At 42.5% G+C, this 72089-nt stretch overlaps 1 protein-coding gene, 1 long non-coding RNA gene and 1 pseudogene across 2 annotated transcripts; 1 reads left to right on the forward strand and 2 right to left on the reverse strand.

Moving 5' to 3' along the window:
* The first annotated feature begins 3345 nt into the window (after positions 1-3345).
* Positions 3346-3557, forward strand: LOC118562807 (annotated as a pseudogene).
* Positions 3558-18434: 14877 nt separating this feature from the next.
* Positions 18435-42064, reverse strand: LOC105936367 (mothers against decapentaplegic homolog 6). The gene is made up of 4 exons (XM_012877160.3): positions 40618-42064; positions 38514-38567; positions 38013-38090; positions 18435-19463 (listed from the first exon to the last, which is right to left on the reverse strand). The coding sequence occupies exons 1-4, from the start codon at positions 41345-41347 to the stop codon at positions 18805-18807; spliced, it is 1521 nt and encodes a 506-aa protein (XP_012732614.2). The 5' UTR covers positions 41348-42064; the 3' UTR covers positions 18435-18804.
* A 6615-nt stretch (positions 42065-48679) lies between these two features.
* On the reverse strand, positions 48680-49517 carry LOC118562809. Its single transcript, XR_004930814.1, has 2 exons — positions 48837-49517; positions 48680-48766 (listed from the first exon to the last, which is right to left on the reverse strand). It is a non-coding gene; the product is annotated as an uncharacterized LOC118562809 (long non-coding RNA).
* Positions 49518-72089: the final 22572 nt, after the last annotated feature.

Consider the following 72089-nt stretch of genomic DNA (forward strand, 5'->3'; position numbering starts at 1 on the left):
CAAAACAGGAGGTTTGTGCTCATTCAGCCTCACGTCAAGCCTTTGTAGGACTTTACGGGCTAAAAACAAAACAATGCATATTTGTGACGTAAAAGGAAGTCATTCTTTCTGTTTTATTTCTAACAGATCTAGAAGATTTAGATCACCACACTACCAGCTTTTCACACCCCTTGTGTTTTCATGCTTTTTTTGTGTCTGGCTACATATCTTCAACTAGATGCAGGCCTGTACTTTGACTAGGCCATTCTAAGTCATGCATATATTCTCATTCTCCAGGAAGGTTAGAGAGTCTCCCACCTGAGCCGTGGATCTCCGCAGCTCATCCAGAGAAACCTCTTGACTGCCTACCCCTGACCTGTGAATTAATTTCATTCAAGTTTTTTGTTAAAGCTTTAACGTGACAAAATGTGGAAAAGTTAAAAGGGGATGAATTCTTTGCTTTGTCGACTTTTATTTTATATCTTAAAACTATGGAGTCTAGTTTACCCATTGTTCTGGCATAAAATCAGGACAGATCCAGAAGTTAAATAAAAGCTCATGGCTCACTTGTAATTTTGTTAAATATTTTTAAATCTGTGTAGCTACAGCTTTGCAGACCACTGAAATGTATACATCATATGGTGGTTAAATAGCGGTTCAGCAGTGGTCCGTGTAAATATCAAGCCTGGTTATGCTGGCGCAGCGCCCCACCACCCAGACAATAGCAGCAGCTCCTTTTCCAGAAACACGGAGCATGTTTGAGTTTTTCACAGAAATCTAAATGTCATTTATTTCACAAAGAGCAATTCTACTCTTCAGACCGCACAATCAAGGTTCAAACCAACAGCCCCTCCTGTTTTCAATCCGTTATTGTTCACAGATAAAAGACTTCCTTTTCTCAAACTCCGATTTACCCAGAAATACCACCCCGAGCAATCACAGCCTAACCAATGCATGACTTGACTTTTTTTTTTTTTCCTTCAAGAGGCTGAGATGTTTTCCATATTGTGGGACTCCAAATGGAGGCAGGAAATGCTATCACTCCGCTCTGCCCTCCAAACTTCCAGAATGAGGTTTTGGCTCTGGCGGGAGCCAGCGCAGACGATTCCAGCGCCGGTACAGGCCCAGCTCGGGTTTCCTCTTGCTGGGGGATAGTTCAGGAGTCTCTGCCCCTTCTTGAGTCCTCAGCCTGGGATGTACATTCACTCTGCGGTCTGGTCAGCGCATTTCGGGGTCTGGTGGGAATGTGACATGCGTTCAAGTGTTGTGTTTTTTTCCCCCGGGTGGCCGCTGCATGATCCTGTAAACACTGTTGTCAACGTTGCCTTCAAACCAACAGTTCCTGTTAGTGTCAGCGTCTGCTTAACAATAAGTGGCGAGTTGAGGTGCTGCAGCTGAAGCACAGAGCAGAACCCAAAATCTCTGAACAGAAAGGGAAAAAGCTGCGGCAAAACAATGTGTGTTGCAGATCATCTGATTATCAGAAAACGTAACCAGAGTGAGTACCATATGTAGTTCTCAAATTGTTACATTTACTGTATAAACTGAAAAAGCATACTTCTTGATCAGCACAGTTTTAATCTACCCGTATTTTCGGGGTTTTGAGCAGGAGAACGCTGTTCAGTTTTAATGCTGCAGCACCTCAATCAGACATCTGCCCAGATTTTTAACTAATCCCCTCCTGAACCTTTGTTTATCTATTCCTCTGGCCCATTGTGAGGAGGACTTGCTGGTGTGCTTTGCATAATTTCAGCGATCTTGAGCCTAATGTCCCAAACTGATTCACAAACCGTCTCCTTCGCGATCCTCTACTAGAAAAAATCTAATTTGATCGATTCGGTCAAAGCAGCATCAGACCACAGCACTACTGCCTCCGTGTTTCACTGCTGGATCGATGGTCTTTTTCTGAAACCCGCAGTGGTTTCTTTCACTGTCTTTCAGTCTCTTTCGCACTGTTGAAAACTAAAAGCTGACCTTGTTGAAGCCAGTAAAGCCAGCAGTGCCTTAGATCAGGGATTCCCAGATTGGGGTTAAGGACCCATGGAGGGTCACGAAATGATTGGACGCTGATGTGCTAATATTATTCAGCATTTCCTTGTTTGTGAGATCGATATCAAAGCCTAACTTTACAAGATGCTCCACATTCCTCCTTTTAATGCGGGGAGCAGCTGCACTTTTATTTTTGTAAGAATTCTTACAGAAATATGACTTTATTCTTGTAATTGTATGACTTTATTCCCATCATTAAAAAAAAAAAAGATATAAATAACAATCCCACTCACCAAAATGGGGTTGTCAGTCTCTTGCAATGTTATTTCGGGGGTCCTACACTGAAAAATCTGGGAATTCCTGCTTTAGATGTTATTCCAGGTAATTTTGTGACCTCCTGGGTTAGTTGTTGATGTCGTCTTGCTGTCATTTTGGCAGGTCAGTCGCTCTTAGGAAGGTTCTCCACTGTTCCATGGCTCTCCCTACACCTTAGAAATGACTTTGTCAACTCTTTTGCATGTATTGTTTTTTTTTTTTGTTTTTTTTTTGCTTTCTTTAGACCGGAGCATGTTGTGTTCCTCTGGAGATCTTTTATTCTACTTCATGCTGTCAGACCAGTTCTGTTGAATGAGAACTTGATTCTAAAGGTCTTCCAGTGATCAGGCCTGGTTGCAGCTATATCGAAATTGAAACAAATAAAATGAAGTGAATCACAATTAATTCATGGTTTAACAAAAGGGGGGTGGGGGGGTTATATTTCCACTCTAGGCCAGGCTGGTTTGTAAAACAATTTCTTCCTTAATGCATGTAACTATCATGTTGTATATACTCAGGTTATCTTTGTCTGAAATAAAAATTTGCTTGTTGATCTGAAACATTTCAGTGTGCAAAACAACAGAAGTTGTTGCTTTTTGCTTTTAGCACTGGGTTGATGTACAGCTTTAATTCGAATATGCTGCATTTTAAACTGACAGCAATCATCTTAAGGAATAAGCCGCTGGCTATGCACTAATAAACTCTATAACACTTTGACTTGGCAGGTTAATAAAAAAAAAGCATAATGTTAAAAAAAAAAAGCATCAAAGGCGTCTCCTCTCATCAAACGAGTGGGAAGAAAATGGCTTGAGAGGAGACACAAGTTTGCCGAACTTTCAACAAAATGGCATGCTTCGGTCAAATGATTAAAGATGCTTCTTCTAGACTAGAACCAGCGTGTTGGAATCTGTTGCTCAAAAGGCCATTAACAAAATCCAATAAGGGCAGACTGAGTGAATTTCACGATATCACGCAGACAAAAATACTCTATAAATCCTCATCCATCCTCTTTTTAAGCATAACTAACAAAATGTAATTTCTTCAGTTTGCTCACATGACCACATGCATCAAAAGACAGAAGAAATCAAAGATTTTCTGCTGAACGCCTTGGAGGAAGGATGCCAGGTCTGTAAAGATCAGGGAATAAAAAGAACGTCAAGTTCAAGGTGCGCTGTAGCTGATACCTGCACATGCTGGTCAACACAGACATGGAGAAGGCAGAGAAACTCAAATGGTTCCTGCCCCCAGGTGTGGCTGTTAAGGAGCTGAAGTAAATTCAACACATACAGGTTATTGTGATAAAAATTGTGAAAAAGCTTGAGAGAAAAGCCCCAATTATAGCGGTTTCCATTGTGTTGTGTAGCCTCTTTACCCTCAAAGTCACCTCTAGCAACCACTACTTGCTAAAAATGTGGAGTTCTGTATATCAAGCACGTTTGTCTTAGACAAGCAGGAAAGTTTATCATCTTTGATGGACATTAGTCCAACGCTGGCCCGCTGAGCTGTCCAGCATATGGGTAAAATGTATTCATCTTGCCTCTTTTCGTCTGCCAGTTAAAGTTTTACGTTTCTTGGGGGATGAAGTTCATTGCTTGTCAGACCGCGGTTGTCAAAACACACCACAGTCAGGAATGCTAAAGTGAAGCATCAGCCAGTTGTCGGGCACTACATTAGTCAAAATCACGTCCTAAATCCCCCTCATCCTCTCCCCGCCCCCCAGGGCAGTAAGCCTTGATCAAGTTTCACATCTCTGCCTATACGTTTCTTTTTTTTTTGTTGCTCTTTTTTTTACTCCTTTAGGTTTTCAGACACCATCATCAATTAAGTAAGAGATTTCATGAATTTTGGGAAGGAAGATCAACACAAACCTTTGCGTTTTAAGTTCCACTAGTTTGTATTGTTTTATGTGCAAAATATAGCAATTAACAATAACAAGAAGCAGGCTACATGTCATGAGAAAAAAAAACAAGACTTTTACCTTTGTTTGCACGCATCTGAGCTTATTGTGGTTAATGTATGGCTAACGTCTTGCTCATAGATCCACATGGAAGACAACCACTCTGCTGCTGAGCTACAGCCACAATAATGCATTTTCTCAAAAGCTAATTTATAAGAAATCTGAGCTTCATGCTGACGGGGACCCTAAAAGTTTAAAAGGATGAAAACATTATAAAGGCTAGTGCCAGAATAGGTCAAATCCATGTTTTGACATTTGGAAAGCATCATATGTATGAGTTTTGGAGGATGCAATACCTTGGAGGAGTGCTGCTATCTATTTAACTTGTGTATTTTCTCACATTAAAACCATAAAATTCAACATGTTTTATTAGAAATTGATGTGAGAATGGAAGAAGAATAATCCATTGTTTTTTGTTTTTGTTACTAATAAAAATCTAAAACACAGTGTGGCACACACTGTCTGTTCATCCACCCTGAGATCCTGAGATCCCCTAAAAAAAAATCATTCAAATAATTTGCCTTAAGAAGTCAATTAATTAGTAAATAGGCCCAAGCTGTATAAAAATGTATGTTCATAATCAGAGAAGCAGCCAAGAGGCTCGCTGTAACTTTGGAGAAGAAAGCAGCATGACCATGACCCAACACATGCTGCCTGATCATATCTTTGTGTTAGAATCATTTACTGAAAGCTGAAAAATTGAAAACACTGAAAGTCCTAAATCCAGTTGAAAACGTGTGTCTCTTCTTGTATCATTGTCCTTCCTCTTTACAAATACGTGCTGCTTTGCGTTGGTCTGTGACACAAAATCTCCCCAAAATACAATGAAAATGTCAAAAAGCTCAAGAGTTATGAATACTTTTGCCAGTCACTGTATTGTGAAGGTTTTTATCGAGTTGTTTTACACTTCAACACCCACACGTGTTTGCTCCAGATCTGCAAACTGCCTGGGCTCCTCTTTTTTATAGAGGAAGTCACACTTGTTGATGATGAATTAATCAAGTGCATTTGATTAGCAGCAGCTGCCTTTTACTTCCTTCAATACTATGGAAGCAGCAACGGCGTACTTTCATTACTACATGAATATTTGTAAGAGCACAACAAACCAAAAAGAACCAATCAGTCCAGATCTTTATAAAAAAAAAATCACGTTTTTGTCTTAAAAATTGGCATTTTTCATTGAAACGTGAGAAATGATTCACCATCAGTAAGTCAGTATCCTCAGCTTCAGTCGCAGTGCAGTTCACAGCTCTCCTCGTTCAAGGACAGAAACTTAGCAGCAACCGCTTGACGATCAGTAGATAGCATCTCTCATTTTTGTGGTTGGGCGTTCTTCCTAAACTGGCAGCGTAATGGAGCAGGACTGGACTAAGCCGCCTTAAGGCAGATCTGTATAATTGCAAGAAAGGTTTGCAAATGTTTCGTAAGTTATTAAATAGTTCAGTGACGGACAATTTAAGACGTGACAGGTAATTATGCAGCCGAGCTTCAGTAAACGGATGATTTCTTTCAAAAAATACTTTGAGAAATCCTACATTTGCTGCTTCTCGTGTTTGCCACTCGCAGTTCATTCCCTTCCTCTCAGTTCGGCTCAGTTTTTCGTGAGTAAAACTGCGAGGTGAATTAGAAGAAAAGAAAACTCTTTGGGTGATCTAAAGGCTTTAATGGGAGCTGAAGAGTCTCTTGGCTTCTTTCCAAAAGGCAAGCAGCTTCAGGCTGTTCTGGTTGTGGCTCACAACCCCCTCTGCCTCCCTCCCTCCCCTCCTGCGCCTCTGTCTCCATATAATTACACTACAGCTGACAGACATGGTGCTTAAAGTAACAAAACAAAGACAGGCTGGAAAATAAACAGCACCTCAGTCATTTGCTGAAAGGGCGAGCCTTGAGATGTGTACAATGCTGAGTTCCCTACTAACAGCTTAATGCAGACAGAGAATGGTCTCCAGTGAAACCCAAGCTGGCTCCTTGGAAGCCATAACGATGGTATTTTGTCATGATATTGCACGTGTGCATGAATTAATGAGGTCGCAAGAGGCGACAACCCTGCTGTAATCACCACTTATTTTCCTGAAGCATAAACAGGTCCCGTTTACGCGAGTTTGTAATTAGTTAACCCTAATGTCATGCATTCAATTTTAAGATATATCACAAACAAACCTTTTGAGTAAACAGTGTTATCTTAGAAACGATGACGTGTGTGTGTGTGTGTGTGTGTGTGTGTGTGTGTGTGTGTGTGTGTGTGTGTGTGTGTGTGTGAAACACAAACATCTCAATTTATCCTTCATCAGGTAAAATGACAAACTGTAGGATCCACTTAACTCCCTCACAATAGCAGGAATGCGCCTTATAAAAATGACGCTGGAGAACTGATCTGCAAAATCTATTTCAGACGGGAGTTTATGCAGAAAGATGCAGCCGCGGTCCTACCAGACTCTTTACCTCACGCAGAGGGGTTTCTGTATCTTTGTGTGCTGTTAACTAGTGACGGCAGGACGGCGCAGGAGAGGCGTAGATGGATTCAGGCCTTGTCAGCAGTAAAGTGGGATCTGCTCCGCGTCGGTCTTGGCAAAGAAACAGCCTGAAAGCAAAGCTCTCATTTTACCGGTCCTCCTATATTCCAACTGTCTCCTGTGGGATGGCTGGCATGAGGTTCCCATGGCATGAAAACCTAAAAAAAAAAAACATGGATTCAAGAGCTACAAGGAGACTAAAAACAAAAACATGTGGGCGCTGTAGTGACACAGGGGCAGGGTAGTGCGTGCAACCCATCGATGGAGACCTCAGTCTTCAAGGAGGTGGTCCAGGGTTTCGAGTGCCGGCCCTAGGACCATTGCTGCGTATCATCCCATTTCCTGTCAGCCTACTGCAAAATAAAAACCTTTAATGCCACAAAATAAAAATAAAAAAATGAAAGAAGAAACCTATGACAAGGTAAAATCAGTTTTATTTAAAACAGAACAAATGTATACAGATATAAAGTTGAATGTGTTGATAATGAAGCTATCTATAACATTAATTTACTATCTTGATTATTATGCACAGAGATAATAAGAACTTAGAGTAAATGTCAGCTTAATTTAGTCGTTTTCAAGCCCTTATTGCAGCGGAAATGGCATTTTTTCTCTCTACTGTTTGACAGAAGTATAAGCAGCTGGTATTAGCAGGTTAACCATTCAGACAGTATGCTGAGGTAGGTAGCCTGCATTTGGCTGCCATACAGAGACGGCGCTCATAACCTGACGACTGTAGTTCTAAAACAGGCTTACATTTATAAGAGTGATGGGTGGCACTCCTTTAGTTGCCACACCACAACTGTCTTTCTGCATTGTCCCCCTACTGAACTTATCGCCAAACATCAAAAAATGTTCTTTCTTTTTTATCTAAGCTAGTGAAAAATGTTGTTGCTTTTTGTCAGCTGCCCTACAGTGTGCAGAAATATGTGGGGGAGGGGTAGTGCTTTGTTACTTTACTCTGGGGGGGGGGGGGGAACTCAAGTCACTTCAATATTTTCTCTGGTGGCTCGTTAAAATACTTTCAAAATATAAGAAAATGTTAACATCTTGATACCGACAACCAGTCTGATGCCTAATCATAAGTCATAGGTCATGAACATAAGAACAACAGCAGAGGATTACCGCACATAATATTGGTGACGAAGATGGAGTTTTCCTTCTCACTTCTGCCTCCATTCCCCACTTTGCCCTGTGAGCCGCCAACTCCACTGTCACCCTGGAAAGAATCCTCCGAGACGTCCATAAAGCAACCGTGGCTCCAGAACCCTCCTGGCATCCACTTTCCAGGTGTCTCACAATGGCACCATTCTCCTCGGGTCTCACCCTTTCTGCGCCCTGGGCTTCTGCATAGCAGAAAGCACCATGGGCGCTATGATAGAGACTAGGACCACGCCCTGGCAACACCACTGACCATCACTGTTCACTAGGCTGGGCTGCCTCACTGCCGTCGACCACCGGCCACTCCTCAACCCAGCTGTGTCCCCTGTTATTCAGCCATTGCATCATCTGCCCCTTATGCCACGTGATGACATCATAGCCCGACTGCTGAACCTCCTGCATGCTGGCGCCATCAAGTGTATTGACGCCTCACCCTGGATCTCCAACCTGGTGGTTGCGAGGGAGAAGTCAGGTGGCCTGCACCCCTGTGTTGATTGCAGTGGTTCCAGAGAAAAACCTACTGCATGAGGGTCTCTCAGAAAAGTTGCATAGCCACCACCTCTGCCTGTGTCAAAGGTGGGGTTGTGCATCTGGATTACATAGTGGTGCATGGGGCAATGTCCACCCTGCACGATGTAGGACTTTTCACAACGCTTGACGGTCTGGCTTGCCACAACCTCACACTAGGGACAAAGTGCGTCTTTGCAACAGTTTGCGGGGTTCTGCATGTCCACCAACGGCCTGAGCCCACTCTGTTCAAATATGGATGCCATCCTGTGCCCATCTGAGCCCGTATGTCCAGACCAGCTGTTGTGATTCCTGGGAATGGCTGCTTTTTACCTCTGCTTTGTTCCCAACTGTTCTGAAGCCACTGCACCGCTGCATGGCCAACTTAAGCAGAACACTCCCTGGTCCCAGACGACCAGCAGTCCACAGGCTTGAATCGCAGCTTTACATCCCTACCTGTGCTTTCCCACGTTCCCATTCTGGGTCCCATATTGGTGACTCATGATGCATCCAACATTGCAGTCGGCACTGACCTGTCCCAGCTTCAGGGACAGAGCACCCAGTGGTGTTTCCTTTAAGGTTCCTCTCCTCTGCTGAGCAAAAGGACTCAGTGGAGGAGAGAGGGGGGCTCTAGCCTTTATCCGGGCGTGCGAACAATGGTACATGTATACTTGTATGGGCAGCACTTAACGCTGCAGATGGACCACCAGCCTTGCTGGTCACAACCAAATCAGGACATAAGCCGCTGTGTCTATGGTCAGAGAGGCTGCAGGCATGCAGCATCCTCACGCTGTTTGTGCCTGGCAAGGCGAACATTGGGGCATACTTGCCATCCAGAGCTACTCCAAGTAGTCCAAGACCCGTATGAGCCAGAACTGGTTCTCATCAATAAAACAATTTGAATCGTTTATTTCCGGCAAAAGTTTAAATATATAGAGAGCATGTGTTAGCTTGATCGACAGTTGATTATTTCCTGGTTTAAGGTCCGTGTGAAACTCGTCAGGACTTTGTCTGTCATGATTGCCTGGATGTGAGGATGACCATAATAAATGCTGACGTGAAATCAGCCACAGAACAGTGAGTAGATGTTTGAGCTGGCTGCGGTTTCACACACCAGAGAGCTCACTAACAGCCGAGGTATTGATCCCTGTCTGCTCCGAGAAGCAAAGTGACAAAACACTGTCAAGATGAGGAGGAGGAACAGGAAGAGGAAGAGTGTGGAGTGTTTAGTTTTTATATTTCTGACATTTACACAATCGGATATAAGTTCTGTCACATAATCAGGTGCTTATTCCCTTCAGTAGTTATTTACTGACAAGTTTTATTTAAGCAGACTTGTTTGTACAGCAGTTTGGGTTCTTAACACCTAGTTGATGCCCAGGGCAGCGCGGCATAGCGGGCACCACAAGGCGGGGCGGGGGTTGTAATAAAATATGTTAGCCTCAGTTACCAATTTTTGTGTTAAGATGTCTGGACTGGATTTCCCCATCTCTAATTCAAAATTTAGACTGGTCAGACCATAACTGGATTATTCTTTATTTAACTGAGAGTATTTAAAATCAGACTGGGATAAACTTTTAATCTAATTTTGAAAAAGAACATTTCTTACAAGTTCTTGCAAATACATCACTTCAGATTAATGAAAAATGTCATTCTGTCTAAATCAGTTGATATGAGATAATAAATATTTTAAATTGTTTATGTTTCTCCGCTTTGTTGAGGAACTGGGTGTGTTTGGATGCAGCAGAAGGAGGGTCACGCCCAGGGGTCCATTTATGCAAGAACTGCCGCAATTGCAGCAAAAAGAAAGCGCACACACCGTCTTTCAGTTCCCGTACTATCAAACAAAGATGAAACCAAAATGATTTTCATATTCACTTGAATGTTTCCTCATTCACCCAGCTTTTATTGTTGAACAGATGCATACTTGAAGTTTGGCATACAGAGGAGATAATAATTGACTTAATGACTCTAACCATCACAGACTCAAATCATAACCCTTCCACTACAGTACCTGAGAGTCACTGTGATGTGCTTGAGCTGAAATGCTATGTCCATTAACCACTGATTATGCGTATAACCAAATTTCTCTTTCCTATCTGTTCAAAGGACATTTGTCCAGCAGTCTTATGGTTCATTCAGATCAAACGTTGCAAATCTAAGTTGTGCCCCTTTTTTCCCCATCCTTGTCTAACCCTATTTTCATGAGTTTTTAATAATAACTAATGCTTGTAGAGACGGAAAAAGAGCTCTTAGAAATGGAAACGTAAAAACTTCCAAGCCGGTGTACAACAATCTAAAGCTATCTGTCAGCCTTTGCATATACACATTTATTGCAAAGTAAAACTTTCTCATTCAGGAGTTTCTTTTAAACCAGATCAACTGGTTGCAAAAACAAATAAACAAAAAAAAATGGTTTCTGTCCAATAATTGATAAGATTGTAAAGCAGAAAAAAGACAAAGTTGAAGCATTCAGCACCAAAGAAAGCAAACAAACATCCCGTTTTTATCCAACTGTGTTTTGATTTTTACTCATCTTACAAATTTCAACGACTTTAAGTTTCTATTTAAGAGACTGGATAAACTATGCATAATCTTTTCACTTCATGTCAAAGCTGTGATTTGAACTAGCAATGAACAAATCAAAAATAAATTCCAAAACCTTAAATAAAAAATAAATTCCGAGGATCGTCTTGAAAACACAGACGCAGCATGACAACATCAGTAGCTTTGCATTGGAAAAATTGTTTTTATACACTGACACAACAAAGAGAAAAAGCAGACTGATATACTGTACCTGATTTTGTCCAGTAGAAAGTTGTTCCCCTCTTCTCTGTATCTGCTTGAAATGTAAAAAATCTGCCACAGTGGTGTCATCAAAGAGCTTCGTGTTCTGTTTATTGATGCTCTTCAGCGTCACAGTCAGATATCATTTGGGGCTCTTCTCCTTTGGTAGCTTTCTTCAAAAGGACAAGGCAGCTTAACAAGGTCTTCATTGTCTTGGAGTGTTTCAGCTGTCCAATGTATCAATATTTCAGACATTTTGTCTTATATGTTGGCTGCTGGGAGCAGCTGTAATTGCAGCTCTTGGTAATCAATCAGCATATTCAGGATGCTGTTCAGTGGTGTGGAAATATCCATAATTAATGTGTGTAACTGTAATAGCAGCAGCTTCTGCTTGGACTTCAACATTTTGTGGAGGAATGGCTTGTCTCATTCGCCAGAGCACACGCACGCATGATCCATGTTACAAAGAGGCCAGCCTGGCTACGCAGATTATTCGTTGCATTCCCTGTAAAGGTTCTCAATGCATAAAAAGTAAAATAAAATAAACTTAAAATGCAGAGTTGGGATGGTGGGCTTTTTTCCCCCAAAGTGCTGAAAAGCCCCTTAAATCCCAGGTTAGCCTCAACAGAAAAGCACGGAAGAGTGTTAGGGCCACTGAAAAAAAGAAGTTTTAATTTCAAAATTCTGACTTAGTTTAGTTTGGTTTATTGGTTTATTCCAAACCAGTTTATATCTATAGCTTATATTATTACACCATAATGTTTCTGTGGTTAATCTATATTAATAGGTATTATTATATTACAACCTAAATGTATAATAGAACATAGTAAATTATCAAAACAATGTAAGTCTTAAATAAATAAAGCATTTAAATGTTCAATTGTGGTACATCAGTTGCGAGTTGTCTTCCCGTTTCGCCAAAGCCCGGATAAGAGGTAACATGAGAGGCAGGATATGACGCAACTTCTCTGCTTCTGTCTTCTGGCCGTTACCCACTGGACCGGAGTGGTGCTCCAATTCTTCCATCGCTACGGCCCATAAGTCATTGGGTTAATTTACATAAATGGCCCCTCGCTAATAGAAACAGGAGAACCCAAAAGCCCATGGCTTTTGTTTACTGGGGTAATACAAAGCCTGGGGCTGTAAATCCTGGGGCTTTCAATTGAAAAGGGGCTTATGTGAAATTGTATATAAGGAATTGTATGTGGATCTGTAGATTTTCTTTTATGTATATTGTTATTACTGTAAACTGAAAATTAGTTGCTAAGCTGCACATTGCAGCAACCATATCATTTATTATGGAATGGGAATTGGAGGTGGGAGTAAATATATTTGTCTTTATCTCACTCCTTTCCAAGTTTTTTCTCTTCTCTATTGTGTAGTACATTATATTTAGATAATATTATACATATTAAATATCTTTCACTAGAATACAGTGTGTTGGTATCATCCGCAAATAGGAATCATTTAATAACTTAGATAACAATAACTTTTTTGATAAAGCGCTTTCAGTCCAAGTGCTCAAGCAGGCACAGCAGACATTTTTAACGTCTTTTTAATGTTGCATACCAGAAAACTGAAATTTACTGGAATGTTGAATTTTCTCCAAACACAACATGCCAGTAAATTTCAAACCTAATAACACTTTCAGACTAGAACTGGTTCATCTCAAAGACAGGACAACCAAAGCACAGCTGAGCGGCGTTGTGTATGCGGTCCAATGCAGCGAGGACTGCTCAGACTCCTACATCAGAGAAACTAAACAACAGCTTCATAAACGCATGGCACGGCACAGGAGGGCCAGAAGCTCATGGTAAGTTTCAGCAGTCCACTTGGACCTGAAGAACAAAGGCACTCTTTTGACGACAATGATGTCCAGATTTTGGTCAGGGAGAACAGATGGTTTGAAAGAGAGGTGAAAGAAGCCATCTTGGTCAAAAGAGAAAGGCCATCACTGAACGGGGGCGGGGGGGATTGTGCTTCCACCTCCCCAGTGTTTACAGCTCGGTCCTCCAACACTTACCGAATAGATTACATCAGCAGTCTCATCATGAATCAGGTGATCAAGTACTCCACTCACACCAAGCAACAGCTTCTAACCACCCAGAACAGTGGCAGGTGGGTCATTGGTTTCTATCTGACTTAGAATGTGTCTAGGATGATGGACCTCCATGTGCCTAAAAACAGCAGAGCACCAGCTGCAGGTTTGTCAAATGCAAACCACCAGAATTGACAAAGACTACTGGATAGGTGTTGAAAAAGTTTTCGGAAAAACAAACCGAAAGTCCCCGATTTAACCTCATTAATTATATTGATTTAATCTCAGGAAAGTCAGAATTGAAAAAATAAATAAATAAATCAGAATCCTGAGATTGCAGTCAGAATTCTGACTTTTCTTATTGTGGCCCTAATACTCTTCTGCTGAAAAGGCTTCACCGTGCTGAATCAGATTTTTCATGGTGTTTGTCCTGCTGTTCATTTAATGCTGTTCATTTAATTATAGTGCGGTGGAGGCTCTGCAGGTGCCTTTTCCCAGTGCAGATTGTGCCCAGATGTACGCTGCGGTTCTCACAAACCTTGAACGTTATCAGTGACTCTTCTGCCATATATAGTTTCTACTTAATCTATTTGAAAGTAGCGGGGTTTCTTCAGAGCCAACTTCTCCAAGTGAAGTCACACTGATAGTAGCTACGTGTTTTTGCAACATTGTTTCAATACACAATGTATTTTACAGTGACACTGTAAGATCTAATCAGAACTGTCATAATCATCACAATTTTTACATATTGCCATGTATTATAATCAGTCAAGTTGTTCTGCATTGTGTCATCAAATCATATAGTTTGGTAATCCATCGTATTGTAAACTAGCATTTTACGTGACAAAATAATACCATTAATCCCTTCCTGGTTGAGATACAGTATAACCAGCAAATCAGCACATATGGGCTATTTCTGCTCATGTCAACATTTCTACATTAAAATCAATGTATTTATCTTGTGTTTTAGTCAAAAGCATCTGCAGGTCTCTTCCTTTCAAGATGTCTGTCTTGTGTGTCACTGTGATGACCCTGATGGACTCAGGACCTGTCAACGTCCTGTCCTTTTCCTTTTTATAGTAGGTACACCTAGTCTGTTAGCTGTGACATCATCCAGGGAAGACAGATCACCCACTATTACCATCTAATGTAGAACAGATTACTGGATCAATGTGTGCTTCTGTGCTTTTTGAGGGGAGTTTTCCTCTCCACTGTCGCTTCATGCATGCTCAGTATGAGGGATTGCTGCAAAGCCATCAACAAAGCAGACGACTCTCCCTATAGCTCCATGCTCTTTCAGAAGGAGTGAATGCTGCTTGTCAAGACTTGATGCAATCTGCTGGGAAACTTTTTGACTAATCTGCATAATGTGATTGAATTTGACTTTGGAAAGTGCCCTGAGATGACGCGTATCATGAGTTGGCGCTATATAAATAAAATAAAATTGAATTGAACTGAACAGCCTGGTTCATCCCAGGGCTGTTGACTCCACACTGTCTGTGTGCCTAAAAAAGCTGTAAACAGGATGGATGGATGATGTATAGGGATGTCAAACTGCAATGCAAGAAAAACAGGAACATTTAATAGGAAATAAGGAGTATTGCTTCATAGGTGACTTTTCCTCGAACGTTTGCATGAACAAAGTATAATTAAACGCTGAAGAGGGGAAAGCCCAGCATCACGCTCTCTTTAATTTGCCGAACCTTCGTGGCGGCCTCAGCCCCGCAAGATAGAAACAACTCCACATGAATGTGACAATTAGTCAAAAGAAAATACAAGCTAATCATTATTGATTAAAATGGTCCTTTAGAGTAATAATTCACCTTATTTGTAACAAAAACATGAACTGGTTTCCATTAATTAAAAAAAAAAGCCTCATATACTCATTAAGATAATTATAATGTCATAATCTGTACAAGGATAATTATACAGTGAAGGGTGGAGTTCAAGAGCCAGTGGCAGAACGAAGTTTTCCTTCAGGTCACAGTGAGGTCTGCAGCCACCGCAGCCCTGAGGACACGAGCCAGAAAGCCTCTTGCACCGCTCGGAGCCTGGGATCCATTTCATCGCCTCCATGACCGTAAATCCGAATAAAGCAAAACAATTAGGACAGGAAAATGGACCCAGGTATAAAAAAAAAAGAAGGGTGGCATGGAAACATAGGTTTTAGACACATTTTGCCAGCAGCAGCAGCTCTCCCTCCCCAGGCCCCCAACCTCCTCCCCCCATGAATCCTTTTGCTTTATCCAAACCACAAATCCCACACTTTTCCTGGAAAAGCATAGAGGGAGACTAGACTGAAAATACACACTGGAATTGTCTTCTGAAGTTGGCGTTTGGGAATGCCCAGAAACTGTAGCAAAGATTCTGCAAATAAGAGTTTGAATGTAAGTTAGCTCTGATCCAGTGCAGAAACCTCCCTGCTCCTCCATTTTAAGCTCCGGGTGTAAGTATACGGTAGCCCCCAGGAAAGATTTTCTGAACGCTGAAATGCTTAATTAGTTTCTCCTCGGGAGTGCTGCGACTTTGTAATCAAACTCTGGTAGCTTTTTAGGCTAAGGCTAATTACAGGTTCGAGCAGGGAGCCCGCAGGAGTTCAGGGTCAAAACAAAAATGTCTTGACTGCCAGAATGCAGGAAAGCCTATAGCTCCCTCTTCCCTCGGCAGTCTAACGTCTTGAGCTTTTTCTTTTAGCGCCTTCTCCTGCTTACGTTGCCCTTTTAGTCTCCCTCTCTTTGCTCAGATGCGAGTTTCCATAAATGATTGTGTTGTCAGGATGCCACCACGCTACGAGCAGAGAGTTTTCTCCCTCTGCAGCAGCTTTGTGCCTGAGCGCCATGCTGTGGTTTGTTGTGTAATCTCTCAGTTATGCACTTTATTTCCTTACCACTGGCACCGGGACGTCTTTCACTGTTTTCCATTGCCACTGGTGCTTTTGAAACCAAGATGATAGTTAAATCTTGATTATACCTTTTTGAAAATTTGAAATAGAACGCATTGTGAGGATAGAGGCCCCTTTTTCTGACAGAATAAAACGTGCAAACTGAAAACACTGTAATATAATTCAGATCAGCTCAAAGGTCTATGCTTTCTGACGTTTCAGAGAAAGATCCTGTCCTGAAGATCCTGTCTGCAACACATCATGGCCATGCCTGCAGATCCTCGCCAAAACAAAGGCCATCTTGGAATTTGCTAGCGGCCCCGCAAAGCTTTTCATGATGCGGCTCTGCTTCCGAATGCACGCATTAAATGAGTTTACATTCCTTCATTTGCTTTGCATGTGAGCGCAGTGAAAGTGGGCTGTGCAGTGGTTAAAACTGATTGCACCAGATAATCTATTTTTTTTCCCCGTGCATTAGAAAAAAGGAAGGAGTCTGGTCGTTTTTTTTAGGTTGGCACGTTGCTAACGGCAATAGAGGACGCGTTAAGGATGTTCGTAGGAAACGCTGGAAATGTTGACTGGAATCCACGTTGCACAAATTGCAAAGCAACTTTGAAGCCACTGTTTCTAGTGTGAAATCTCAGTTTTAAGCTTTTAGAAAAAGAAAGCAATTTCTTTACGCTTTGCTTCTGAGGAGCCAGACTTCCTGTTTTTTTTTTTTTCAAATCGGTTTTTGATCAATAAATCTCCTGGCTTTCTGAATGCCCTTGAGTCTTTGCTGTTTGTCTGCTTTCTACATTAGTAGAAATTGTGTAATGGGCTTAAAAAGGATGAGGAAAGTGTCCAAGTACAGGACAAATGCAGCGTCAGGTCTAAGAAATCATCTATACCAGATGAACAGCATATTAAAGTTAGGTCTGTAAGAAACCAGAAAGAAATCCAGCTGATGGCTCTACGACCATGCTAGAACCGTCCTAGAACCATCATTGCTGGTATTTAAAACCAGGTTTCTGTCTGTGAGTTCAAACAGGAGGAAATTGTGTCTTTGTCTCTGTTTTATTTGAAACCGGTTTCTGTCAGTTCAGAACGCTGGCTCGTCCCTTGATCTTTTCATACCTGACTTTATTGTTTGGTCAGAGCAAAGGTGGCGAGACAAAGAAAGACATTTTCCCAGGAAGGTGCTGGACCAAACTTTACATGACTTTTAGACCGTTAGGAGAAATATTCATAAAGAACACATTAAAGGATTACCACGTTCGTAATAAAAATCAAGTTGATCCTGTTCTCACCATGATTTGCAGAAAAGCGCAATTTTTCTTGAAAGTATTCAACAAAAAGGGTGTTTTGAATTTAACATTTTAATGTAACGGTCGGAGATGTTCTGTGACTTTAAAGTGACTTTTATTCTGAAATTATTTCCAGGCCAGAAATTCTGAGCAGCTTTCATCGTTTTCCAGCACAGAAAAAGATTTACTCCTCTCTAAATTAAGCATGTTTTGTAAGATGGGAATTAAGAAAAAGAAAACCCATCTAATAAATGTACGACCAGAAATTGTTAGGAAGATATAAAACTGGTTCTGTCACATGAACACTTAATTTGGAAGGTTGGTTAAAAATATACATGTGAACAACATATTCAAATAAATTGAGCTCCTGGCCTCTTCAGTAAAGGCAACAAATCTCTTAGTGAAACCTTCCTGGGATGACTGGGGCTCTCTCTCTCTCTCTCCTCCTTGATTGAACTGAATCAATAAAAAGTGCTTCTGAGTGTTTCACATCTAAACCAACAGGCGTTCAAATGATCGCATTTACAAAGCAGGAGGAAAATGTCAGGCTGATCTGTTGAAAACTTATGAAGATTTCATAATGTTACTGTGATTTAGACCAAAACTGTTTGGTTTTAGAGAAGAAAGTAACATCTAGTTCTTTAAGTCATTAAGTAGTGATATTGGATTTAGACACTCGATGGTAACCTTGAATTAGTTAATGAAAATAATAGAAATTAATGGGAAGACTTGAGCCACTTTTATTCCTTTATATTAACAACGTATCAGTTGTTTTGTTTAAGTCCCCTTTATAGAAATAACAAGGTTTCTCCTTGGTAGAAAATATTAAGAAATGATGATTGGCGCAAGATATTTGTAATATAATATAATATAATATAATATAATATAATATAATATAATATAATATAATATAATATAATATAATATAATATAATATAATATAATATAATATAATATAATATAATATAATATAATATAATATAATATGATACTTTAGCTCAGCACTTGAACCACCAAAGAAGCATTCATTTTAATACAAATACTTTATTGACAATGTTTGTGTCTGTGTGATGCAAATATGTTGATGGAATTGAAAAAATATTGAGAACATGAACCAAAGTCTGTTGCTTTTACAGTTTAGGTTTGCAAAAAGACACTGAAAAGCTGTAATGCATATATATATATATCGAATCAAAGTGCATATTCTTGTTCCTTTTTATGTTGACAATATACACATTACACTATACATAAATAATTGCATCGTAAAAATGACTCACGTATTTACATGTAAAATATATTTTATATAATATATAAATTTATATTAAATCTAGGTAGATTACAATTGGGATACTGAGTCCAGATGGTTCCTGTGAGTCTGGGGGGGTGTTGGTGTGCTATCTGTGGGTGTTGAGCAGCACCTCCAGCCAGCAGGGGCAGGAGGTGATGAACTGTCTGGAGTAACAGGGGCCCCATCCCTTAGCAAAGCTGATCCGGATGCTGTGGGGGTCCCAGGGCCCCTCTTGGGTCTCTGGCTTTATGCCGTGCTCCGTCATCCAGCTAGAACACTCGAAATCAAACACCTTGAGGGAGAAACCGGGCATCACCCTTTTCACGCTCAGCCCACGAGCGCTGGGCAGGTCCAGCGTGGGCGAGTGGACGAACACCGGATGCTGGCTGCGATTGTAGACCCACACGCCGTCCGGCTCGCGGCTCAGCACGATGCCGAAGCCGATCTTACTGCGAATCTGCTGTACGTTGCTGCTGCTACTGCTGCTGCTGCTGCTGCTGCCTCCTCCTCTGCCGTGGCCGTGCTGCCGATACGGATCCGGTGTGCCGTGGCTGCCCGGGTCCTCGCGGCGACTGTGGTAAGCGTTGGCGTGGAGCTGGCCGAGGCAGAGGCCCGTGCCCTGAGGTAGGTCATAGAAGATGCTGAGCGACGGCTCGAAGGCTGGATACAGGCGACCCACGCGGGTGCGCTGCTCCCAATAGGCGACGCTGCACCAGTGAGAGCGCTGTCCGCCGGAGGTGGAGGAGCCGATGGAGGTACCAGTGTCTGACGGGGAAACAGAGATGGCAGAAGTAATATTAGCATCAGTCAGCTTCTATTAGCTTCCTATTACTTTTTCAGTAAAAATGAAGTACCTGCATGAATACAACCTAACATTTCTACCCCACTTCTCTGCTTTGCACAGTGCAGCGAGGAACAGGTCGTCCTATTTGTTAATGGGAATGAAGGGTGCAGATCATCTAAACCAGTTGCCCCCAAATCTGGCCCACTGGGCCCAGTGTCAGGCAAGCTTTTAGATGTTTGATTGCTCCACCACAGCTGATCTAAATGGATTTTATCAGCTCCACAGCATGTCAAGTTCTGTATACGCCTGTTTATGATCCATTCCTTTAAAGATGTGCTGGAGCAGACACATCTCTAAAGGTTTGTAGTAGGGTGGGAGAAACTGCTGAGCTGGGCCTACAAATATGGGGGACTGAAGCTGAAAAGATGATCCTAAATGTTCAACTCAAAACGGTTAAATAATCAGAGCGTGCTTTTATCTTATCAGTTGTCTATTCAGCAGAACAAATTGACTTAGCATGTCCAAAAGAACATTAAGTTCCATGCAGCTTCTTCGCCTCAGAAAAAACAACTAACTTCTTTCCCTTAGAAAAGTTAAAAGATAAATAAAAATGTTGACGTATTGGCCATTTTAATGTGACTGAAGAAAGATGCACCAATGTCTTTCACTGGTTTCCAGTGAGGCTGGCCTGACGCCACACGACTGCAGGATAAAATATATGTGTTTAGTAGTTTTTTAGTCTACATATTACGCCATATAATAAGAGCACATACTGGAATTTTTTCTTAAATAGATTTAGTGTCATCAGTTGTTCTACACAATTTGTTTTTTTTAAAGCCTTTACTCTTTTCCTTTTTGTTCTCTAACTACGTTCTCAACGCATAAGCACAAAATCAAGTTGGGTTTTTTACCCTCTTCATACTATTTGTTCTTCAAATCATGACTTGCTGAGGTTCCCGTCAGCAATGTGGTAAAGGCCGTATTTGCTGTTTTTTTTGGTAACTTAGATAAGCCATGTTCAGTAATATAAAACAAACTTGTTATCCTAAACTAAACACAAAGTTGGCAAAAAAAAGAATTATCTCAGTTTGTAAGAGAAAGTCGTTTTCAATGTTTTGTTAAGTAGCAAAACCACACCCAGGTGTAAAAACACAGGCACGTCTTATGGCCCCGGATACAAGTTTTGGATTATTGAATTTGTGTGAATTTATTTCACACAAAATGAGATTAATTTATCGGAAACCAAAGGATGTTCCTTATAGATACATACATATATATATATATATATATGTATGTGTATTTTTTTTTTATATATATATATTTTTTTTAAACGCACATTATATTACAGAAATCCGGACACTTTTCTTTTACATTATGGAATACGGAATAAAACCTGTAAAAAAATATTTTTTGATAATAATCCTGACCTGGATAAAAGTGATCAAACCAAATTCCAGATATTTCAAGACTGTAACTGGATGCTGTGTAGTGAGATGATGGATCCAGCCACTTGATGTGAAAAGTAAGACCAGAATGAAAGGCCCTTAAACCTGCATTCTTTATCATGACCTGAAGGGGGAGACAAAACGGGTAGCAGAGAGATTCTATGATTGATTCATTTACTTGAAAGTTTTTTTTTTTTTTTGTTCAATCAGCAGTTTCCTTTACTTTTTACTGGAGCAGAGAAAATAGTGGACAATTATATACGTTAGAGAGTTGGATCTGTCTCTCTTGTGAAGACAAATGTGCTGTATGTGTGTGCAGTGAAGAAACATTAAGAAAGGAGAAACATTAAGAAAAACTTTGATTACTTGGAAAAGACATCAAAAACAAACTGATGACCATAATTAAGTCCATTTTAATCTTTCTCCTCTGAGGAGAACGGACCAGGAAACCAACATCTCCGTTTTAAGCCTGATGCTGATTTGCTCACAAAAGAATGTTCTGTCTTAAGTGAAGCCATTCATGGAGCCCCTTGTTGCATCGTCATGTTGCGCTCAGTAGAATGTTTCGCTTCAGTTTGTCACCTGTCCGTCTCGATTTGAAACAGGAGGCTAAAACACTGGTGCCCCCACCTCCCCCCTTGACATCCCTCACCATCACCCTCTGCGGACCTTCTTCAGGTCCAGAGGTAAATGGGAGATTTAGAGCGGCAGAGAGGAGAGTTGGGGGCCGAAAGCATTCAGCTCTCTGTCAACCTAGCGTAAGCCCATGAACCCCTGACCCCCCGGCCCTCATGCTATCAGCTCACATTAACTCCCACACAAAGTGATGCCATTATTTTGCTTCAGAGACTCCATTGACACAGAAGATTTAAAGACCCATGTGCCTGTGGCCCCATTCCTTTCACATAACAGTGAATGCCCCCTCTTCACCCCCAGATGATGATGGCCCGCTCGCTCTCATCGACACGCTGCTTTTTCGGCGAAGCCGCGACCGGGATAGGTCTGGATAAGTTTCACGAGTTTCTGAGCGTGCGTAAGGGGCTCGGGATCTTCAAGCCCGAGAAAGGACAGAGAGGCCGGGCTTTCACACAAGCTGAGCCTTTCCGACTGAAACAGCACAACGGCAAACACAGAAACACTCGCGCACAAAATTGCACTTCTCATCTGAGGCCCACGTGTGTCATTAGTGAATTCCAGGCTGGCAACTCCTGCAGTCTGGAGGTTTTACAGCTCTCCAATAAGAGAGCAGGCAGCTCAGCGAGCAGGATCTCTCTCTCTCTCTCTCTCTCACACACACACACACACACACACACACACACACACACACACACACACACACACACACACACACACACACACACACACACACACACACACACAATGACTCGCACACACTTTTACAAGCTGCCCTCTTCCCTGTAATAAGGCAACACAAACATGTCTGGGGAAACACAGGGAGACTTTATGAGCTCATGATCAAATTAATGCCCAAAGAAAATAAAGAACAAAAAGATTTGTTGTGTTTAAAAAAAAGGATGCATGTAGCAACAGAAGGTAAACAATATTATACTTACCTGTGAAACAATTCAAGAGTTTTACCTGGTTTTTTTGTTTTTTTCTCTTCAGTTTATAACTGGTTAGCAAGCTGAAGAGCTTGTTTAGAGCGCATTGAGCGCCTGGGCTCAAGCGCTTATTTGGGACTTCAAAGCTTTTGGCCAGGACTGGATTAAAGTCATGAACAAAAAAATTACAGTATAAAGCAAGAATTGCTCTGGATCAATAGTTCCTTGGATGCTTCATCATGTGTTGCTAGTGTCGTTTTCAGAGGAGTTTGTTTGTTTAAGGACAAAGACGCTTTTCACAGGTCCTATCAGATCTTTGCTGGATGTTTTTTTTTTTTTTTTTTTTTTTTTTGCTCTCCTTAAGGAGAAGACATTTTTCAAGCACTGACATTTCTCAGTTTTTTTTTAATCCACTTCACATTCTCTCATAGTTAAGTACAAGGACTTTAAAATGAGTGAAAAAAGCAATCCAAAGAAAACCCACCAGAGAGTCAGGCAAAATAGGTATAAAAAAAAAAAGCCTGCTTTTGGAAAAAGTCCTGCTCATTAAAGTAAGTATGAAGGATTTAGAAGGGGTGCGAAGCGCTATCACGGTGAGAAGTTCAAAACCCTAAATCACGATCTGCATCAGTGTTTGACAGCCCCAGAGGAACAGCAAGACATGTTTAATGTTGCTGGCACAGGCCTCAGTGTCATCACGCTCAGCCTGGCTATCCTCCAACAGAAGGTATGACAAGCTCGTGTGAGAATGGCGAGGGAGGGAGGAAAGGGGCGGAGGAGAAGGAGGGAGGGGTGACCAACTTCTTCAATGGAATTTTTAAAGAGGGGTTCAGACCCGAGGTTATCAGCGTATTTATGTCTGAGCGGAGGAAGTCGGGGGAAAGAAGAAAAAAAAAGAAAAGCCGTGGGTGCCTGTGATGTGAGCGTGCACGCCTGCATCTGTCTGAGAGGGCTGGCAGCAATTACAGCGTCCTGCAAGCATTTAGGCCGACCACCATTTAAGAGCTCTGTTTACCAATTAGATAAGTAGCCTTTGTTATTTCACTTCAAAATCACTGTCTCTTAGTGCCAATCTCGCCGAAGTGTCCACCAAACTTCGCAGCAGCTTTAAGACAACAAATAGGGTTAATTTAATTTATATAAAAAACATAATATAACGCAGAATAATATCCACTCGTGAAAGAATTGTGACCGTTTTAGGGGACAGAGATGTTTGCTTGCAGGCTCCCCGTAGACGGTTGAAATCTGGACTTCAAACATCACGAACACTCATCTTTCCCATTTCATTTCCTCTAAATTGATTCCACACAGGTCACAAATGAACAAGCAGAGTAAAAATAGATATTTTAGTACTGTTTTGTGGTGCCTTACGTGCATGCGAGGACAAGCATTTTTACTTCTTCGCCTTGTTTTGTTTAATTTGGGTTTAAATCAAAGTATACAGGGCACTTCTTCCAGTTTTATGTGGCTTTAACAGACCCAAGGCATTTTAAACAACATTTTAATGGAGTATAACGTAAAAGGCGCAGCGCTTTCAAGGTAACAAGAGGATGTTCTGTGCTCTGTGTACAAAGCTGCACTGCTATCTGCTACGATTACGAGTTTTGTCTTAATTTTGTCTTGGAGAGAAACGACAAGGGGACAGAAAACTGAGACGAGAAGCTATTATAGTCCAGAGAGCAGCGTGGGGCTTGAGACTGAGCTGTTTCCACATCCAAAGACCGCTTTCTGCTCAGTCAGAGCAGCTTGATCTAAAACGTCGGTCTACTGGCTGCTCAAAGGACAGCACACATCAGTCAAAGTTAAAGAAATGTCAGCTTAGACTGCTGCATGGTCCTCCACACCGAGTTGAGCGCTGTGCTCCACAAATGGAGTGCAGCTCAAAGCCATTGCTGCACCGCACATTAGATGCAGCCGTCAGGACGCTTTTAAATGTTTTAGGTTTAAACTATGATCCTCAAGTAGGTTTTTGTACTTGATTGTAACCAACTCTGTTAAATAATTCAACAAAATGTTTGAGTTCAGAGACATCCAACGTGCTTCATGTAACATTATAGTCTCCAAGGCAAGAATTTGAGGAAAATAACTTAATTTTATGAAATACATTTATATTTCCATTACAAAAAATAACTTTTTTTGACCTACATAATGTTGTTGCTTTGATTTAAAAACAGAGATACAATGACTATTAGGCTAACCCATTATGTTGTTTGTATGAAACCGTTGTATGTGGCACTACATACTACAAAGCAAAATACACGCAATTTATCCTTTTCATAAGAGAAAACCTTGTTCTTTGCTGATGAAGTAGCTATAAGATATAAAATGCACGATCATATGAATCATGTTTGCTTTTACACATGATCACTGTTTACATTACAAATATAGTAACCTCATAAACACAGTCTAATGGCTTTGTGAGTGAACATGGTATGGTTTGCAGTAGTCTGGTGAAAATAATACATCTTTATTTCAACAAATTCAAAAATGAACATGTTACAAAGCATGTGTCTAAAATATGGCTTGAAGACAGAAAAATCAGTAAGAGAGCTCAGCGTGTTGACAGTCCCTGTGTTGGAAACCAGACTTCACCATTTGATTTAGTTCTTGAACTGGTAATCTGTATCAGAGTTAAAACCTGATTTCAGCTGCAAATGTTGAGACATGATTTAAGGCTAAACACCAGAGGGCCAGTAGGGTGTTTCAAGAGAGCTTGATTTTTTCCAAACAGACATACACGACACTGGAAAACTTTACAAAAGTAAAGAAAAAACATTTGGTAGTTGTTCAAACATAACCAGGCAAATTTTTTTACCTTTTTTAGTTATCCTGCAGGAGGCTGTTTATTTCACCACTAGCTCAGTCATACTTTTTAATTAGAAATGATTTCGTCAGAAGGACCTTTTACTGCACGAATGTGTTAATCCTCATTTTAACGAGACATATGATACTTTTCAGTTGTTCTGTTTCACACTGAAATCACTCAGTTGTGGTGTACATTAAGTGGAACTACAATGCTTTGGTCTGAATGCCTTTCTTAATTTACCCCCCACGTTCCCCATTTTTATTTCTAGCTACGTTTGCATGGAATAAAGTAACCGGAATAAAGGGCCGATTGGAATAGAAAATGCGTCAAGTAAACAAGCCATCAGAATATGATCGGATTAAGCTCAATTGAAATGAAATTGTAAGCCGAATGAGAGAGGAGGTTTATGCTGATTGATAATCCGATCAACGTACATTTAAACGTTTGTACTCAGTAACGTTCAACCGTAATTAGAACATCGTGCAAGTCCAGCCTGGGCGCTCGAAAGACGAACAAACTTGTAAATTACTGCTTTGTTTACTATTTTTTGTTGTTTAGCAAAGAAGGAAGTGCTTCTTCTTCTATGTTTTTTAAGGGAATTTGATAACTGCGCATGTCAGTGTGGTTCTATTCTGAATCAAGCCAGATGCATATACACGCACATTATGATCGGATTAATTGATTGTGTGCCCATATAAACGGTAAAATCCAATTATTTAATCCGAATACATTTTAATCCAGTCGAGAAATTTTGCACTTGTAAACATAGCTTCTGTTCTGAGGTGTTTCTGAGAGCATCTCATCTTGGTGCTATCTCTTTAAATCTAAAAAAGGCACTTTATGTCATGCCCCCTCCAGGTCTTAGAGGGTTCCACTCCATCCCGTTCGGCCATTTTTGTAGTATGCTTGGGGATGGTCTAATGAAGAGCCGATTGCTTAACCACTTGTAGCTCAGGCATATTTTAGCGTGGACTAGAAAATCGCTCCGAGGAATAAAAATGGCTGGTTCAAGAAACTAGTGGGCCGGACATCAATGGCTTTATTTAGCAGTGCAGCAGACAATGCTGTGACGTAATTGTTCAAAATAGAAAACAGAAAAAAACTGAACAGAAAAATACAACCCAAAAAGAATATAAAGATATCTAAGCAGCTCCTGGACATAATACATTAAACTTTTCTGCAGTCTTAGAGACTCAAGGCAAAATGTATTTAAGGGGTAAAAAAATGACATTTTACATGATGTTTCCTCTTTAAGGAGGATTTTTTAAATTCCTTTTAACACTCACAGTGATATAACATCATCCAAATAAAGGTGATTGAATTATTACTGACAATTTGACAGGACCGCACATGAAAAAGTGAAAACTATTTCTACAAAACATGCTGATTACATTTGCTCCATGATTGTATTTGTTTATTTATTTATTTATTTGTTTGTTTGTAAAAAATGAACAAATACATGTTGAAGTTTCTCTCTAATTTTGAGCTGCAGTCTGAACGTCTTCATCACATCATTAACCTGAACAGGAATAAAGTCTGGGAGGAAAACCAGGGAAATAGAGGAGCAGAGGAAAAAAAAAAAAAAGAGGTGGACTGGGTGAAAGAGGGAGCACACAGAACGAGAGGGAGAGAGAACCTGCCAAGCATAACCAGCATCCACGGAAAAAATGAAGAGAGAAAAAGAGACTGTGAGAAAGAGTGGGAGGGAGGGAGACCCTCGTCTTTCATCCAGTGCCAAGGATTAGATTCCCCTCCAGTTATTAGACTCTTCCACTGTGCTGAAAGAAGTGGGAGGGTTGGGAGAGGGGGAGGGGGGGCGGGTGTGTGTGTGAGGAGGACAGGGGGGACAAGAGCGAAGTACAGGATTTAGCCGCCGACCATCGGCGGTATAGTTCCGATGTTTCGTTATAACCCTATATCATCATGTTTGCTGTGGAAAACTCAAAAGCTAGAAATGAAATCATTAAAAAAGGGAAAGAGAGAGAAAAACACCCCCTTTCTGAAGGGAAATGGTAGATTCTGGGCTGTTTGAGACAACTATCATTAGAGGGCAACATCAAACCAGCAAGCCACATTTAAGCTGGCGTCTCGACTATCTCTGCCATCAGCGAGCTGCCTTATCGCCAGACGAGGCCTTTACAGTCGAACACAACCCAGGCTCTCACACACATCAACACACATTCTTGCACGCTTGTTTTTTTTTTTTTTTGTTTTTTCCTCTTTTACTTTTCACTGCAAAGTGGGCCTAGTAATGGAGCAGAATGCAACTAATGACGTCTCTGCATTCACCAAAGCAAGAAATACACCGCCAGCCGGTCGCGTTCCTTGAACCTGGAGGGCGGCCTGGCCACAGGAAAGTTAAGTGTGCGAAAATTCCTGAGATCTTAGAACCAGAAAGCTCCCTCCAGAAGGAAGAGAGAGAAAGCAACCAGCTTCCTGCATTTCTACTGCGACTTCAAAGCGCTAAACAACTCACCTTGAGGAATGCCGCAGCTTGAGCATATGCATAACTGCATCCCTGACAACCCTGCTGTCATGTTTATTATCATCCATTAAACCAGAAGTCAGGGGGGTATTTTTGGAACTATTTCTGCCAGCTCTTGCGGTTTGTTCCTCTGTTGCATGAGCAAAAAAAAGGCTGAACAGGGGGTGCTTGTTCACATAATTTAAAGACATCAACAGCTCAGCACCAGTTCTATAAGTCTGCGTAGCTTCCACCGAAGCAGCGTTACGTGCACCATCGTATGTCTCCACGAATCACGGCCCTCCAACAGAGTTTTTTGCAATTTTAGCATCATAACACAAATGGTGAAATAAAATTTGAATTTGATATTTTGATTTTTACATCGGATGGTTTAAGGAGACACTAATCCAGACTGAGACTAGGAGAGAGAGAGAGCTAGTTGACAAGTCTTTCCCTCCCAACACATTCCTGGACAGGCCCTTTTCCTCAACACTTCCTCCCCCCCGCTCAGAGAGTCACAAGGGTCAAGTTGACAAGTCTCTCATTGAGCCTCATGTGGTCCCGCTATATGGCCTTCACTCCTCACAACATAATTACACTCATTTATTTGTGGAATAGATCCATTTGTTCCGCTATGAATAACGAATTATGAAATTCCTTCTCAAACATCGTTTGGATAAATGACCCTGCGCTGCAGACATACAAGTGTCGACTGAAAATGCGACGCACAACCCTGACATATGAGGCACAGAGTCAGGAGATGCCGATAGAAATGCATTTTTAAAAATATTTTTGTACAACCACCCCCAAAAGCAAACATATGATCTTCTAACTAGATCCTTTCGGAGGACTAAAAACAGATAAATGCGCTTTTTAGTTCTGAAAAGGCGCTAAAAAGATTATTAACCTTTTATTTAAATTCCTCATACCTCCTTTGCGACATTGTGTATGTGTGTGTGTGTGTGTGTGTGTGTGTGTGGGGGGGGGGGGGGGGGGGGTAAAGTCAGAGTCCGACATCTGCAAAGAATCTTTAGGTTCTGCAGCATGGCAGGCTTCCATTAAAAGCCAAATTGCGAGTTGGCAAAAACTCTGAGGGAAAGCCACAGCCAGTCCTGTAATTTAAACCTTATTTTAAATGGTGATTGCCTGACAACATGGACCCAAGGAGAGGGAGGAGAAATGCGACTCGCAGAGCCCTAAAGAGGGAGGACAAGCGAAGCAGAGTAAGCAAAGGAGAGTGGGCAGCTGACAACAGCAATAAATATTCTGTGCTTTATATGGTGAATGTGCTGATCAGAGAAAATAAAATGAAAACAGGTCAAACTAACAGAGAAGCGGGCCTAAATAAGAGCGCACGGCAACAAATAGGTCAGCGAGAGACAAATACGTAAACTGTGTTGAATGTTTTATTTCCTTTTTGGAATTAATTAAAAAAAAGCCTGCTTTTCTTTTTTTTTATGTCGGGCTGCTGTCACAGCGTTTCCTATCGTACCATGCAGGCTGGCATATTGAAAATGAAGGGGATTGGGTAAAACAACAAGTGTTGTCCTATCTTTGAAGCATGCATGTCAGTTTTAATGCGCTCTAACTTTGATTAGTGCATTTGTGTTAAAGGTGTGCAATTAGCAGCTTTTTTCTGCATTATAACAATAGTTTTGCTGTAACATCATTATTAAACTGTACCTCTTCTTTCATACTAAAGGATCATCTGACCATTTAGGAATGAAAATTTAAACACACCATATGAGCTGCACATGGTCTGATAGTTAGTAGACCAATTGATTCAAAGTGGTGCCATCTTATGAGTTTCACTGTTGGTTTTAAGCATCCTGCATGTCGAGGTGAGTTAAGCATCGAGATAGCATGGAGTCATAATAAGCTGCAGCAATAAAATTGGCCTGTCCAAAACATTCAAACTGTCTAAAATGAATGTTAAATGAATAAGTTGATGTTGTGACCATTATTTCCTCGGCCGTCGTGTCTTCCTAGACCTTTGAACTGAAAGGCTGAAACACAATAGTATGAAGAGAGTATTAGGCTGAAATACTGCCCAACTAAATATGTTTTACTCAATAGGGGAAAAATGCTTAAAAAATGTGTTACAACTTTAAATAGTCTGATTTATTCACATTTTACATAAATAGGCAATGTCAAGTGGAATCAAATAGCCCTTAAAGCAAAAGTGCCAAATTTCTCTTTCTCTGACTTCCTTTTAACTGATGTAAAGGAATCTGACAGAGCAGGCGTCTCGTCTGAGTGGGCAGCATTATCACTGCTTTCTGTGGAAGTCCTGATTGCAATCTCCCCATGTTTACCAAAATAAAAATGTTTGTGCCTGGCCTTAATTTGCCATATTTTCTGGTTCCAGAAGAACCACAGACAGCAGAAAAAAAATCTATATGTTTTTAGTTTTTATCAGTTTACCTTCCTACTTCTGACAGCACCTGGGTTAGAGGAGAAAAGAACATTGACTGTTTTTCCATCATCATCAATGATGGCACTGTAACCTCTCCTCTGGTCTCTGACTAGACAGCAGAGGCTGGAGAGAGCTGTATGTTTGTCCTTGTTATAAATCACTATACTCAACACTGTGACTGCAATAAAACATTTGCAAGTAAGAACCTGATAATACTCCTTTATCACATTACCGGCTCATCTTGTTCAAACTTGTGGAACAGTGACTTTGAGCTAGCCCTAGGTGCTTTAAGTGATACTCAATTTACCATCCAGCATGAAATATCATCTACATTGTTTTATAATATGGTCACTGCCAGAGGTATGAGAAAGAGGTTTGAGAGATATCCGTGTAAAGGTCCCCCATATCTGAATGACTTACCTGACACAATTAAGATAATAATGAAGCCAACCTAATTAGCAGACTGGCTAAAGTGGCCTAACAGAGACCCAGTAACAGAGTTAGCTGCAGATGTGAAATGGATTTTAGACAGTCTGTGTGATCCCTAGTGGCTCTCATTTTTATTCTTGCAAATTTACTTTGTCAGCAGTTAATGACCTCATAAACTTGGTTCGTTGGGACAAGTCGTCTTTTACCTTGTCCTGCCAACAAACTCTGTGCCCTCTGTTTAAGAGAAAAGCCCCTCCCACTCTAACTCATCATCAGTTCTTAGCATGGCTTCCCTAGGCTGGCAACAACAGAGGCATCTATTGGTCAATTCACCCCTTCGCTATTTTCTACCCCACTTCTTACTCATGCATTACCATTTCGTCCCAACCTTGTATTTTAATACCTTTGAAAAAATCTATTTCATATTCAGTACTTAACTATTGTGTTTATTTTCTCCGTTAAAGCAGCACCGTGCAACTTTTAGCCACTAGGGGCACTAGACTTGTAGATCTAGCCCTTCTGCAGGCCACTAGAGAAACTGCCCTGTTGCAAAATTAAAATGTTTGCCTCTGTGTTTTGGAATCTGATAGCAGACCAATTTGGACAAGCAAACTGAGAAGTCATGGAGTTACTTTGAAGACAAGATCACATTCAGCGCTCTAGATTATCCTCAGAGCTGAGCACACAGAAACTGGGAGTGCCAAGGCGACAGTGCACATGAGACGAGACGAGACGTTCTGGCAGTGAGTGGATGACTGAGGCGGGTATAAGTAGGCGTGTGAACAGGTGAGCAGAGTGGACTCTAATTAGTGCAGCAGGTGGATCTGATTAAGAGCAGATGGAAACTGAGCTGATTGGATAGTGGCTGGTGGCTGAGAGGTGGCATGCTGAAACTAGAAGGAGTTCAAAACAAACAAACAAAACCCTAAATCATGACACGCTAATGATCCTCACATGGTACTAAGATGCTAAAGAAAAGCATATGCCAAGGAAATACGGCCCAGACCGTTACACTAGCGCCACCAGCCTGAACCACTGACATAAGGTAGGATGGCTCCATGCGTTCATGCTGCTTATGCCCAGTTCTGACTTCACTGTGTGAAAATCACAGCAGAAATCAAGATTCACCAAACTTAGCAAAATTTTCCAGCCTGTTATTGACCAATATTTAAACTGTAGCCTTGGCCTGCTGTTCTTTACTCGCAGAAGTGGCACCTGGTGTGGTCTTCTGCTGCTGCAGTAGCCCATCTGCCTCAAGGTTAGTGTTGTATGGTATTCCACATACCTTGGCTGTCGCCTTTCAACCTCAAACGAGTCTGCGCCTTCTCCTCTGACCTCTGACACTAACAGGAGATTTTCATCCACACAACTGCAGTTCAATGGACACGTTCTCTGTTTGGGAACACTTTCTGTTAACCCAAGATGGTGGTGAGTGAGAATTGCAGTGGATCAGTAGTTTCTAAAATACTCAGACCAGACCATTAGGCACCGACAGCCATGCCATGTTAACACACATTGCAGATTTTAGAGTAAACTAAAAAAAAGCTGCGTCTTCGGCTTTGTTTACCCTTCCTTCAGAGAAAAAGGATGGCGATGGAAAATATTTGAGGAAATGGCAAATGGTTAATAGGCCAGCGCTTGTTGTTAAATTCCATAGCCTAAAGTGTCTAAGTCAGCCATAAGACTAAAGTGTTGCACGCATGCCAGAAAACAGTTTCTAGATCCGTCGACAAACAGATTCTCCCTGGAAATGCTGAAACGCTCAAGATCCTGGATTACTCTTTAATCTGATTTCTATAAATGTGTCTTAAAGTTCTTTCAGGCATTTTTTTTAAAATCACCAATCTCAGTAGATAATTTACAAAACCTTGTTTAACTACGTTCCCCTTCACTGACCCGCAGAGCTTCACACGTAGTGAACCAAATTGTCTAGTGCGGCTCAGCTTCAGCCGAACTCCTAAAGCGGCCCCCGTCCAGCCATGTCAGGGCAGTTTAGTGTTGTTTCCTGAGAGTTAATGCAGTATGTTCATACATATATCTGATGTCACTCTCTAGACTTAGACCCCCAAGCCCCCCCCCCCTGCACTTCTTTCACTTCAAGGCCCCACCTTTCTTCATTTCCCAACATTCCTGGGCTGTGCCACATCAGTCAAAGGCCCAATTCATGGGGTTAATGCCGCAGTGAGTGCAGACAAGGCTTCAAGACAGGATGTTTGGCTGATACCTCGCTTTGCTAAAGCAAACATGCCCCCAAAATATGATTACCAAGGGCAGACTGGGAGCAGTGCTCCTAGCCTCACTTCAGTTCATCCAGGTCACACTAATGTCCTCTAAGTATCGCAGCTTTACGTGTTACCACATGTTGAACAACCCAAACCTGATGGCAACAAGGTGGACCAGTTTGAAAGTTAGAAGAACGGGGACTAGGTGACAGAGATATCACATATTCTGATATGCAATGCAACACCCCAAAATAAAAGAAAATGACGTTTCAATCCTGGGTCACTGCCAAAGCTGATAGAGCAAAATATAAAAATATCCCTGCTAATATTAACTTGAGAAAATCTCTAATTGGATCCTTTAAGTCGGCTCATGTCATGCTACAAATAAATTACTTAACAACGCTAAGCTGCTTAAAAATAAAGGAAATTGAGTAGGGTATTTGTTTTATGTCGGAACAAAACATTTCTGAGGAACTCCAAACAGAAACCTGTGGTTTCTTTTTCTGTGTATGCATGCAAGCGCAGCGCATTTTGTGGATTGCCTCCAACACACTGAAAAAACTAACAGAAGAATTTAAAACTACCACCTTGTCATTGCTACACTGCTAAATGTAATAGAACAAAAAACACTTTAATCTGGTACAAAATATTTCAAAAACACAAGACAAAACTTTACATATATATCGAAAATGGAATTAATAGCAAAAAGCATGCTTACAATCAAAGCTAAACCTTAAGTTCCACTTGCTCCAGGTTAATAACAATGATCATTTTTATTTGCCTTTGCAACTTTGCACATTTAACAAAATGTGTTGTCTGCATTAACCCGTCTCTTAGGGAGCAGGGGGCTGCCACGGTAGGACGCCCAGGGGGCATTCTAGGTCTAAGGGTCTTGCTCAGGGACCCAGAGTGCCAGTCTGTGGGATTTGAACCTGTGAACTTGAAGGTTGCCCTGGACGCAAACGCTCTAACTACTAGTCCACCACTCCCCACTTACAAGCTAACATTAGCACTGCAGCACAGCTAGCTGCTGCAGGAAGTCGCAACTAATTAGGCCATTAATATAGCATGCTCTTTCATTTCGAAAAAATTACTTCACTTATTTTTCCTACTTTCCAGACAATGATATAATCAATCAGTTGTTTCAGGTGTCTGTAAGCGTGCAAAGCAGTACAAGAGATCATTCACTGGCATATATAGCATGAAGTTGCAAAACTATTTGATCTTCTTACTTAGAAGTAAATAAGGTGTGCTGTGACTCTATTTCTCTGCCATTTACTTAACAATGTGCCATGAACTATATAAACAGTACCTCACAATTTAATTTAATGATCTCATTAATTATTAATGAAATAATTAAATACTTATAAATACCCAATCTTGATAAGTAAACCTGTTGCTGCTGTGTTTAAATGCCTAATAGTCAGAGTAACACATTGTTATCAGCTTCTTAACCATACCTCCCATGTCTTCATACAAAAAAAGTGTAAATGATAAAAACGGACTCAAATGCAATAACATCCATCATTTTAATAGGTATTTCACTTTGCCCAATCTTGGCTCTTATTTAGTTCAGAAGAATGCATTGAAAACAGGACTTTTTTCAGCCGATACACCCTTTCTAACTGCAGACAGTAAAAGTTAGGGTTAGTTACCGTAATCCATCCTTGTTTTAGCAGCGGGTGAATTATAGACATTATTGGTCATTTAACCCACTAAGAAAAACCTTCAATACTGGAAATGACTGATTAATGTGAGTCCATGTTTTAACCAACCAAAGTTTTAATTTTAATTTTGTACATATATTTTGCATTTGGTTCACCTTTCTCACTAACATCAGCTCCAAATGTTTTTTTTTTCTCAAACAATGCCCAGGATCATCGTGAGCTTTTCATCCCCCATTTTATTAATTTGCATACCATGTCAAAAGAGCGACTAAATTTAAATACAGCAGACGGGCTTTGTAATTTGAGAAATAGCAACAGAAGCCTTTTTAAACAGTCCAACGCCCACGAGGGCTTAGACGTCCACTGTGAAGGTAAAAAAAAAAAAAAAAAATCACATCTATTCATCCTACCCGACTCATTGCGTGATGGGAGAGCGTGTGTGTGTGCATGTGTGTGAGTTTTTTGTCCCGACAGGGCCCCTATGTGAGCACACTGAGACGATCTTATCACAGAGTCAGACAGAAATTCCTTGCCGTCTCTCCTCCGTCACACAAACACACAGACTCACACACACGGAAAAATAAGCAGCTGAATCACACGTTTTGTTGGGAGTCACACAGGGACGATCTACGGAGAGATAATCATACTAAGCTTCTAATTTTTTCCCTTGTCATAGCAGGCCTGCTCGCTGCAGTTTAAAGGGAACGTTAACTGATCGAATGATAACAGAGACCGGGGCAAAGGTATGCATGGACCGCGCCCCGCCGTGTCTTTTTTTTTTTAAGGCTAAGCTGGATGGCTAGATTTTGATGGTATAAAAAGATGCTAAAGTGTCAAAGTACATGTTCGGTGCTTGTTTTTGTTGAACAAAAAAAATATCAGAAGCTTAAGGTGACACACGGGAGGATTACCTGCACAAAAAGGATTCATTTACTCTCTTGAAAGGATCTATCTGAGCTTAAGGCTTTTTAAGATAGCTAGTCATCTCTTTAATACATGTTGGTATGGGCTGCACGTTCAGCTCATTTCCTGTTATTTGGCTGGCTTCAGCTCCTAACAGGATTCATATAGCCTGTCAAAGTGAACAACAAAAGCCACATGCAGATTTCTTGGCTCCCTCTGTTTACCTAAGTCTCGCTCCTACTTACGCTCTTGGCCCAAGCTCCGGTTCTTGGCTCCAGCATTCTGGTGTGAGGGGGCAGGGGTTAAGAGACCACACACACACACACCACATTTTGCTTAAAGACCAATGTATTTCTTCTCATATCAACAGCCTGACATGGGTCCTTTCCGACTAAACATTTTAAAGAAGTCTCAAAATCCCAATCTGAAACTGGACATGTTAACTTTGACCAGATAGATTTAGGGTATTTTTTCAGATACACCTCTTAATGCAAACACTATTCCCATTTCCACTTTTTTTAAAATCAAAAGCTATCAAGGAAATTAAAACAAGATGAGATTTTTTAGTGAAAGGTATATATTTATTGCTTGATTCTTTGATTCAGAGGTTTAAAGTGTAATTTTTAAAGCCATTTAAAGCTGATCACTGCATCCTTCGGTCATTAAAAGATTCCTAAACAGATGCTGGTCAAATCAACCATTCACCATTTATACTATTTATTTATTTTTTGGCATTTTATACACAGCTTTTGGGATGTTATAAACTGACCTTTCATATCAGTTTTTAACAGCCGATGATATATATATATATATATATATATATATATATATATATATATATATATATATATTTTTAAATATCTCTAGTCTGCTGGGAGGAAATGTGGTGAAATGACTCCCAATGCGCAGCATCCTCAAACGGGAGAGCTGCTTAGTTTTTAATCAGGAATCATAGTCTGCCATATTTCACTGGTGTTTACGGGCCCAAATGGAGATAATTAGAACCAAAATAAAATGAAAAAGGATGGAGTGCTAAGCCTTCAGCAAAAATACATAATTATGGTACAATTATGATGAAATGTTTTCTTCAGGTTTACGAAACTAAAGTAGGAAGGGTTGCATGGGTATGAAATGGCCCAGAGTATCCAAAACTCAAGAGATAAACCTGTGATACGCCTGTGCACAACAGGCAATTAAAAAAAATATTTATTATATTTAAGATTCTTTGTTACTATCAGCAAGCAACAAATATGTTTCTCAAATTTATTTGGCTCGAGCTGTGGAAAACAACTAATGGCATCACTAACTATAAGGAAATAGGATTTTCACATCAACAAGGTGATTCGCCAAGCAACAACATTCAGATGCAGCTTATTTTCTGTAGATAGTTCTTGATTTAGTTCTCACGCTTTAAAGTTTGTCTATTTGGCACAATGAGCTGTTACAGACACATATCAGGACAGAAAGGTTGAGAAAAGGCAAACCAAAGTCCAAAGAGAAAACTTGTCCACACTACGGGATGCAAATGCAAAGTTAAAAACTGATTTCATTGATGCTGGCATTTTAACATGCAGAATTTATTAGACGCCTTATTAAAGGCATAGATTCTCAATTTATGTTTTAATGTGCAAACATATCCCCGGCCACCCAAAACTGAACAATTAAACGATGTGTGGGGAAAAAAAACTTGTGAAGTCTAAAGATAATTTCAAGTGAAAAAGCCTCCCTCTAACTGTACTAGGTGCCCATTCACCTTTCAACACCGTCCACAAGTGAGCCCAGGGAGGCTTGATTGAGTGGGTTTGTGGGTTTCTTCTAACGCTACAAGGACCTCTCCACCCGACCCCACCACGTAAACAAATAAAGCTCCAGTTTCATCATCTAGAGGGGGCTGTTTCCTGTCCCAACTCAGTCCTCAGGCCCCCCAACCCCCCCCCCCCCCCCCCCCCCCCTGCCTGTTTCCACATATACACTCGCACACACAAAACCCTACACCGCCGCCTCATCAGAGCGGCTCGGCTCTCCCCCCGCCCCCAAAGTGCCAGCCTCTTTCCACTGCTCAATTGCAGAGAGGAATGAAGGGATTTGAGGGAAGAAAGAAGGAAAGGGGGGATGGGTGGCTAGAGAGGCGAAAGGGATTGGGAGTATGCACGGGGATCTTGTTGCAGCTCCGTCCCGGCAAAATATTTCGCCGTGGAGAAAGCGTAGACGAGGAAGGAGAGAGAGAAATGCTACACTGCTGCGGCATCTAGATAGTGAGACCCCCAGACCCCCACCGAGCCCCCCATGCCACTCTCACAATAGGACCTTTATGCAGTGGGCCTTTTGGGTTGTCCCCGCAGCCTTTGAAGATAGGGGGAAAGCACAACATGATAACGCCAGTAAATATAATTTACCCTCTTGTGCAAACATCCAGGAAGGACGCATGGTATGTATGTTTGAATTAATGAGTAAGCGTGTCTGTCTTTTTCAACACACAAACACGCACACACAAAACAAAAACGTTTTCGCCACTCCGAGAGGAAACTTAGGCAGAACGGGAACTTCAAGCATCAAAAAGAGATAGTTGACAGAAAAAGGCCAAATACGTCTTGAGTAAAAGCGCAGGTGACTCACCTGTGTAGTCTCTTGGCATAATGTGGGGCGGACTGGGGAGGAGGGGGCGCGCAGTTTCAGTGTAAGACAGAGCTGAGTCTGTATTGTTCACAAAAAAGAATACAAGAGAAACATGAGATGCAGATCATTTTTCTTTCCTGTAACTTATTTAGGAGGAAAAAGTGCCAGGAGGTAGATATTCATTTGGAAATTGTTTTTTTTTTGTTGTTGTTGTTGTCTGCTGTGACGGAAACAAATTAAGAAACATTGAATGTATCTACTGTAAAATATCAGACACAGTTACAACGAGCTGATCAGGACATTGAGTTTAACAGAGAGTTTCCCGCAGAGGAAACTATTCTTATAGCCCATGCTCTCAATAACTGGGTGCCACCTTCAACAGCAGCAGCTTTGCAAAGATAATCCATGTTTCCACTCTAAAAAATGTGACGCTGACGACATATTTCTGTTAGTTTACCAGTTTGATGGGTGGGTAGGCCATTTTTCCCCCCCCAAACTTACCCAGTAGCTTGTGTTCATCTGAACGGGACAGAGAATACGGAGGAGGAGGTGATTCTGAAATTACAACAAAAACGGAGTTATGGTACAAAGATGCCATTAAATAGAGGCTAAAAACATATTCACTTAGATCCTTAGATTGAAGAACCCGTAAAAGGCCAACAGTGTAACTAGTCAATGGTTTCAGTGGAGAAACTGTGTGAAGCTTGAATATTTAGAAAGGCATTTTGGTTTAAATTATTTGCATGGGAGAAACAAAGAAATGGCCTGCAAAGTACCGAGCTAATGAGCACCTACACTAAAAAGATGAGTTGTTCGAGCACAGCGGTAGCCTACATCGGAGAAAACTGTAAAACTCCAGGCACAGAGTGAAGCGGACCACAGTCAACCTAGAACACTTGCTGGTCGCTGGTGTTTCATTTTCTTCTGATTTGGATCCCTAACTATATAATCTTGGCAACCAAGCTAAGCGCTATTAGCAATTTAAGCTAATAACAATGTACAGCTGTGCTATTAGCACCTCCAAACACCGTAGCAACGTGCCACCAAGGGAAGTGGTGTCGTACCGCTTGTGTAAAGAATCGTTTGACATAAAACAGTTTATTACTGCAGCTGCTACTGGGTTTTATGTGAAAGGTGGCCATATTGGATTTTGATGTTGGGCTTGGTGAGAGACCGTCGACTTTCACACTTGACATTCCAGTTTTCAGGGACCTTTTTGTTCCTTTACACAACTACAAACGTTGAAGTCTGAACTGCTGAGGGATTGTGAGTGAAAAAGGGAGTGTATGATTAAATCACAGCAAATCATAGCTACTGAGGTACAAAATGACCATCAGCAGTTTAAACATGTCTGTTAAGCTGGTGGTACTGGGAAATTAGAGGTGACATACTTTTAGAAAACAACATTTTCAGAACCGCCGTCTTTAAAGATAACTGATTTGAATTTCTCAACAACCATGGTTTGATTTACCAACCAGATGACTTCTATGTCTGCACAAGGCTTTATCCCTATATAGCAAAAGTTAATTGCAAAGTGAAGTCTAATTATATTGCTCATTCTAATTCAGATTTTTCATAAACCTATTTTACCTCTTAGACAGTATCCTCGGTATCTTATCGTTTTTAAATAGCTTTACATGATTCATCATCTTTGCTGGTGTACTTTCTCCTGTGTTACAACTTTTGCTACAGCAAAACTAACTTTTTTGTTCATTTCAGACGCTCAAAGGACGCTCAGAAATCCTAAGCAAAACAGATGCTGTTGCTGGGAGAGTCCCTTCAGTACAATGCGGACCTGGGTTTGTGGCCGCGGCCCCTTTAAGAGCAGAGCCAGTAATTGCTGGAGTCCTCAGTCTGTCAGATACCCAGCGAGTCAGTCTGGCGCCAGCGCTATGCAAACTGTATATTATCGGCACTCCTTCACCTAAATAACAAGAGGAGGACCTCCTTGTCAGAGCAAAAAGAGCCGAAGTGCAACCTGAGAGCGTACGTTGTTGGGACTGTGTAGGCCGCAAAGTTAAACAAATTAAAAAAAAAAAAAAAAAAACAACACGCACACAAAAAGGCCAAAGGGGACAGAGAAAAAAAGTGAGAAATGAAAAGTTCATTAAATGATAGTGAACGAAATTAAAACCCATTGTTTTTCTTTCTTTTTTTTTTTATCAATGAAATTATCAGGCTAAAATCTGCAGAAATATTTGCTGGCAAGAACTCGCCAAAAAAATTGAGCCTTTTTTTTTTCTTGACTGACACATCAAACAACAAAAACTTCTGTAGGCCTCAGGCTAACAAAGCTCATTTGTTGGAAATACCCATTTAATTCATGCATTCGTTTATACTATGTGAGTCATCGTCGGTCTTCAAGTGGATTTGAGTACAATTAAATTTGTGAAATCTTTTTTTAGAGGATTAACGTTTTTACCGGGACCTCCACCTGCAATCAGACCTGCGGGGCTTCTTCTGGGACTCACGGGGGCCTCAGTATGATGTGAATGTTTATGCTTGATCATTTGAAATGCGTTTTTTTTTTTTTTTATCCACTCGGGACCCCTGGTAATAACCCCCTTACCCATCCAACCCTCCCAGGCAGTGTTGGTGTCCTCACCTGGCCCGCACAGCCGGCTGTAGTGATAGGGGTTGCAACACACCCTCACGCTGTCTCCGGAGCCGAAGCTCTGGCAGTGGCATAGCGCTTTGAGTCGGGCTGAGAGCGGGAGGTCGCTCCAGCGAAACAGCCGACACAACAGATACTGCGGGGAAACGTGGTGTGCGCTGAGCCGCAGCTCGGTCCTCGGCACGATAACGCACTCGCCCGGTACCCCTCCTTTGGTCTCCACAGCCTTCACCAGAGCATCCAGAGACCTGTCTTTGAGTCGTTTCAGAAAAGCGTGAGCAGTGCTCGCCAAGTCCTCCTCAAGCCCAGTGCGTCTAGATGCGCACTGACAGTGGGCCCCTCCGTCTTTTCTCAGGGCCCAGTAGGAGCTCCGTGGTCTGAGATCCCACTCCCCAAACAAACAGCACGTCACCGTACTGCCGTCGCCCTCCTGCTCCGGCACGGAGCTCCTGCGCCCTGCGACGCGCACGACACCCAGCTCGTCGTCCGGCTGCTCCTCTTCCTCCCTCTCCACGCTCTCTGTCATGTCTCCAGCCTCCGCGGAGAGGCCCGGAGCCGCGTCACTGCGTGTCACCGACCTCTGCTCGTGTCTGTGGAGCCTTCCCGAGTGACCGTGCCGTCCTGCCTCGCCTCGTCTGCATCCATCCCGCACGTCGCTCTCGGTGACCAGACGGCTTCTCCAGAGTCGCCGAACAAGACCGGAGCGTTTCGACTTGAACATACGACAACCTAGACAGTTTTGGAAGAGTCCTGTCGGTCCCGTCCACCTCTCGGGGGATGCCGCATCGATTTACACTTGTCTCCAAAGACCGGGAGTTTGTGCACGGTGCGCACAACGTGCGCAGCCGGTGGTCGCGGTGTCCCTGCTCTCATGCAGCATCAGAAACTTAAACGCAGACAAACGTTGCGAGAAACATCGTCGGTTTTCCGAAGAAGGCTGCACACACAGTCACTGCTCGGTGAACTGCTGTCGCCAACTTAATTAAGCCAAAACTTTTGCCGCCCGCCCTGCAAAACCTTCAGCTCTCCAGCACTCGGGTGATCCAGCGCACTGTCCCCAGAACATAGTCAGACAGCATCAGTTTTTCATCAGTAACAACCTCATCAGAATCAAACAGCCCGAAGTTCTCCAGAGTTTTGCCTGGATCTTTAAGAACCCCCTTCCTTTCACTCCTTAAATAAATCCTCACAGCAATGGTAATCCCGTTCCTAAACGTCGCCGGACGCGGCAGCTCTTCGCCACTGTCCCGGGATAACGCGGAGAGACGCCCGGGCGCTCCGGTGCCAAACTACCGGACGGATTCCGTGGAGAGGAGTTGTTCCTAAGAGAGCTGAAATTACTCCACTATCCACTCCCATGCAAGTCGTTTTCAGAGCTATGCTCGTGCGCGCGCGCACACAGAGAGACACGCGCGCGCGCTCAGACACACGCGAAAACACGCTGCTAAGCACAGCCAGCCCAGCAATCAAGCCAGGCGCAGTACAGGCAGTCTCTACTCAATTCTGTTTTCAAATTAAAGTGTTAAACTTGTTTTAAAGAAATCGGAGCATTTTCCCCCAAATGGACCTGATCCACCGGAACAGCGAACTAAAAAGTGGAGAAAGGGTGATACAGAAGAAAGCAAGGTTCCCTTTTTAACACACATTTCACACTTAACCCTCATCATATAACTGTATGTTATATGATGGGATAAGAAGGTCCACTTGTTGTGAAGGAGGGCCACATCAAACATTTTTGACAGCTGCATCCCCAATTAACAATATGGACCCCATATGGGCTGTGGTCTGGCTGGATAGTTACAAAAAGTGTGCCTGGGCACACCGTGCTGGAACTAAATACAAGCAACAACAGACTAAACACCAAACTGACTTCGTACAACTCGTTAGGGTAAAACCACTGGGTCACCAGAGCTGGGTCTCAAATGGGTGCTAGGAAAATCAGATTAATTTGTGAAACCCCTTTAAGGTCCATATGGGTCCCATTTTACACAGCTGCTCTGTTCCAAACTTACACAACTTAGGAGGTGACATTTGGTAACATGCCATGTGGGTCCCAAATGGGCCCCTCCAATGTAAAAAAATAAATAGATGTAAATGGAGTGATACATATTAATGTATTTTATACAGTGTATATTTACATCCTCTCAACTCACAAAAAAGAATAGTGATTATTGCTCTCATACTTTTTAAGATACACAATAACTATAACTATGTTATCTACAGTCAGGCCATCCGTACATCAGTCTATACTTAAAAGCAGCAACTATGAAAAAACTATGTAGCATATATATATATATATATATATATATATATATATATATATATATATATATATATATATATATATATATATATATATATATATATTTCTGTTAGTTTAATGGCATTACATTATCAGCAATCTGGTGCATTTTTTTTTTAGAAATAACCCTGTAATGAATAACGTACAGTGACATATGCTGGATGACTAAAAACTGCTTACATTACATATGTAGACATATTAAAGCCACATATGTTTACTTAGTAGGAATCAGGGAGAACAGATTATATTTCAGCTTCTGGGGGGTGGGTCACATTTTCCAGTGAGATTTATTAACCACCATGGAGCTCAAGTGTCAAAATGTGGAGAGAAGCGTAGTCAGGGGTAGAAGTAACCGTATGAAGTAAGATTTGAACAATTTGTGTTATTTATGGTAAATATGGATTCTTCAGAAGAAAGAACGTTGTACATTATGGTATTAAATAAAATAAAAATCCAATAGTCTCCCAACATGCATAATTACAATAAATCCTAAAGATAAGTTTATAAAATGGTGTCTTTTAAAGTTTTGACCTTCAAACCCACAAAATGTGATTGTCTGGAGTATCCAGCATTAGGTTTTATATATTACAAGTAAACATTAGGAAATAAACCCTTTACAATTCATTTGTATCAGAAATCATCAAGTTTAGAGCCAGTCAAAACGTAGATGTCATGCTTTTATTTTGTTACCTAAACCTGCGTGTTTCCCGTGTATCTGCACTGACTATCTCTCTCTCTCTCTCTCTCTCTCTCTCTCTTTCTCTCTCTTACTCACTCTCTCTCTCTCTCTCTCTCTCTCTCTCTCTCTCTCTCTCTCTCTCTCTCTCGGCCCCAGAGGAAAGCTCTGGAGCCATTGGTTGATTCCCGCCATCATGTGCCAGTCTAGACACTTTGGCGGCTCGGAGCTGCTCTGATTATTGCGCAAACACGGTTTCAAGTTTCTTAACTCTTAAAGACGCAACATCCCGCTCTGCTCAGCCTGGAAATGTCCAGCGGCTAAAAAAAAAAAAAAAAAAAAAAAAAAAAAAAAAAAAAAATCACATTCAATCCCCAGAGAAGATTCAATTATATTCGGAAGCATTTGAGTTAATAAATAAGTAGCGTATAATTATATTTACACACATGACCCGTGTCTAAAAAGTGTTTAGACATGAAAAGTGATGAAGAAGAGGAGCGATGGTGGATTTTTGTTCAAACCTGGAGTTACAAAAACATTTGCACTACAAAGTTCATGCGATTGCCGCATTGACTTAGCTTTAATAGAAAAAGCTATATTGCTGTTTTTAAAGTGAAACTTCATGCAGGTGTATTTTTTTTTTTTTTTTTTACATAATAACACAATGATATAAGTAAGTGCTTATTTGTTGCGGTCACACAGGAGATCTACTCAAGTGAGTTGTCTGGCGTGACAGGGTTGGAGGTCCGGTTCTTCCGTCCCTTCTGCACATGTGGAGAAGTTCTTGTGTAGGATCAGCCTCAGATTGCTGCTAATGGTCAGAATAAGCAACCTGGGGTTATAGGATTTCAACCAGCAAGTTCACCGCCTGTTCCTGTGCCAGTATGACTGCTCCCACAGATCTACTCGACCAGCGTCAGCGCAAGGCAATGCTACGCCTGAAAGTCTGGGGGGTCGACACAGTATGTGTGGACCGGGGGGGGGGGTCCATCTAGACGTCATGTCAAGAGCGTTAACTCTGTGTATCGTGGATATGTGCTGTGCAAGATCTGTGACTATGTGAGGAACTACTGGGCCAGGGCTGTGGGAGGGAGGGTCAAGTTACAAGGAGAGAGGGTTTGGTGGAGAGTGTAGCTTCGCTGGGCACCTGTTCAAAATGTGCTCCCCCTTGTAACTCAATCGGATGCTGAGATGCAGAGAGGCAAAAGAGAAGCGTGTGGGACGAGCGTTCTCCAGAGCTGAATGTTTCACGTTTCAAGAGCAAAACGGATGCTGTTTGCAGGAAGGGCAAGTGCAGACTCTACCAGCTAAGGAGAACTGAGGTCTTTTGAAATTCAGTGGGTGCTCCTGAGGACTTCTCTGACTCTGGTGGTGTCAGCCATCATCTGGGGTGTAGTTTTCTGGAGCAGCAGCTTATCTACAGCCAAGATGATGAGGTTAGATAAGCTCATCAGGAAGATCAGCTCTGTTTTGGAAGGCTCCCTCATCCCAGTCCAGGTGGTGGGAGACAGAAAGACTCTGGCAAAAATAACATAATTATAAGACTGTGTCTGCCATCGTATGTACAAAGCTCTTTTGGGGGCAGACTATGGCATACCAGATGGAAAAAAGAAGCATTATCACCGATCCTTCCCCCTATTTCCCCCTGTCTGTCAGTCTAGCATTAAGAATTGCTGTCTTAATGCAAAAGAGAGCCCAGATTTACTTTCACAAGTAGAGCAATACTGCTTTCGCCATAGTACTCCGCTTCATATATATATATATATATATATATATATATATATATATATACATATATATATATATATATATATATATATATATATATATGCCAAAAACTTTATTAGACCAATTTCATGGTCAATGGACACAAACATGGAAAGATAAAAGAGAAAGAAAAAAGATGATACAAAAAATGGTAAAAATAGAGTAGAGGAAACAGAGAGAGAACAATATAACATTCTCTGAGTCTACTTCTACACCTGCAGAGAGATATATAAAAAAGAACAGCAAAACCAAACCAATACAGTATTACAGGTACAAACAGCTAACGCCATGGTAACATCACCGAAAAACATTTAGTATTATTTAATATAAGATGTATAAAGTGACAGCTAAAGCTAATGATAGAGGTTTTCTATTTAGAAGTGAATCTGTAAGCACCTGAATCTAAGCACCTGCAGGTGTTTGCGAGAGTGGACTTGTGTACGGTTTATCCATAAGAAAAATGCTCAATAGTGGTTGTGAGAGCGCCGAGGCAGACACCAGGGAAACCAGAACCCCAGATACCCAAAAGGGCCTCCGGAGCAAAGGAGCCTAAGAGGGACCAACACAGGGAAAGCTGCCTCCTCCATCCCAGGGAAGAGCAGGGAGGAGCCCCACAACCCCCCCCCCCCCCCCCACCCCCCAACAGCCACAACAGCGAAGCCCCCCGGGAGCGGCAGTGATGAGACAGCAGGCTCCGGCAGCATCCAGCTATGCCGGAGCAGATCCAGCCATAACTCCGAAGACCCGAAGTCCAGGGCCACCCCACCTCCTGGCGGGGCCCTGACAGAGCCATGGGGCCCAGGCCCCGCGAAGCAGCTGCCAGGAGTGAGCCGGCACACACCCGAGCACCCAGCCACGGACACAGAGGACCACCAACGCACCAGCAGGTCAAGGCACCAACCAACGGAGGGGAGCCGGATGGGGCAGATGGGCTCTAAACTTAGTGGAGAGCTGAGATGTCCCAGGAGAGGGGGCAGTCCAAAACCCTACCTAACAAAAAGACAAACAGAAAGCCAGGTACGCCGTCACATTCACACATTCCCATCCTAGAGCCCCCACATACAAACACTCTTACACACACAAGACAAAACAAGTAAATGTAAAAAAAATGAGGGACGCTGTACACACACTCACACTAACCCCACACATCATTCTACTGTACTTCAGTGGCTGCAGGGATCACACTGTGGGCACAAGAGCGATAAGAGATTTATTGATGTCAAAACGTATAAATCTATTCTGCAACCTGGTTTCAGTGACAATCCATCATAAGATAACATACATTATGTCCATATGTCTATAAGGGGTAGGGACAGAATTGTAACTATTGCTATATTGTTTCCCATAGGCAATAATTAAGTTCAAAATTATTTGTAGCAGATTCAATAGTAAACGAATCTTTTGATTTTACAAACAGGTTTGTTCTTACTGGAAATTATACTAACATCTTGAAGTGGCCCAGCCAGAATCCTGATTTCATTCTGATTGGGAATACGTGAAAGGGCCTAAAGATTAGGGTGGTGTCATCTAGATACCAGTGGAAAATGGCTAAAAGCTCATTGACGATTAAAATGCCAATCAAGGCTTTTCTGCCAATTATTGAGAAGGATATAAACAATTTTCAAATTGGCCAATTTTAAATAAAATGTTAGTATAAACAGATAAACTATTTTCCTCAAAGATTCTCGTTTCCTATTAGAAATTCTTATATAGTTGAATCTGCCAGGATGTGAATAATTTTGAGCTTATCTTTCAATACATATGTTTTTATATTTAAAAATGAAACCTCTCGTACATTGTCATATTATCTTTTGGGCGATGTGTCATTCAATTGAGAAACAGACCTTATGGTTGAATGGAAAAAACAAAACTGTTTTTTGTTTTTACTACCTGAATTGTTTTTGTTCATACTACCTGAAGTATGAATTGTTTTGAGCTTATGTAGCAAGATAACAACTGGTTGTCTTGCTCATTCAAAAGCAAATCCAAAGTGCCTTACAGGACATCAGACACAACAAGACAATAGCAAAAGCTTTTAAGTGTTGCTTCATGTGTCAAACATTGAATAAAAATAAATGTTAAATAACAAATCTAAAACATACCTTTAAATTTAAATTCAAGTTTAATTTAAAAATGTATCTTTAATCTCAGGCCTTACTCAACCATCAGTGATTGGGGAAGCAATTCACAATTCAAACAACGAGGCAGGAAGGCAGTGTGAGAGTTTTATCGATTGAAGTGTTAATATAAGTAACGGGGTGAACCAGGAACTGATGGGTGGGCAACTGGAAGGGCTCTGGTCACTGACAACGGGGGGGGGGGGGGGGGGGGGGGGGGGGGGGGGCAGGGGGGGCAGTATTCAATAATCTTTAGATTATTTGAATACTGGGAAAAGGGTGGTACGGTGACACACAGCGATCTGGGGTTGACATACTGTCGGTTGGAGTGTGGTGACCGTCCGATGGTGGAACGCTGTGGATGCGTTGGTTATGTAAAAAATATCAACCCAGAATGATTTTTCAGTATATTTACAAAATTCAACACTCACAATCAGAATCAGAAATACTGAACTGCTCATCTAAAGGGGAAAGGGGATGCTTGTGGCTCAAAGACATGATGTCTTTGATGGTATTCCTGTAAACACCGGTATTAGCTGTTTGAATCGATATTGAAAGTAGTCATATTCAATAAAATAGAACATTATTGAGAAGTTTATTTCAGTAACTCAATCCAGTACGTGAACCATATTATACACATTAATTATATTCAGACTGATGTTTTCAAACCTTTATTTCTGCAAATTATGCTGGGTTTCTGCTTACAGCCAATGGAAACACCACATGTAAAATCAGAATATTACATCAGACCAATAAAAAAACATCAATTCAAGAAATGCATGCTTAATTCAAAGTATGCTTTAAGACCTGCCAAAAGGTGGTTATTTTTAAGAGGTACTACTAATCTGAACAAGCCTTATTGAAACACATATTCTAATTTATTGAATATAATTGTATACTTACAGAATGAATAAAGCAGTAAAAGGATGCAAACTAGCTTTTTACATTGCATGTTGCCAAAAAAAGCGTACAATAGGATATTAATATTGTCTGTAAAAAACTAAAGAGCAAAGAAACAATGAAACTGTCATGCAGTCTTTTCTCATACTTTTATAATTACAATAATAATAATAATTCAAGAGAAAAATTGGAATAAAAAAGTATTATGGTTAAGTATTAATATTTCATCAGGTAGTGGGATGACTGTGACGGACAGGAGTTGGACCCAAAAACTACCCGAAAACAGGTCAGTGGCGTTACGAGGTTTGTTTATTTAAAAGGAGAGGGGAAGTGGGGCTCTCGGGACGCGCTGCTTGCGGCTTGTCGGCCGGCAGTCTCCTGGAGACAAGGAAACAGGTTAGTGACCAGCGGGGCAGACGTGAGAAAACAGCAAAGCTGGATCACTAACCTGATTGCGGGCTGGGTTGTTCGGGGAAGATGGTCTTGGAGATGAGAGGCGTCCGCAGACAGTTGAGACCGGCAGGCAGAGCCCGTTTGGGGCAATCCAGGGGCGTAAATCCAAAGACAGTCCGGGTTCGTTAACGTTGGGGCCAAAGATCCGCCAGAAGGGGTATCCGAGATCGGGTTCAGGTTCGGTCCAGGTTCGGCACACGGGAAGACAGTCCAGGGGGAAGGGTTTCCAGACAGACAGGTATCGAACAGACAGGACCAGAGAGGGCTTCGGCAGGCTCGGGAAAAACAGAGGACAGATCAGGTCGGCAACAGACAGGCAGGAATTGATTAACAGGCTTGAAGGTTCTCGGCAAAAGGCTAGAGACGTTCTGGCACTGGAGACTGAGATTGACAGGGCTTTTATGCAGCTGGAGACAGGTGGAGCCAGTAACGTTTAATTGCAGAGAGGTGGAGACTGAGCAGGTGAGAAAGAAGGGGAAATGAATCAGCTCCAGTGCCAGAATCATTACAGAGCCCCTCCCTCAAGGGCGGATTCTAGACGCCCTGGGCTGGTCAGGGTGAGTCTTGTGGAAGTCCCTGATGAGGGACTTGTCTAAGATGAGTCGGGAGGGAACCCACTGACGTTCCTCTGGCCCATAACCCTCCCAGTCGATAAGGTACTGGGTGCCCCTGCCCCTTCTTCTGGATCTGAGGATGCGTCTCACCGTGTATGCGGGGGAGCCATCGACCAACCGGGTGGGAGGTGGGGGTCTGGCGGAGGGAGCAAGACTTGAGGTTATAGCTGGCTTAACCCGGGAGACGTGGAACGTGGGGTGGACCTTCAGTGATGGAGGTAGGCGCAGCCGCACTGCCACTGGGTTTACCACCTTAGATATGGGGAAGGGGCCTATGAATCGGGGCGTCAACTTCTTGCTCTCAACCTTGAGGGGCAGGTCCTTGGTAGAGAGCCAAACCCTGTCTCCTGGCTGGTACTGTGGAGCCGGTAACCGCCGGCGGTTGGCAGCCCAAGCCTGAGCTTGAGAAGAACAAAGAATGGCTCTTCTAGCCCTTCTCCATGCTCGCTGGCATCTCAAGGCAGAGAGGCGGGCGGACGGAACCCTGGACTCCCTCTCCTTGACGGAGAACACTGGTGGTTGGAACCCGTAAACGATGTAAAAAGGAGAGAGGCCAGTGGAACAGGAAGGAGAGGAGTTGATTGCGTGCTCAACCAACGGAAGGTTCTGGGCCCACTTAGTGGGGTCAGACTGGCAAAGGAGGCGAAGCTTGGTCTCAACCTCTTGGTTGAGCCTCTCTGACTGGCCGTCGGTCTGAGGATGGAAGCCCGAAGACAGGCTCACAGAGATACCCAACATGGCACAGAACTCACGCCAATATTGAGCAACAAACTGCGGCCCCCGGTCTGAGACTATATCAGTCGGTAGACCGTGTAAACGAAAAACTTCTCTGGTCAAGATTGCACCCATCTCTTTGGCCGAGGGAAGCTTGCATAGAGGAACCAGGTGAACCATCTTTGAGAACCGGTCCACTATGGTCAGTATAACTGAGTGGCCATCAGAAACCGGCAGACCGGTTATAAAGTCCATAGACAGGCTGGACCAAGGCCGAGAGGGGACCGGCAGGGGTCGGAGTAGACCGGCCGGGGGCCGCCGGGAGACCTTGGCCTGGTTACAAGGAGGGCAGGCTGAGACAAACTCCCTGACGTCCTTAACCAAGGTGGGCCACCAGAACTGTGAGCGAACGATGTGAAGGGACTTGGTTATTCCGGGATGGCAGAAAAGGCGAGAGCAGTGGCAAAACTCCAAAACCCTCCTCCTAAGGGGTTCGGGGACGAAGAGTCGGTCCCTGGGACAGGCTTCGGGAACCAGGGTTCCTTCGAGGGATTGTCGGACCTCCTTCTCCAGGTCAAGGCGGGTAACCGCACACCTCACGGAATCAGGTAGAATGAATCCTTGGTCCTGGTCCTCCTCCTCTGCCTCGAACATCCTGGACAGGGCGTCTGGCTTCACATTCTTCGAGCCAGGTCTGTAGGACAGAGTGAAATTAAAACGACTAAAAAACAGAGCCCACCTGGCCTGTCGAGGATTGAGTCTCCTGGCAGTCCTCAGGTACTCCAAATTCCGATGGTCCGTCCAAACCAGAAAGGGGATCTTGGAGCCCTCAAGCCAGTGCCTCCACTCCTCAAGAGCCAATTTGACCGCCAGGAGTTCCCGATTGCCCACGTCGTAATTGCGTTCAGCGCTAGACAGCTTTCTGGAAAAGAAGGCACAAGGGTGAATACGGCCATCTTCGGCCTCCTGACTGAGAACCGCCCCGACTCCAGAGCTGGAGGCATCAACCTCCACAATGAATTGTTTGTCTGGGTTGGGTGAGACCAGGATCGGAGCCGTGGTAAAAAGCTCCTTAAGCCGTCGGAACGCCTTGTCAGCTGGTTTATTCCATGTGAACCTCACTTTGCTTGAGGTCAGAGCATGAAGCGGGGCGGCCACCTGACTGTAACCTCGGATGAAGCGCCTATAGAAATTGGCAAACCCCAGGAACCTTTGGAGCTGCTTCCTGTCAACCGGGGTGGGCCAGTCGGTGACAGCTCTGACCTTGGCTGGGTCCATTGCCATTTGACCCGGGGACAGGGTAAAACCGAGAAAAGAGGTGGAGGACGTGTGGAACTCACACTTCTCGGCTTTGACGTATAGCTGATTTTGCAGGAGACGGAGGAGGACGGAGCGGACATGTTGCTTGTGTAGAGAGAGGTTATTGGAGTAGATGAGAATGTCATCAAGGTAAACGAAAACAAAACGTCCAATCATATCTCCCAGAACCTTATTAACTAGATTCTGGAACACGGCAGGAGCGTTGGTGAGGCCAAATGGCATAACCAGATATTCGAAATGGCCTGTAGGAGTGTTGAAAGCGGTCTTCCACTCATCGCCCTCCTTAATGCGAACCAGGTGGTAGGCATTACGAAGATCTAGTTTGGTGAACACCTTAGCAGCCTGGACCTGATCAAAAGCTGAGTTCATAAGGGGAATTGGGTATCGATTCTTGACAGTTATGTCGTTGAGGCCTCGATAATCGATACACGGGCGGAGAGAGCCGTCCTTTTTGCCCACAAAAAAGAAACCAGCACCCGCAGGTGAGGAGGAGGGGCGAATAATGCCTGCCCCTAGGGACTCAGCAATATACTTGCTCATGGCTTCGGACTCAGGGGCGGACAGGGAATAGAGCCGGCCTCTAGGAGGAGTAGTTCCGGGCAGCAGGTCAATAGAGCAATCATAAGGTCGGTGTGGGGGGAGGCTCATAGCCCTTGCTTTGTTAAAAACCTCCCTCAAGTCGTGATACTCAGAAGGGACCTTAGACAAATCTGGGTAGAGGTCCTCAATCTTACCCACAGGTGAGTGAAGTGGCTGAGCTGAGAACAGACAGGACTCAGAGCAGGAAGGAGCCCATCCCATCACCTCGACCCGTCGCCAGTCAATCTGGGGATTGTGCCTCCTGAGCCAAGTGGCACCCAAAATAACTGGAACCTGTGGAGAATTAATGATCATAAAGGCCAACTTTTCTCTATGATTACCTCCCAGAATAAGCTCCACGGGCTCAGAAACAAGGCGAGAGTGATTTAGTTCGTGGCCGTCCAAGGCGAGAACACTGCGGGGGGATGAGCCTGGGTGAAGTCGGATGTTTAGGCTCCTGGCCAAGCCTTCGTCCATGAACTCAGTGTCGGCCCCAGAGTCGATGAATACAGAGAGTCTGTGGGATTTAGTAGAAGTGGTTATGGTGGCTGGAAGTAACCGGTCTGGGGAGACAGTGAGTTTCGTATAGCTCAGTAGAGATCTCCCCCCCACTACTGAGCTGGGTCTTTTACTGGGCATGATCGGACACGATGACCAGCTCCTCCACAGTAGAGGCAGAGGCCCTGCTGCTGCCTACGCTGGTGCTCTTCTTTTGTCAAACCAGCCTTTCCTAGCTGCATGGGCTCTGGGTCCGGCAACCTCGGGGAGGACGAGGCTGCGACAGAGGGGGTAGCAGAGAACCGAGGGCGGGGAGAGGGAGCTGAGCGGCGCTCTCTCCGTCGCTCCTGGAGGCGGAGATCAACCCGGGTCGCTAGTTCCTCTAGCTCCTTAAGAGACCTAGGGTACTCCCGGGTGGCCAGCTCATCCTTAATCCGATCATTCAAACCGTGAATAAACACGTCCATGAGTGCATACTCATTCCACAGACTCTCAGCTGATAATAGATGGAAATCAATAATGTATTCTGATACAGACTTCTCCCCCTGTCTCAAGGATAAGAGCCCTCTAGAGGATTCTCTGCAGGGCAGCACAGGGCTGAACACTCTGGTTAGCTCCTTGGAGAATTCATAGTACGAGTGGCAAATGCGAGTGTTGTTTTGCCACTCGGAAGCCCCCCAAAGTCTGGCCTTTCCAGCCAACAATGAGATGACATATGCGACCTTAGACCGGTCGGTGGGAAAGGAGGAGGGCTGTAGCTCGAAGTGAATCTCACATTGGGTGAGAAACGCTCGGCAGTGCTCGGGATCACCACTAAAAAGCCCAGGCGGGGTGAGACGTGGTTCGGGCTGACACGACGTCACCGGAAGTGACGCGGAGGCCGATGGAGGTGATTGCGGAAGTGCGGACGGAGGAGTAGCTTGGCCGCGGAGATGGCTTAAAATCTCAGAGACGCCGGCCTCTAGCTGAGAAATGGATTTCTCTACTCCCTCACGCCACTGACTGTCGGAAGGGGGATCCATGTCTTGGCCAGAACGTGCTGTGACGGACAGGAGTTGGACCCAAAAACTACCCGAAAACAGGTCAGTGGCGTTACGAGGTTTGTTTATTTAAAAGGAGAGGGGAAGTGGGGCTCTCGGGACGCGCTGCTTGCGGCTTGTCGGCCGGCAGTCTCCTGGAGACAAGGAAACAGGTTAGTGACCAGCGGGGCAGACGTGAGAAAACAGCAAAGCTGGATCACTAACCTGATTGCGGGCTGGGTTGTTCGGGGAAGATGGTCTTGGAGATGAGAGGCGTCCGCAGACAGTTGAGACCGGCAGGCAGAGCCCGTTTGGGGCAATCCAGGGGCGTAAATCCAAAGACAGTCCGGGTTCGTTAACGTTGGGGCCAAAGATCCGCCAGAAGGGGTATCCGAGATCGGGTTCAGGTTCGGTCCAGGTTCGGCACACGGGAAGACAGTCCAGGGGGAAGGGTTTCCAGACAGACAGGTATCGAACAGACAGGACCAGAGAGGGCTTCGGCAGGCTCGGGAAAAACAGAGGACAGATCAGGTCGGCAACAGACAGGCAGGAATTGATTAACAGGCTTGAAGGTTCTCGGCAAAAGGCTAGAGACGTTCTGGCACTGGAGACTGAGATTGACAGGGCTTTTATGCAGCTGGAGACAGGTGGAGCCAGTAACGTTTAATTGCAGAGAGGTGGAGACTGAGCAGGTGAGAAAGAAGGGGAAATGAATCAGCTCCAGTGCCAGAATCATTACAATGACATCATGATGGGATAACCCATCCATCCATTATCTATACCCGCATATCTGTGTAGAGTGATGGGTGCCTGTCTCCAGCAGTATGATAAATAATCATCAGAAATAAAATGATTGCTTGATTATAATTGCACCCGGGAGAGGAGCATCAGGGCTTAATTTCTCATAGCTGGCAGATACAAGAAAAGATGAGCTCAGAAAAAGAAAAAAAAACAGGAACGTCACAAAGAGGTGATCAAGAAAATGGCCACGCTGTTTTTTTAATCCACTTAGTGGAAATGGAACAGAACCATTGTCCCTTTCACCTTCTCAGAATGATACTAGTGCTGGGATCCTGCCAGAACTTGGACCTTTGGCTGAATTGGTGACTGATCTGGAGCCTGCAGAAACAGAGGTGATGGCGCCGCAAACTTCTAACCGAAGTTGTTCCGGACAGTACCGATCCAGCCCATTGGGGAAGAGTGGATGAGTCTGTGTGGGCTTTTTGGGCTGAGCGAGGACCGGAGAGCCGTCACAATATGGGTGTTAATTTTAAAGCATCAGAATCAGTAAAACAACACAAATGGCTATTCTCAGATCTCACTTTAAACACAAGCTGGCAAATAGTGGGTACATTCCAAAACAATTGCTGCTAAACTCCATCTACCGGAGCTGTTATGCTTTGCATGTCACATTTTCAGCAATGCTTGAAGTTGGTCAACCCTGAAACAGGTTTCAGGGACTGGAAGCACGCCATGGAATGCATGAGGTTTGGTAATGTCTGTTAGGTTGTTCCTGTTAAACCTAAAAGTGTTACCTGCTCTCTTTCCCAGAAACGTTAGATTTGATTATATCTATCTTTTCCAGGTAAGTACTTTCATGATATCTGTTTCCTTTTCCTTTTTAATAAGTATTCTGAAAGCAAAGCACGAGTTTTGATATTTTACTTCCACTTGTATAATTATTTATCTTTGCACATATCTATATTGTTTATATGGTTACCAATTATATATATATATATATATATATATATATATATATATATATATATATATATATATATATATATATATATATATATATATATATATATATAATTCAAGAGAAAAATATATGTATATATAACATATATATGTATATATATATATATATATATATATACATATATATGTTGATGGCCAAATGTTTTGGGTTATTATCCTGCTGAAAGAACCAATGACGACCCATTTCCAGTGCCGGGTAGAGGACGGCAGATTTTTATTTGAAACCCGACAGAATTTTTAACAATCGTGTTGCCATGCACTCAAACGACTTTGTGGTTTTTGGAGGAGAGGCAGGCCCACAGCATCACAGATCTTCCACAATACTTAACAGCAAGCATGGGGTGAATTTCCACACATTCATCCTTTATTTTATCACAGGCCCGTCTGGAGTTTTGCTGCTAAAATTCTCCATCTTAGTTTTACCTGACCAAAACACGTAAAGTCCCGGCAGAGGTTGGTGAAATCCACTCATTAACCCCAGGAGTGGTAGGGCAGGCGTGGCTCCTCACTTTGTAAAGAAAAATAAGCTTTAACTCCATGAAATATGCTGTTATTAGATGAATTTTATAGGAATTGTTAGGCAATGGATCAAGGGATGGATGTTAAGTGTGCCAATTAAATGGGCCACAAAGGACTTTTGTTTATTAAAAAAGGGCAACAAATAAAGCTGCTGCTTCTTGGTATGGGAGTTTTCCCCTGCCTGACTACGCTGAAATAAAAGGTTGTATTTCTCCATTTTTTCAGTATGAAGTTATTCTACTGCAACAAGCAGAATTTATTCAAATACTTTTTACACATCTCTATCAGGACCTTAAAGATGCCTGTGTTTTTGAATTACGGACGGGACTGTGACAGCAATGAAAGTGTGAGCGAGCTCTCTGGGTTGTTGACAATGAAAACACACGCACACAAAGAAAAATCAGATTTTTGAAAATAATCTGACTCAGACCATCAGTTGCCATTACTTTGACTGCATTAGCACAAATAAAAGCACGCAAGTTGCCTTTGTCGGTGTGTGATTGTTAAGAGCGTGGGAAGCGAGTGGCGGTGGCAGTGGTGTAAAAGGTTGTTGGGAGAGTAGACAGGGTGTCCGGCACCAGACCACCTCCCAAAATAAACGCCGTCCCCGCGTCTCCCTGTCTGTCCACCGGCAGACCTGCGGGCTCCCACAGCACCACCAGCGGCGGCGGCGGCAGCAGCACAGAGGAGTCTGGGGCCATGGCGGCCCGTCACAGGAACAACATGTCATCAGCTTCATCGCTCCCTAATGGCTCTGCTGCACCAGAGATATGGCAGACAGTACGCTGCCCCACCAAGGCGGCAGTTTATTCTGCACTCACACACATACACGCATGCATGCATAGATAAACATTCAGGCACGCACAAACTCCGGCTGCCCACTCCCAGCCACTTACAGAGCAGCACTGGAGAGACTGGGAGGCCCCGTAATGAAAACAGTCCGGGGTGCTAGAGATAATGTCGGACCAGACCGCTGGAGTCAGGCCAGGCGGCCCTCTTAATCTGATGTCTGTAGGAATCCCTGCACACAATCACTGCCAACGGTCACTGACATTACCCAGCTACCTAATTTATCTGTTTGTGGCTCGTCCCAGCTAAAAGAAACTATCCAAAAATTTTAGAGAATGTACAGATTAGCAGAGAGGAGTGGGAGATAGTAAATTCAGATATGCTGGCTGCCCATTAATTGCTTTGAGTTGCCCACAGCAACGACACATGGTGATGGCACCTCTGTGAAACTCAAACTGAGCATAAGATTAAGAAAGACAGAAGATTCAGGTGAATGGTTGTTGGCGACGGATGGTGATGGCCTGGGTATTTCAGACCCCACGGGTCTGCTGGGGTTTGCACGCATAAGAATGTCAAAGGTGCAGAGAATGGAACGAAAAAGAGGAAAAAAGGAAAATGTAATGTTAATGTCAGAGGTCAGAACAGAATGGACAGATGAGTTTGAAATTGTAGAAAGAAAGCTTCTTACATAACCACTTGTTACAACCAATACCATGAACGCACATGGCAAACCTGGAAGAAGACGTCTGCTACAGCAGCAGAAGACTATACCGGCTAACTCTTCTTAGCTAAGAACAGTAAAACTCCAGTGACAGCTCAGTGAGACTATTGGGCAATGAGAGATTGAACAAAAACGTTGCCTGGTCCGATGAGTCTTAACTTTAGCCGCCACACTTAGATGTTGCGGTCAGCGTTTGGTGCAAACTACATGAAAGCAAATAATCCATCCTGCCTCTTATCAACCACTGAGGGTGGTGGTCCAGGGGAGTGGGAGGTATTTTCTTGGTACATATGTCCATCCCTTTGTTACCACAGTGTGCCCATGCTTAGCTGGCCTAGCCTCCTTCCAGTAAGGTACTGCACCAAGTCACAAAGCTCAAAAGATCTCAAACTAGTTCCTTAACCAAGCTAATAAGTTAGCAGCACTCCAATGGCCGCCACAGCAAACGGTGGTGGTGGTCACGGTGGGAGGTGGGGGGACAGTGAGTAGATTATGTGAATACTCTGTGCATGTTGAACCTTATTTCTGGGAAACTCTAGGTTTTCTGTATCGTAACAAGAGCTAAGTCTAACTCTGAGTATATTACCCCAGGAACAGACTCTGTTAACAAACATTGAGTGTCTGCTAGCTCAAAATCACCTGAAGCAGCTGTTTCGTACATCATAGAAGGATTTTTCTCACTTAAATTTAATCTCAAGCACCTAAATGCATTTTTTGTATCAATCTTTGTTACAATTATTCCACAGAGTGTCTCATTCTCTGCTGAGGACTTACTTAACCCTGCACTGGGCCTCAGCAACGAAGCCCAGTTCACGACTGAAACCCAGGTTCATGTCCCCGTTCAAGTCCCCGTGGAAGTTCAGGGTCACCACAGGGAGGGCGTGTGACGGCATTGTGATGAGTTGTTCTGGGTAATATTCTACTGTAGGAGGAGAACAGCAAATGGATGTAAAAAATAATGGATTTCGGATGGTAGGGCAGCAATCCAGGGCACATTTGCACCAATTATGTTGCTGATCAAAATATCTCCAATCATAAAACAATCACACCAAGAAAAGGAAAGGCATTATTATCCCCTGATTTTTACAAACACATAATTGCTCTGTCTGTAGGCTGAAGAAAATAATTCCTTGGCCAAGTCCTTCACCATGAAGTCAGCAACATGCAGATCCTACCTAAACGTATGTGATATTTCTGCAATATATTACGCATGTGCCGAACTGATATGGAATTAGGTAAAATCCCCAATGTGTGAATCTGTGCTGTGGAGTTGAAGTTGACCGGCTGCTCTGGTAAAGGACAAAACCGTACAGTTTGTTTGGAAAGGAAAGCGAATTTGTAGAGAAATGAGCCATAATATTGATCTCCATCTGTATGTCTTACTGCATAACATGGCTCTTGTGATGGGAAACAAAAAGTCTAGTTAAATAAAACTTTGGAAATTACATAGATGATCGATGTATTGAATAAAATATTAGGACTATATTAGGACTTAGCTACTTAAAATATACTTTATTACATTGTAAAAATAAATAATCTCTTTAATAATATTTGTATTAACATTTTAGCTGGGTCAAAGTCTGCATCTTTGCCTGATATTTGACACAATATACCATGAATAAAATTTTGTCTGGCCCACCACACTCTAGACTCTTTTCTGTCTAAATACAGAAAAACTGTAAAACAAAATGCATCCCAAGTTTTACGCAACTGCTCTCTTTATCTTTCTCTCTCTCTCTTTCTGCTACTTTTTATGTAATATAAGGCCAAATATTGTGGGAAAATAAAAAAATTCCTGAGCCAGCAGCATCATGATTTTATTTTCCCTCTGTTTGTCATGGTCCAACAGTGCATCCGGGTTTTCTGTTGTGTGACTTAAACTAAAACGTTAAGAAAACCCTCAGAGATCCTGATTAACTTTCTTTTAAAGTTTTGTTTCATTTAGTGTTGAGTTCAAATATGGCTGGAAACATGGGTAGCATCTGGAGGCATGTGGAAAAGGTAAAAACATTTCAAAAATAAAATAAATCATACGACAAATATCTAAAAGAGTTCTGGCATAGGGAACCCAAACCCTGCTCCAGATGTGATGGAACGGCACAGGGAAATGCTTCAGGAAACAAACAATGAGCCAACAACAACCAAGGAAATGACATTTCAAAAGAAACACAGAGACTGCACGAAGCGGTAGTTGTATACCTGGCAGGTAAGGGCTGATGCCAAACATGTGTGAGCAGAGCAGCATGTTAATTAGCAGAACCCAAAACAGGTGAAGGTAGAGGGCAAAAAAGAAAATCTAAGATGAATAAAAGAAAAAGAACTAAGTAGTTGAGGAAGTAAAATAAGAAACACGTCTAAAAACAAAGCATAACAAAAAATGTATATTTTCATGAACAGAAACTTCTGATCCTGTGCTTTACAAAGGGCCAACTATGGCTTTCACCGGTAAACCTCAGATAACTTGGTCTCCTTCCCCTTAATACCAACATCCATCCCTTAAAAAGGCAGCTCGGATGTAGAATAAAAGATGTAATCTAAAAGAAAGCATCTTAATAGTTGGTGTCGAAAAAGGCCCAGGAATTAATTAAGTAATATTTATAAAATATCCATATTACATCTGGCGCATGATTGGACATGTCAGAAATCTATTATAACATGTATAACAAGCTATATTTAGCTAAGAAAATTAGCACTGTGGTCGTGGTTAGAAAAAAATAAAACCTTTCAGTGGAAAAGAGCGTAACACAAAAAAAGCCATTTTGTGCTCTTTTATCATTAATAAATGGCCTTTAGTTCCAGCTGACGTACTTAAAGCATTATACCAGAGATGGGTAATTCCAGCTGCCAGGTGGTGTCCTGGATATTCTGAATGTGTCTCTGCGCCAAAACCCATCGTATAAATAGCTGAATTATCGCCTCACCGTGCCACCAAACTATGGAGGTACGACTCTTTCATTGAAATCTGCAGTATTCAAATTGGGAAACACTTAAAATAAACAAAATGCAGACTTGCAAAGAGCAGATTTGTTCTTTCATGCATAAGATAAGCGTGAACCGATTTTAAATCCCTTTTGAATCCTTGTTTTCATCGGCTTTTAACCGTGAGGAGCTTTTTTTGTATTATGTAACTGTCTTTGTATTTATTGTTTTATTTATCCAGTGACATTTTGTGTTAATTTCTCGTTGCTTTCACCACTTGAACTATCTTATTTTACCGTGTAAGCACTTTGGTCCCTTCTTTGTGTATATCAATATGGGAATTTATTTAGTTGGTTGCAATATAGAAATTTAACACCAGAAAGCACCAAATTAGGCTGCTCCTCGCAAGTTTGCACTATTAATTTACCTGTTGTTTGGTGTTACCTTTCACTAGTAAATCTATTGGTCATGCGATTTAACAGGAGTTTTCTGTAGATGTAATTTATCCTAATTGCAGAAATTTCATGAACAAGTGACAAAATAGTGGGAAGGGGAAAAGGGGAAAAGAGAGACTGTTGCAGTGGAGAAAAAAAAGAAAAGAAAATCAGACACAGTGAAGATTTGTTTAGTTATGGTTTCCAGCATGTGAAACAGTATCTGAAGGTATTTCCTTTCTATAAGGCGGAAAAAAAGCTGTAGTAGCACTGATCTACACAGTTTGACCTGAATGGACATAATTTCTACCTTCATCTGAATGAACTTTACACCTTTTTAGAGTGATAGAAAGTCAAGGACCTGAGCTTTCTTTGATAACGCCTGTCTGCTCTGCACACCCATTCTGCTGGACTCTGGCACCAGAAGAGGCAAAACAAGCCTCTCTCAGTGATGAAACTGCGCCCGTCTACCCTTTCATTGAAATTTCAGACTTTTTTTTTTTTGTCGGTGCCCACGTTATTTATTTTTCTTGCTCTGTCTTTGCTGCTTCGACTCTTACGCTCGCCACTGGGTCTGCCGGAGCTGCTGACGGCACTAGTTGGGTCATTAATCGCTCGTCTCCTTGCTGCATTCTGTTCTGAGAAACAGAGTCCCTAATTAATGGAAAGCACTTTGCGACAGAACACACACAGTTTCCTGGAAATTAACCATTAATCTACACTTCCATTATACATCTACTGTAATAGCATGAGGTGGGTGGGGTTGGAAGGGCTTGAAATGGTGGAAAAGGGTGATCATGAGCACAAATTTGGAAACTCTGGTTATATAAAGACGCGTTCAAGGACCCGCTGACATGGTCCGCAGCAGACTGCTTGATGCTGCATCACTGCAGACGTTTTAACACCCAACATCTCAGACAACTACAGTAGAAACTAGGGCTGGACAATAATTCAATAACAATATATATCGATCGATAGATGTGTGGTTCAATAGAAAACAAAGGGGGTCAATAAAAAGTTCAGTAAAAGAACAGTGCATTCTATCCTATCATGTAGGTTAATACTGCAGTCATCACATCCTCCCAACCAATCAGAAACGCAGACCCAGGAACGCTCCTTCACCAAGATTCAAAGAGTTCAGAGAGCATGCATTCTTTTTTCAAGACTTGCAGTTTTGGTAAAAAGTTGATTAAATAAAATGTTGTGCTTGAATTAATTTATTTTAAAAAGAAATAGGTAATTAAGTAACAGCATAAAACAGCCAGAGTTGATGTTTTGAATTTTTTGATAATTGTCGATATCGATCAATCTGATTTCTATTTTATCAATACGCTTCTTTCCTATATCGCCCAGCCCTAGTAGAAACCGTACATCCTCTGGACTTTTTTTTTGCGAACCAATGTATCGCCGTTGTAATACATTTTGGGTATTGTTTTGTTTCGCACAGAGCACTACAATTACTAGTGCATGTCCCATCAGGAAATTATTTTCATTGGAAGGATTGAATCTCCCTGTTTAACCAGTCCAGCCGAAATGATTTAGCAAAGATTCCTCTTGATTGTATATCCTGTTAGACTCAATGGACATTTTGGATTTCCTTCCTGATCAGCTCGTTCTATGGAGACACTTGTGGCAAACATGTTTGCTTATTCATGTTTTGATGGGGACCCCTGATGAGCTGCGTTGCATGTTATTTCCTACAATAATGCCTTACTCTAATGTCCCTTTTTTTAAGGGGGGGGGGGGGGGGGGGGGGGGGGTTGTGATTGAAAACAAACAGCAAAACAAACACAAATGCAAACATGTTTGGAAAATATAGGTAACATATAAAAACATTATTTCACAAATCATCACAAGTTGATGGTGAACTTTGAAACAGGTGCTCTTTTAAATATACCTTTATTCCTGTCTTGTTGTTTGTTTGATAAAGCTATAGAATACCATGAATATAAATGTGATGTTTTGGATATAGGTGGCATGCTCTCAGTTATGTTCGAGATTTTGGAAATCAACTTTCCCTTCCACATGCAAACAAGGTTCAGGTGAGAAAAGCTGAGCTTTAAAAATAAAGTCTTTTTAAAAAAAAATAAAAAAAAAAATAAAAAAAATAAATAAAAAAAAAATAAAGTCTGCCTCACAGATTTTGGCGTATTAGCGCAGAAAGACAAACAAAGACCTAACCGCTTGTTATATGTGTAAATGACAAGGGGTGTTCTTGGAATAAAAGAATGAACATCATTCAAGATTAATCTTAAGTTTTTTTTTAGCAATCTCTCCTGAAGCAGGGATTTTAAAAATAGGATATTTCTAATATTTAACATGTAGTGAAAGCTGCTGGAAGAGCTCGCGCTGCTGAGTGTTTTTATCATTTACAATCAGGTGTACTCATGGTACGGCACAGCCTGAGCTACTGAACATGCTGCTCCTCTGTCTGAATGCATAAAAAGGGAATAAAATATATATATTTTATTTTCTTGCAGATGGAACAGCTGTTAGGTTGAATAGGCCATCTTTTCCACCTCAGAGTATCTGCCGTCCACGGTGAAAAGGAAGCAGCATAACAAGCTGCTGCTGCTTTCCCAACCACCCCAAACTCATAGATGGTTGCCATATGTTCAAAATTACAGCGGCAGTAATAAAATGTTTACTTGCACTTATTAGCCTGGTCACTGAGGATGATAATTAGCGAATCCCACCACTTTGAATGCAACATGACCCCAGCTTCTGAATGAAATGGACGGGAATTTATGGCTTTGCTGTAATGTTCTTCCTTTCTGTTTTGATGTGGCCCTAACATCAACATTATCTCTACCTTCTGACCTGGAAAAGGCTTATCAGCATTTTTTTAGGAGTTTCTGAACATTTTGTTTCAAGCAGAGAGGAAAATATATATCAGTTTACATTAATATTACAGATTTAAAAAAATAATAATAGAAATGCTGTATTCTGATTTTGTTCCCAAATTTCCCCACTAATGGATAACAAATATTTTTCTATTCTATTCTATGTTTTTCCTTAAAGGTTTTGCTGCTCTGCTTTATTTTTCTGTGTCTGTTTAATTGCAAAAATTTTCTAAAGAAATTGATTTTATTTTAAATAGATTTTTCAATTTGATATATTCCGAAAGACCTTCTTGCATTTGTGGCTTCATTGTCTTTTCATTTGTTGTATTTTACTCTTACACGTTGCTGTGTGATCTCCTCCAATAAAGAGATAAACACTAAAAAAACTCACAAAATCTAAAGAATTCACCTTGTCAACAATGTTTCAGACTAATTGTTGACCAATTCAGAAAACACAGTCCTGGTTAAGATTTAGCAAAAAAAAAAATAGTGTGACGTTCATTTGTCTAAGGTAAATATCCATAAAGGTACCCTCTGTATGATAGGCTGTATGATGATGAAGTAAAGACTCTCTAAATCAATAAAAGAAACACACACATGCATTTTACTCCGACACAGTCACGTACCACGGTCATACATAATACCCCGATGTCATGTTTCTGGCTTCCTGGGAATGTATCAGAATCATGCACCTTTCAGGACCCTCATAACTCGGGTCCCAGTTGGGTGAGGGCCAACGTTGTGTGACATGATATTTGTGCATTTGTTTACTTTCACAGCATTGTAGTTTGTTTAGACTTCAATAGGGGGGGAACAGAACTGAAGAAAGCGTGGAAGGAAGCGGGTCGAAAACAAAGGAAAAGGAAGGGAACCCACTGCGATGGAGACTGTCTGTCACTGATCCTGGTTCAGCCGGAGTCATGCAGACTCTGGCGCCACTCACACACAACTAATGCCTGCAGTCACTCGCTGAGTCGCTTTCAGATTTTTATTTTTTTTTTACCCTATGAAACAACAAACAACCTCTCCAAAAAGAAGAAGGAAAAAAATGAATGAAAGAAGGACTGCTGAGTGGTTTTTCTAAAGTTGTGTCTGACGGTGTCTCTGCGGGTGCGTCGCATCAGTGGAACATTGAAAGCTGGAGAGCTGTTGATGCTTTTCGGTCATTTTTCAGAGACAAGACTAGGAGATGGCAGGGAGTGAGAAGAGAACTGCAGAAGATGAATGAAATGATGCAAAGATCGCTAATCTGAATCAGACAAAGTTGCGGTTTACCGCTAGGCTGCCTGGTGGGGCAGTTATATGAATCATTACCATTTTGACTAAGAAATCGTAGGCAAACTAAAGGGCAGGAAATGATAAGTCACTGGTTCTAGTTGCTCCCTTTTGAACACCTTTTGTCGTGTAGGTATGTTTGTGGAAAACTTTTAATTCATGTTTTCCATAACCTGTGTTTGTTTTGTTGACATTTTAACAGAAAGAAAGAAAGATTTTACCTGCAGCAAGAAAGTCCTGAGTAAGTAAGTTTTCCCCATGCATGCGTGGATTCTCTCTGGGTGCCCTTGGACCTGACCGTTCAGTGAACCAAATGAATGGCTTCTCATCGGGCTTCTGCAGAGCCGAAAGACGTCTGAGCCACTGAAGCTTTAAACTCCTCCAGTGGTTGTAGGGGTTCATAAGGCTTCCCTAACCTTGGTTACACAGTTTGTGAATACAGGCCAGGTGAAGGCAGGTTCCATTTCTTAATGGTGGGTTTAACTGGATTCTGCAGGACATAAATCAATTAGTAGCCAACTAACGACCCACTGAGGTACTTGGAGTGAAGTTTTGTCTTCATGGTGTATCCGTAGCGGGTGAAGCGATGAACCAGAGACCTCCCAGAGACAGGTAATCATTAGAGACACACCCGCTCGCACTCGGGGGATCTCCGTCTCACCCACTGTGACACTGCTGGGCACTGGCAGCAATTAGCCGGACCTCTGCTCATTTGGGTCAGTCACTTTAAACGGGGTCACTATTTTTGTAAACCCTTAAGGCTGTATATTGTGGGTTTATTGACATCCGTCTGTAAAAATCTGTTTCCGTTTTTCTTTTGTCAAATATATCTAATTATGTTGGCCATGATTTCATTTAGAAAGGAAACTAAAAGGGGAAGAAATCCAAGGGGGAGAGGGGGGGGCATTAAAAGTATGTTTTCTAAGAGTTAGACGCTGCTGTTTGCATTTTTAACTCTAAGGATGGCTGGTAGTGATCACAATGATTACAGACCTTGGTAAACTTTATTAAAGGATAACTGAATTTCAGTGTAATTTATGCCTTTTTAGCTAGCAATGAAACCTGAAAGATGCAAGCTACACTTCATATTCACCTTCGTGGCTTTTTTGGGGGGGATTAGTTCACCCTCCTTAATGTCTACATGATTCCTACAGTAGCAGAAATCTTAACCAGCGGCAGTTAAACAGGAATAGACGGCTTTCAACAAGGTGTTTATAAGCCCGCATTAAATCTATCATTCCCCATTCCACTGCTTCGTATTCAAGCATCAACTTGACTTAAAAAGTTAAAAACATCCGCTAATTTTAAGATATAATTTGATATAGGGAATTAATCTATTTTTGGCTGTTGCGTGTCAAAATTGCGGATGTGCCATTTTGTGGTTTTCTTGATGGCCACTGGGTTTTCTGGTGGTGACAAACAGGAGCAGGTGACAGCCTGGCAGGGGGACGAAGTGAGACGTTTAGCAGAGGTGACAATCCCTTAATCCCTGAGAGGGTGGAGCGCTTGCCACCAAGACTTATGCTCCAAATGTCTCCATCACTTCCGAGGGCATTACGCTGACTTCGGTAATTTCCCTGGACGCTGAACTGCGGGCCATAAAAATGACTTCCCTAGCTGTAAACGAAGCCCTCACCTTAAAACTTGAGAGACTTTTTCTCTTTTTTTGCTCTCGGAAGGTGGCAGGTTGCCACAACGGGACTGCAAACAGATGTATGTCCTCTAAACAAGAGTTATACAAGCAGACGCACATACACACACACGCTCACCCACCCACACAAGCAAGGAGTCAAATGCTGCAGGAATTCTTGACAGCTTCCTTTTAAGGCCACGGCGGGAGCTGTGAACGGTGTCGTCTTTGAGCCGGATGATGGTGATCCTAGAAATAGTGATCCCTGCTGGTTCCGGCGGGATGGGAGGGAAGTGGATCTCCGGCCGCTGGGTTCTGGTCTTCGAAAAGGGCTAGTTGAGTTGAAGAATCGGGTTTGCGCACTACAGCCCAGGCAGCGCGCCGTGTGTGGGTCAGTTTAGACACAACAAGATTGAAACAGGGTCCAGATGATGGGCCTTAGGACGACTTACACCCACGGCTCTGCCAAACACACTCCAAGAAGCGCCGATTCTGTTTACACAGTGCAGGCCGAACATTTAAGGGAGCGCTCTCTGCATTGCGTGTAATTGCTTATGATTGCCCCTCTGGACTTCAAAGACAGGGAGTGCTGCGGTCCAAAGGTCAAAGGCTCGACGGTTGCCCAAATGCCTTCCAATTTCCTGTTTTGTTGGACGCGGCGAGTCCGCGGGGATCTTAAACGGCGCTCTGCTGGACCCGGTGAGACAACGAGCTCCGTTTCAATTGTCCTAAATGTCGTCTTTTAATCTCAGTCCAGATGACATTTTCACTTTTTAAGGGACTCGGAGCCCTAAAGCTGTGTTGGTTGTTTCAGGCTATGCACACCAAGCAGGGGAAAGGGAACTCAACTCCCTTATTTCATGTTGTCAGGAGGAACCCGGCTATATCTCCACTGTAAACAAAGACCTCACCCTCCCACTCTCAAACTGCAGGCGGGACCAGAGATTCCTCCATGAAGCGCATTATTTCAGGACATACTCCGGAGCACAGCTGGACTAAAAACACTCACATCAACAACAGCATTCCTGTACGCGCTTTTATTGAGATCACAACAAACAGAAGACACAGAGAACATCTGTGGGGGGTTTTTGAGTGTTTGGGAACGTATACTGGGAGGAGGGGTTACACGCAAGTGAACGGCCCCAGGACTAAATTACACTGCAGCATGGTCCCTCTCAAAGCCCACATCTGGGATTGGCCCTGACAACTGGATGCGGAGCTGCTCTAATTTCGGTTACTTTGTTTATAACCCTATAATAGAGACAGTATAGGACCGCAAGCCTGGAGCCACAAGGGGGGGGGGGGGGGGGGGGAAGGACACCGGCAAAGGAGCGGGCGCTCTGGAAAATCTTTTGGGAACATGGGCGTAAAAAGTATCAAGTCGGTAAAAAGAGCTCCTTAGATTTCAACCCTAGATAAAAGCAGACTTTCTCATTTTGTCCTCGACGGATTTTGTGCGTTAAACCTAAACACCGCAGGTTTTAGCTTGTTGAGCAAATTTCCAGTTTGATTGGGAGTAGACCGGGGCTTTACCGGCCCACTGCCTCTCTTTGGAGCTCCGGCTTAATCACTCAATTCACTTTGTCAACAGAGGATACACAGGGTGACTTAGGAGACCTAATAAGCAGCGTTTTTGCCTGGAGGATACGTCTAAAGTCACGGGATGAAAACGGAAGCTGCACTGATAGGTTTAACATCACTTCAGTGTTCAGGGATTAGGCTGTCATCTGCACATTTATCTGTCAGCCCCGACAACTAATCCTAAACGGGCGAGCGGTTTCAAGAGCCGCTGAGTATTGACTTTCGAGTGTTTTGAAGTGTTGCAGCCGCCGCCGTTAACGCGGCGCTCCAATTAATAATCGTTTCTGACAGTGTTTGTCTGCGTATACTGTGTGCAAAACCCTCTAAAGCTGCCTGTTCATTCAGGAGGCCGCAGCGCTTCGACCTTAATGGCAAGCCGGAGATTATTGCAGATTCGGCTATTGAAGAACAATCAGCAGAAGGTTTTTTCAAGAGAATAAATCAAATCGTGTCACGCTGCATTGAAAGCTGAAAATCGTTCCAACCCTGCGTGGACTAACAAAGCCGTAGAAGTGCAGACAAGAGCAATCAAAAGAGAGCCTTAAGGAAAGACGAGCAGTCAGAAACCGTTTCCTTGGCCTTTTACATTCACAAATCTGAATGTATGAATCATGATTGACAAAGATTTTTAAATAGCTACATCTGAAACCAGATATTTGCATAAACTGTAAAGACTCATAACCTATTTTCTCACATTCTGACAATAAATCCAACTAAACGTTTCCTGTTTTAGGTTAGTTAGTATTGCCAACATTTTATTTAAGAACATTTTTTAGAGAATTAATAAATGTAAATCAAGAAGATTGCATACATTTCTTTAGTATTCGTGTAGAGTTGCTTGTAAATTTGGCTGATTTGGCCCAGACACCCCTGCACCATCTTCACATGGTAGTTTCTTGGATTGCTTTGGCTCAAAGAACTGGATCAACTGGGTCAGGTTTATTGGCAACCTTGCTCAAAATCACCTTTTTCAGCTCTGCCTGAATGTTTTTCACACCATTGAGATGCAAAAAAAAGAAAACATTGACCTTGTTGTCTTGAAGTAACTTTGTAGCTAATTTAAAAGGCCCATCTGAGCTGCACCAGTCCTTCATTTACCAAAACGCCCCCACATGATGATGCTGCCACCCCCGTACTTCACAGTTGGGATTGTGTTCTTTGGCCTGCAAGCTTTCCCCTTTTTCGTTGCATAAGTAACAACGGTTATGACGGCCAAACACTTAGATATATATATGAAATCAGTTTATTACACTGACCAAACACACTTCCTGAGAAGCTTAAAGCGTGCAAATTGTCTTTAGGGTCTCATAAGATTCATATTGGCTCCAGAAAGTCAGAAATCAATCCCTTTACTGTGTTGACACATGAATTAATCCTTTAATGCTCCCTCATGCTCGCAGTAAATACTGTGCAGTAATTTTAAGACTTCATTTACAACTCCTTCATTTAAACTGTGCAACCAGACATCCCTGAGCAATTAAGAGTGTTCAAATAGGCCTTACCAGTAGTGGGGTCGTACCATGTAACAGACCACAGACTTCTCTGCAGGGAGAAAGCGGTTTTTGAGACTATTAGTTTTTGATGTAATGTTTCTGAATAGTGTACCTGATGGAAGTGAGTCAAACAGTGCATTGCCCAGGTGGATGGGATCAGTGGCAATACGTCTGGCCCTTCTCTGGACTCGTGCAGCATAAACCATGTCCAGATCTTGTAGATGGCATCCCACAATCCCGTGCTGTCCTCACCACCTGTGCTGACCCTTCACCACTTTTACACTAATCTTGCATAAAGTATATAAAGTATTTGCTCCCCTGCCTTGACTCACTTCTGTTCTTCAGTGACATCCATTCTTAATCCATTGGTTCAATCTAACATTGGTCCAGCCTTTGCAGCTATAACAGTTTCAACTCTTCTGGGAAGGCTGTCCACATGGTTTAAGTGTGTTTATGGGAATTTCTGTCTAGAAGCGCATTTGTGAGGTCAAACACTGATGTTGGATGAGAAGGCCTGGCTCTCAGTCTCCGCTCTAATTCATCCCAAAGCTGTTGAGGTCAGGTTGAGGTCAGGACTCTGTGCAGGTCAGTGGAGGCCATCCATGCCAAACTCTCATCCGTCTTTTTGGATCTTGCTTTGTGCCCTGGTGCAGCCATGTTGGAGGAAGAAGGCTCAATGTCTAAGCATTGAGCCTGAATGCTGAAGCATTCAGTTCTGTTTACTAGACCTAAGGGGTCAAAGCCAGCTCCTGCTGAACAACCCCACACCAGAATCCCCCCCCTACCTAATTTTACTTTTGGAACAACAGTCAGACAAGCACCGTTTTCCGGGCACCTGCCAAACCCAGACTTGTCTATTTGATTACTAAACAGAGAAATGTGATTCTTCACTCCAGAGAACAATCCTCCATTGCTCTAGGGTCCATTGGTGGCATATTTTACATCACTTCATCCAACACTCTGCGATGCGCTTGGTGATGTATGCCTAGGATGCAGCTGCTCGCCCATGGAAACCCATTTTGTGGCCTGTGGTTGAGCCAACATGAAGGTCACAGGAGGTTTGGACGTCTCTAGCAATTGACTGCAGAAAGTTGACGAGCTCTGAGCACTACGCACCTCGACATCCGCTGCCCGTCAGTTTACGTGGCCTACCACTTTATGGCCGAGTTGCTGCCATTCCCGGTCACTTCAACTTTGTTATAATAACGCTGACAGCTGACTGAATTATTTAATAGCCAAGAAATTTCACGCCTGGACTTGTTGCACAGGTGGTTCTCTGAGCTCCTGACAGCAACCCGTTCTTTCATAAATGTTTGGAGAGGCGCTCTACTGCAGTCGAAGGGCACCAGCATTTTTTCAATCAATGACAGAAGCTCACATTTCTTCTTTGAATATGTGGGGACCATAAGAAGGGTAAGGAAACCTAAACCTAATGTGTACAATTTATCCCCTCCTCTGGGGGCTAACCCTAACATTGCAGAACGAGAAACCTAAACCTACGGATTTAATTCAATTTCATTACCTTTCTGTTGGGACTGACTTCTAGCAGGAGACAATTATTTTTCTTTATCGAATTCATGAACAACATAAATTACAATCAGGCGATCAGGCACATCAAAACAATAAACATTTCGGGAGCGACTTCTTGTAAAAATGTGTAAAAATGGCGGCGCCCTGTGACTGCAGTAGGGTACAATGAATGTTTGTAGAACCAGTCTGCATGCCGGGGCACTTGATTCTATACATCTGTGGCCATGGATGGGATTGGAACACCTGATTTGATTATTTGTACGGGTCAGCAAATATTCTGATATTACAGCGTATACGTGATGAGGCCATTTAGTAGATAGACTAAACAAGTATGGTTTGCTCTCTAAAACAATATAGCAGGATAACTGGCTAGCAAAGGTGCATCTGAATGACCCTCAGGACTTCTGCAACATGTTCTTTGGACATATGAGACCAAAGTAGAGACCTTTGGTTCTAATGCAGAGGAATAAAACCAAGCAGCAAAAATCAACGTAAGCGCCTTATAGCAACTTTCAAGCACAGTTGTGGAGTGATACCGTCTCTGTGTCAGGCATGGACTTCCCTGAATACCACCTTGTTCTACAGTCAAATGTGATGCCATCTGTCCGACGGCTGAACCTTGGTCCAGAGAGGCTCATTAGCAAGACAATCAACCCCAAACACAGCAGCTAATCTGCAACAGAATGGCGGATAGAGAAAAGAATCAGTGTTTGGATTGCCCATCAAAATCCAACCCTAAATCAGACTGAAAACCTGTTGTGGGAGCTTCAGGGAACAAAATCAGAAATAAACGTTTGAAAACCTCAATGAACTGAAGCAACATTGTAAAGACAAGAGGGCGAAATTCCTCCACAAGGATGCAACAGGTTCATGGTCTGGAAAAGCACAATATCAGTTCAGTCCATTTACCATTTATTTACCATAGCTGTACTGAAAACAGCTGCTTCATCTTACTGCTGCTAGAAGCCGTTCTTCTCCTCTGTTTAGGCTTTGTCTTTAACAAATAACA

The sequence above is a fragment of the Fundulus heteroclitus genome, chromosome 4 (genome assembly GCF_011125445.2).
Source record: "Fundulus heteroclitus isolate FHET01 chromosome 4, MU-UCD_Fhet_4.1, whole genome shotgun sequence".
NCBI lineage: Eukaryota > Metazoa > Chordata > Actinopteri > Cyprinodontiformes > Fundulidae > Fundulus > Fundulus heteroclitus.

Coding starts and splice junctions, on each gene's coding strand:
- LOC105936367 (XM_012877160.3), bottom strand. CDS start 41,347: ATGTTCAAGTCGAAACGCTCCGGTCTTGTTCGGCGACTCTGGAGAAGC. Junction 38,568..40,617: donor CAGCCGGCTGTGCGGGCCAG/GTGAGGACACCA, acceptor TTGTAATTTCAG/AATCACCTCCTCCTCCGTAT. Junction 19,464..38,012: donor TATGCCAAGAGACTACACAG/GTGAGTCACCTG, acceptor TTTCCCCGTCAG/ACACTGGTACCTCCATCGGC.